The 72089-nt window shown below is 35.2% G+C and overlaps 1 protein-coding gene across 1 annotated transcript; it reads right to left on the bottom strand.

Moving 5' to 3' along the window:
• Nucleotides 1-23185: 23185 nt before the first annotated feature.
• On the bottom strand, nt 23186-61422 carry LOC149562164 (selenoprotein O). Its single transcript, XM_089825699.1, has 8 exons — nt 60955-61422; nt 42486-42595; nt 42096-42152; nt 34082-34381; nt 33673-33923; nt 24111-24417; nt 23686-23959; nt 23186-23595 (listed from the first exon to the last, which is right to left on the bottom strand). The coding sequence occupies exons 1-8, from the start codon at nt 61321-61323 to the stop codon at nt 23341-23343; spliced, it is 1923 nt and encodes a 640-aa protein (XP_089681825.1). The 5' UTR covers nt 61324-61422; the 3' UTR covers nt 23186-23340.
• Between the last annotated feature and the right edge of the window lie 10667 nt (nt 61423-72089).

The following is a 72089-nucleotide window of genomic DNA, read 5'->3' as shown; positions in this document are numbered from 1 at the left end:
ATTGTTGTTGTCATTTGAGGGTATAAAAATGCCCTCAAACGCAGGCAGCAAAAATAGTTTATGTTTCTTAAAAGCCAATCAGGTTTTAAGAAACAAAATTGTAAAACACTCAATCAATTTTTAAATAAGATATTAAAAAACCCAATCGGGTTTTATACAACCAAATTGGGTTTCTTAAATTATAATGGTCAGGCTTGGATACCAACTTGGTGCACTCACCCCAACATCTCAAGCTCTTATAAATGTTGTTCTCAAAAAGTGTCTGTGTCAATTATACCTTTGAAAGAAACTCTCAAAGAAAGAATCTCTAATTCTAAAGGCATTACCGCAATTGCCCCATACACTAAGTTATAGGAAGGTGTTATAGTCGTAGTTCGAACACCAGTTCTATAAGCCTATAGAGCATAAACCGAGTGTGTCAATCCTTACCATTTTTATTAACTTTCTTCTAAAGGATTTGTTCAATAACCTTATTAGAAGCTTCATCTTGTCCATTAGATTGAAGTGAGGAGAACAACAACGATGATGAATACAAAATTTCTCTTAAAATGCCCTAACTTGTTTTTAAGGTGAGCTCCATTATTCAAAATGATAGCCATAGGAATATCAAATCTAGCAATAATGTTTTAAAGGATGAAGTCACAAATTATATCCATAGTGGTAGAAGGCAAAGGTACAGCTTCTACCCACTTAGTGAAGTAATCTATAGTAGTAAGAATATAAGCATGTCCTTAAGAATAGGGAGGAGAACTCTTACTGATAAGATCAAAACCCCACACACTAAAAGGCCATGGTGGAACTTGAGAAAGAAAAGCATATGCAAGAGCATGAATAAGGTTATTATCGTGCTAACACTGCGCACACTTTCTGACAAAGGTGAATGAGTAATGTTCCATAGTTTTCTAATAATATATGATCTAAAGGAGTTTGTTAACTAAGGATTTCTCACCAAAATGATCCCCACATGATCCAACATAGGCTTCTTGCAAAGCCACGAGGTTTTTGGCTTTTTTAAGGCATCTAAGGATAGGGCCATCATAAGACCTCTCATAAAGAACATCAACAAGGATGATATAATGAGTTGCAAGTTTCTACATCCTATTCCTAGAATCCCTAGTTGGAGACTTAGAGAAAGATCTAGCTTTAAGGTACTAATAAATATGAGAATACCACCCATCTAAATGTAGGCTAAGACATGTTACATTTAATGGAGTATCATGTAAAATCACAAGTTTAAACAAAGCATGAATCATGAATTGAGAATCTAACACAGCCTCTGCTAAAGTAATAAGAGATGTTGCACTAACCTTAGCATTAACATGTTGGTTATCCTTTTGAGGTAGGTTCTAAATAAAATAGGAAACAAATTCTTCAAGAAGATCTATAGCTAGATCCTGATGCTTGGTCAATAAATTGTTCTTAGCTTGATAGGTACCATTATTTTGTTGTATGACAAGTTTTGAATCACCAAAGATATTAATGTGCTTAATGTGCAAGGATAAAGTCACTTTTAAACAAACGATAAGAGCTTCATACTCAACAAAATTATTAGTACATGAAAAGGTGATTTTTCAAGACAAAGGCATAGGTTTTCTAGATGGGGCTATCAATATAACTCAAACTCAGGATCTAGTTTGACATCTAGATCCATCAAAGTACAATTCACATGTCTCATCTATATCAATAGGCAAGACAATCTCATTAGGAAAATCAATAGATTGTTGAAAGAGGAGAAGGAGCCTTAGCCAAATGATCAGTCAAGGCTTTTCCCTTTAATAGATTTATGAGAGATGAACTTTCAATCAAACTTTGTTAAGAGAATGACCCATTTAGCAAGTTGCCTAGATAAATTTGTTTTTGAAAAGAGATCTTTTAAAGGATCAAACTTCACATAAATATTAACTTCTGCAAGGAGGTAATGTCTAGTTTTTTGACAAGTAAAAACGAAAGCAAGACATTGTTTCTCAATTGTAATGTAATCTATTTCATAATCAACCAACAAAATTTCAATCAAACTTTGTTAAGAGAATGACCCATTTAGCAAGTTGCCTAGATAAAAATTTTTTTGAAAAGAGATCTTTTAAAGGATCAAACTTCACATAAATATTAACTTCTGCAAGGAGGTAATGTCTAGTTTTTTGACAAGTAAAAACGAAAGCAAGACATTGTTTCTCAATTGTAATGTAATCTATTTCATAATCAACCAACAAAAGACTCATATAATAAACATGATGTTCCTTACCATCTTGGTCATGTTGAACCAAGACAACACTCAATGCCTTAGAAGAGGGTGAAGTATAAAGAAAGAATGATTTATTAGGATGAGCTAGCTATGAGATAGGAGGATTAGACGATAAGTCTTGAATTGTTCGAATGAGAGCTTACAATCTTGATTCCAAGATAAAGTAGAATCTTTCTTAAGCAAGGAAGTGAAAGGAATAGTATGATCCACTAGGTTAGAAACAGTCCTATGAATAACTTGTATTTTTCCTTGTAAGCTACAAAGTTGTGAGATATTGTGAGGAGGCATATTGATAATAGCATTAATTTTCTCTTTATTTACCTCAATGCCTCTATTACATATGATAAACCCTAGGATATTTCCATTTTCAACCCTAAAGGAAAAAAAATTGTAGATTCAGACGCACGTTATACTTCGTTATTCTATCAAAGATATGTCTAAGAGTAAGAACATGCCCATCACGTTTCACAGATTTTTGTAAATATCGTCCCCATAGTCCTCAAGAGTCTTATGCATGTAGTCATGAAAAATCAAAGTCTTAGCTCGTTGATAAGTAGCACCCGCATTTCTTAACCCAAAAGGCATCATTACCCAACAGAATGTTCCCCAAGGAGTAATAAAAGTGGTCTTATATTGATCATAAGGAGGAATAAAAATCTGATTATTCTAGAGAATCCATCCATAAAAGATAGTAATGCATTTCTAGCAGTTGAGTCTGTTGTCATATCAATGTTAGGTAAAGGAAAGTCATCTTTCAAAGGAGCCTTGTTTAAATTATGAAAATTAGTACACATCATTATCTTATTTTCACCTTTAGAGACAACCGCAATATTATAAATCCAAGGGGAATAATCTATAGGATGTATGAAACCAGCATCCAATAGTTTTTCTATCTCAGCCTTGACAAGAAGAGCAATGCTAGGATTCATTTTATGAATCTTCTTCTTAACAGGCATAGCATCAAGTGTCAAAACTATGTTGTGAGTTATTAGCATCAATGCCAAGAATATCAAAATAGTTCCAAGCAAAGATATCAAAAAATTCCAAAAGAAGCTAGATAAGATGTTTTTGTTCTATTTTATCCAAACATTTTCCAATCTTAATAACCTTTTCAGAATCATCCTGATCGACAGGCACATCTATTGTTTGAGTGATTAAAAGATTTCTTTTTTGTGCTTCCTCCATAGAAGTAAGAGGATCAACATGTTCTAATTTTGTTTCTTCCCCAAAATATCCATTAATATCCAAACAATAAGGTTTTCTCTTATTATGATGGAAAGAAGGCAATTCCTCATATGCAACTAGAAAGTCTGCCAAAGCATCGTCAGAGGAGAAAATATCCAGAGAAGATGATTAATCAAATGTGATAAGATGTGGGTTTGATAACTTCAAGGACCACTACAAATATGATTCACATTTGGGAAAAAAGAAGGTTTCTTTTAAGGATTAAATCCTAAACCATAAATATGTTCATAACCATCATTACATAAAGGAACATGTATTCCTTCCTCAAATTTCCACATACTTGACCCCCATGCTTAGCGAGCAAATGATATCCAGGACCATAACGATCAACCATGTCAAAGATAGTCAAGGGAGCTTCATAAGAAATTACTTCTTCGACATCAAGTTTAATAGTTTCAATGGTTTCCTTGGAGCGATGAAGTTATTACTTAACTCTCCAGAAAGAGGACTCAATATAACTTTTTTCTTCCATAAGTTGTTCAGGTGCTTTCATGGAAGAGAGATCAAAGACCTTATATTCTCCAATGAATGTCGGACTAAAGTCTAAAGTGCCTCAATCATTTTCAAATAAAGAAGAAGAAGGTTCTTCAATTGATTGATTATCAGTTTCAACTTTATCTTTTAGTTTCTTTTCCTTAGGTCCCGACACCTTAGAAGATTCAACATTATAGAAACTATTAGGTCTATCATCCACATGAAGAGTATACACCACATTGGCATGGATAAAGTTAACCTTGCCATGAAGAGTAGAGGGAATAGCACACATATAATGTAACCATGGTCTTCCCAAAAGAAGGTTATAGTTGAGAAGTCCAAGCATCACATGAACTAGAACATCCAATACAATAGGACCAACTTTAAAAGGAAGAGATATAACTCCTAGATTTTTCTTAGCCATGTTATCAAAGCCATGAATAGGAAAATCGTCCAGCTTCATAGTAGACATATCAACATTGATAGCTTTCAACACATTCAAGCTACAAACATTCAATCCTGACCCATTATCAATTAAAGTTCTTCGAATAAGATTTCCATTGAGAAAGACCACAACCATAAGAGCATCATACTGATCTTGAACTTCCTTAGGTGGAAAATCATCCTTAAGAAACACAATATGAAGAGAAGGCATAGCATCCATACACTCTAAGAAAGAATTAATGTTATCTTGATTAGGTGGAGGTTTAGCAAGAGTAGATAAAGCCTTTTGCAAAGCTTCATGATAAGTAGGGGATGTTTGAAGAAGTTCCCATTAAGAGATCTTAGCGAGAATAGCCCATAACTACTCAACTAGATCATACTCTTCTCCAAAGGAACTAGGTAAATGTGATGCTTACGGAAGCATTGGTTAAGAAGGTGGAAAAGGTGTAGGAGCCACCAACATATTCGGTTGAGGATTATTCTATGTTTGATAAGTGTGAGCAATTGAAGCGTAGTCAAGTTTCCCTTTGAGGACTATAAGAGGTTTATCATCTTGAGAAACTCCCTTAAAAGTGATAACGGGTTGTTGAGGTGGACATCCTTTAAGAGTGAGAAGGTGTTGAGAGAATTGCATAGGTTCAATACTACACACAGTATCACACCTAGGAAGCTATGATATAACCCTATTATTGAGGTTGATTGTGAAAGATGTTGAAGAACTTGTAGGAGGAATGGATTCAATGAAGATCTCATTCTTTTCATTTGACTCTTCGGTACTAGACACCTTTAAAGGTTTACTAATAAACATATCATCAAAATATTCATGAAAGAAATCATAAATCTTGAAGCAAAGCAATATCACTCAAGAGCATAAATGTAAAATGCAAAGTAATCCTACTAATGCAATATTTTATTTTATTTTGAATTTTTGAATGGAATGCATAAATGAAAGATCTAACTACCAAGATCAAACAAAAGGAGTGTTCACGTTAGATTCACCAAAATGTCCAAGGGAGAAATGGTACCAATGATAAACAATGCAAACAAGACAAAGAAAGTTGAACAATTTCTCCCTGAGCCATTTAATAGAAGAGAAAGAGGGGATTCCAAGAATACCTCTCAATAAGCCCTAAATTTGACTAGCAAAAACCCTAAAGAAGATAAGTGGACGTCAATAGAAAAATCTAGAAGCTTGTCAAGGACGTACACTAGCAAGTTCTCTTTCATGCAATGTAAACAAAATATATGACAATGTAGATATGAAATACACACAAATAGCCTAATAGAGATATGAAAGTAGATATATGCTAAGAGGGAAAATAAAGCTCAAAACACGAAGAGGAAGATATAATTTTTCTTTAAAACTCGCATATTTGAACTATTTTTAAACTTTTGACTGCATATCTTGGAATAAAACAACGAAAGCAACAAAGCCCAAAAATCTCCCCAAAAATGGAGATTGGAGGACTAGGTCAACTTAGGAAGACGTCTTACGACCAAGTTAATGTAGTCTGGCAACCTGAAACCAACTTCTCCAAAAATCTCCTCAACAGTAGGTTCTAGGTCTATAATCATTTTTCAGTCCCACCTACAAATCTATAACAAGTTTTGTGTGTGTGGGTGTTTATAAAGGGGTTTGCCTTAGTCAACCCCCCGTTTTGGTGATTTCCACCAAGCCCCCTAGGCTAAAGAACTCTAACCATCTTCGAGATCCCTTTGCAACTTTATATTTGATATATTTGCCTTTGAATGCTTGATGAAGAATAATAGCCTCACTTGCAATGAAGAATAAGAAACCAACCCTTAATTTTACCTTGCAATTGATCTAAGTTAGATTGGGGTGTCCATACATGCTTTCTCCTTGCTCCTCTCATGTCCTGTCATGTGCAAATGAGGGATTGAATGCATTTTTATAGGAGATTTTTTGAAATTACTTTGCAAGGATTGAATGAACAAGCCAGATTTTAATGAGAGAATTGAACATTTCCTAGTCCTTAATCAATGGAAACCCTGGGATTGGGCCAATCTAGGTTGACCTAGTCTAGAGAAAGTCAACCTAGGTTGACCTAGCCTGGACCAAGTCAACTTGGTTCGACCTAGTCTAGAACGTTGACCTTCATGTTATTTATGTCCAAGTTCTAGAATAGTCAGACATGGAATTGGTGTGCCAGACTGTCATCCAGATTTCCAATCTAGGATTTTGAGATCCTAGAAAGAGAGGATACTCATAGATTAGATCCTAATGTAGTGAATATGTGAAGGAGGGAAATCGAGGAGGATTTGTTAAGTCCTACCTCAATTTCACCTAGGAGAAAGATGAGAAAAGAAGTGAAGTGTGTGCTTAAGGTGTGAATATGAAATGCAAACACACTCAAGAGGAGTTAAAAGGTCTTAAATTGAAGTGTGTCCAATTTAAGATGGTACACCCTCAATCTGAGGTCCCAACAAATCCATAAGCTATTGTATCAAAGGCAAAAATGTCTCAACTCCACATTGGTTCTTTTTATGGCGCTCCACTTCTTCCTCACACTCTTCTTCGTGTTGTTCCTTGAGTTTCTCTCACTCTAGGTTGTTTTGATAGGCATTTTGTCAGCCACAATCTCTACCACACTCACATACATGAGGCATCCTTTAAGGGTCTACAAGACATGGGTTAGAATCTCATGAAAGCGTACAATACTATATCAAAATCACAAACTATTTAATAATAAGTATCAATACATAAAAATAAATACCCAAATATCATAGTGGGAGCATAACAAAAAGATCCCAATGTTGAAACATGTGCTCTAATCCCAAATATAATGTCCCACCCAGAAATCCTTGTAAACAAGGATAAACATATACTACATTTTTTTGTTAAGAGAAACATAATAACATGCATTCAACATACATGAGATTAAAATTAAATACATTAATTAATCAACCAAAGAGATTCCCAAGCGTTCACTACTTACCAACATGTACATTTCCATCTATGTGAATTAGCCATACATTGTTCAATCCATTAATCCTACTAACAATTGATATGATATTCATTTTAAATCCCAAACTCAAGTTTGTAAGTGATTTAAGTCATGAACAAGTTTGTTTTCCAATTTAAAACATAAAGGGATACAAATACATCCAAAAATGACCCCAAATACCCCAAAGGTGATATGTACCAAATTAGAAACAAAGAACTCCCAAGATGGTACTCAAAACACTAGGTTGCATCCTCCAAACAAGTCAAGAAATGCCTACTATTTGAGGTACAATATAACTCCAAAAGCCATGCGATAAACTGGAAAGTATTCATGTGATTCTCGTATGATAAAACTTCATACTAAGTACGATGACCTCTTGTATCACATGATAAAACCTCAAGAGTTGTGTGATACAACTCTCTACTACGTGTGATGAAACATGGGCTCATTATTTTATTGCACAATTTGTTGACTTCCCTAGGTACAACTAAACTTCCAAATTTCCTACAAGATACTAGTCTAATCAAATGTGTAAAATAAACCTCCACATCAGGGATCACTCAATAGAATCAATATAAATCAAATACATCTAACATGTTATTCCATAAGATACAACTCTAATCCATATCAATGACAATACATGAAATAAACATGTGCATCAAGTAAGTTATAAACCAAAAGAGACATACTTTTAAATAGCACTAAACAATCCAAGTGAGCATCAAGCTCCAATCCTAAAGCTAGAAGAAGATAGTCTTTGTACTTTGATCCCTAGCAATGGTATAGGTAGCAATGCCTCCCAACCATGTAGAACCCTTAGGTCCACCCCTTAGGATCGTCTCATTGTGTTCATGGAGATAGCAACTTGACCACAATCACAAAAGACAAATTATGCAAGGCTCACACACACGCCAGTCAACGCATGACGATAACTCAATGGTTATAAAGACAATGTAGTACAATAGGTCACTAGCCAGACACACTATAAGATAACTATGTAGGGACTCTAGTGGAGTGTAATTTACGTACCATTGACAAGCCCAAGATGTATATGGTGTGGTAACTCAACTCGAATAGGTGGCCTCACAATGTTCACTTGAACCAACTTTCACAAAAAACTAGTTATTCTACAGGCACCACACCCTCATACCAAAACCCTCAAAATGCTCGGCAACTGTACAAGTGTTCTCTTATCTTATCATTAAATTGTATTATCCGATTTGTTTAATTTTGGTTATCACTTGTTAGAAATACTTCTTGTTACCTTGTCGGCCACTTTTGGGGTAGGGTATGCGAGGGAAGCTATACTCCACGTCTAACCTACATACCCATAGTCCCCACACAACAAGTGTCTGTAGGCAATGTAAAATCACAACCCAACCTCCAAATTAGCAATCTCTCAGCTAGCCTAAATTTGGGAGTTCCATGTCTCGTAAGATCTCATCATATGTATGTACATATGCTCGTGTGTGGGAATAGCCAACTTCACGAAAGTGATCAATAAAATACCAATGCAAGGGTTGGATATGAGAAATGCAACAAAACACACTTGTAAATAACTCGTTCAATCGAGTATCTTATCACAAGTATGGATTTGAAATGAATCCCAATGACCACTAAGTAAAACCATGGAAGGATTGGAAACCTAACAAACATTCCAAATCTATGAATCAAACACATGCCACAAAGATCCAAAAAAATATACATGACATGCAAAATGAAGTGAGAAGAAAAATGCCCAAAAATTAAACATTTCATAATTCGACAAAATCGAAAAACCCTTCTCCAAAATGAGGTCCAACATACAAAAATTTAAATTAAAAATGAGCTACAAGATCACATGTAAATTCCGACAACATAATACCATGAAAACTTTTAAATTAAGATCACATAAAGCTTTAAATGTTTGTTCTCGTCCAATTGGGTCAAGTTAAAACATGAAAACGAAGAGAAATACTAGTTCCCAACCTCTAATCAATTAGCAATAAAAAGAATTTAAAAACTAGAGCTAAAACAAATTGAAACAAAATAAATGAGATCAAGAGTGAATGCACCTGATACATGTTCAATAAACAAGCAAATATCAAGTGTAGATGCTCAATATATAATAGTCAAAGCACACAATGACACATATTCACGTGAAGAAGAACATGATACCGTATAGATCTTGCAAGTAAGTATGAATTTCTTCCCACTTCATACTAGCACCAACGGGTTGACGTATAGCAGTGGTGTTGTACAACATAACAACATATAATCATATAATAAGACATTTAATTTAAATCATTTGAATAATCCATTTTCATCATTGAGCATATATTTATTAAAGGTAAAAGGAAGATATTCTCGACATAAAACACACCAACAATGAATCCAATAATATCCATCTGATAACTTTAGAAATCATAATCCATGTACCAATACAAAATAAACTAGACGCCATCATAAGGCATCATGTCATGTCACTAGCATCATCATGCAGATATGATCAAACTAAATAGTAATACATTTAACATCTAGCAGATGTGATACTGGTAACGAAAATGATGTGGTCATCAAAGCATCTCAATGTGCAAATACACATGAAAAATCCATCAAAGTATCTCTCGGATCAAAATACACCATGGAATTGAATGCAAACACGAGAGGTGCTACAATACATCTTAAAGGTCTTAGATCCAGCATTGGTACCAATTACGTCCTCTTTGTGTGGTGCCAATCTAGTTTGAACCCTTAAAGAAGTTATGCTTAAGGGTCCCTCTTTCACTTTCCCTAATGTGGCACATAAAATAAATGGATAATTGATTTGCACACCTTAACCAATCACTTACCATTGTCAATATACATTATCCCCTATTATTTTATGTGCAACTATGTCTTAAAAAACTAGGATGACGAACCTAGGAATAACATGAAAGGATTTTGTAACCACTACTTTGAACTTAGAATTAGGCACTAAAAATATTCTACCTTCATAGAAAATGAGTTCATTTTGAAACATGTACTTGTTTTCATGTGTGGCACCCTCCAAAATGCTAGAAGCCCACGAGCCTTTTGCACATTAAACTATTATAGATTTCCTTTCAATCTGTTATACTCTTAACTTAAGAGCATAGATGTAGTCTCCCAAACAATGCATCAACACTACATTTATTTTTCTCCTGAGATAAACAATGTCAAAATCTTAATCTTGCAACTTGCACACCCATTTATGTCATCTTTCACTTAATCTTGTTAATTCAAATAATATTTAACACTACTATTATGATTAGTTTTTAAATTGTTACCACACAAGATATGGTCTAAATTTGGCTAATGGATGCATTATTGCCAACATTTCCTTGTTATAAACTATAAAATTAATAGGATGTTTATTCTACATCAAAACACCACCTATTTCTTCACGAGATGCATAATATTAAAGCTCAAAAGGTTTAGAAAAGTCAAGAATTACAAATATATGCTTAAACTAATTAAAGCATTTTGTGCTATTTTAGACTATATGAAGACTTATTTTTAACCATATCAGTCAATTTACAAAAATACCTTTACAAACCTCCTTTAGAATCAACACAAACCAAAGAACTCTCAAGCTATGACAAGCTTATAGGTGGAGGTCAATCCATAGTTGCCTTATTTTTTAGGGGTTCACCCCTAACACCTTTATAGTTGATTAAATGAGAGGGATATAGTAATTATGTCAACCCAAATTCACATTTTGATTTCTTAGCATATAAGGACTCCCTCTCAAGAATAGAAAATAATTCTTCCAAATGCCTCAAATGTTCATCCCATGTCATTCAATAAATCAATGTCATCAAAAATATAAGAACAAACTTATCAAATTGTTATTAAATTCCTCATTCACACAAGACCAAAAATTTAATGGAGCATTAGCTAGCCTAAATGGCGTGACTAAAAAATCATAATGACTAAAATGGTATCTAAAGACAGTCTTCTCAGCATCCTCCTCTAAAACTTTGATATTCAATCAATTCCTCAATATGTTGGATTGGTTACCTATTTTAACGTTATTCCTATTTAATGTCCTATAATCAATGGAGATTCACATTGCTTCATCTTTATTTTCAACCAAAAATATTGAAGAGGCAAAATGACTCTTAGTCATATATGTCCCATTTCCAACAATTATTTAGTGGCCTTTTCAATTTCATCTTTTTTTAAAAAAATTTGAAGTGCCTATAAGGAGTAGTTATAACTAATTTAGCACCTTCCTCAATTTCTATAATGTGCCTAATTCCTCGATCTAGTGGAACTCCATGTGGAATATCACTAAACACACATCACCTCAACATTAGGTTGATAACTTCTCTTTGTTGTCCCAAATTAGTAGGCATTATAATGCATTTAGTTGCCCACTCCACTTGATCATGTGTCATCGGTATTTCCAATCCTTCAAAGAATAGCACTATTTATCATACCTCTAAGAAGGATTTTTCTTCTATCTACTTCAAATTGCATTTCCATACTTTGTGAATTCGACCTAAACTCACCAAGTGAACATAACCACTAAATTTGAAGCATTGCATCTTAATCACGAGTGTTAACCACACAAAAGTCATCTCTCAACTCATTCTCACCCAATTGAATGCATAAATATGGAATTTTTCTCGTACAAGTAAGAGTGAAACAAGTAAGTATGGAATATTTTGATTACCCTAAAACCTTCACATTCTTCTATCTTCAAGCCCCTTCTTGCGACAACACCCTCATCAATTAAATTATGAGTTGTACCTATGTCAAAAAATAGTGACTATACCCTACCAACATAACACAGTTCTAACTTTGAATAGATACTATTTTCAACAAACAGGTTAATTGTGCAATGGTACTAACTCGTCCTTGTTCCCTATTTGACTCTTCTAATAAAGTATTATTCTCATTAGTGTATGATTTGATTTGTTGTCAAAAAAATTTAGGACTTGATTTAGGGGTTGTAAAGCATTCAAGTTATTTTGTTGTAACCTTAACAACACATTTATTAGTTGGGTCCAAAGATTCTTTGCATTTAAAACACAATTTTCTTTTCCTAAGCTCATTAAGTTGATCATCATCAAGTCTAGGCCACAATTTCTTATTCTAATATAAATCTCTATATGAATGTTTTATTTTTCCATTTTTTCTTTTTGCGATGAAGTGTACTTGATTGAAATTTACTCCTTGAAGTCGAGGATTCCATCTCCCTTGCTCTTTTGATTGCCTCTTGCGAATTTGATGGATTGACATATTTAACCTACCCCTTAAATATTTAAATTAATCCATCCACAAAGAGTATTCTTTTTAAAATGTACGTTACTGACACTAAAAAATTTTGCAAAATTGCAATAAAAGATTCCACTAAACCCCATTGTTTAAGTTGGGCCAACTCTATAATAACCACTCTCATTTGCTTCTAATTTTTTTAACATCAATTATTAACTTATTCAACTAATCATCTTTCATTTTGTTTATTAGAGGCAAATTTAAAACCCCTCCATTCACATGATGAGAGCAACTTAATATCACACTTTATGCTTACTCGTGATAGTTCTTAGCCACCAAATTTAGGGTCATCCTTGTATCTAGACCTAAGCCTTGAGACTTCACTCTTTATGACCCCGCCTACATCAGTAACGATCATTAGTAGCTATTCTATTCTAATTGAGCTTTTGTTGCTTCGAGAGCTCTCGTATTCTCAAAGGAAATGGTTCAAGCTAGGATTTCTTTGGTTGCCGGTGCATTGTCTCCTAATGGCAATGGGAGTGCAGATGTCGCATCGACGGGGATGCCATGTTGCCTGCATCGGATCATGTTTCCTCAAAGATTGTTTTTCGTTCTCTCGTGCCCTCTTCCACGGGTTTCCAAGCTAGTCATGCGGCCTCGCATCTGGTTGTGAGCGGGTTGTCTGAGTGTCAGGGTTTTGAGCCCTTCTTCTAATGAAATGCCTTGCGATGTTGGTGTGGGGTGTGTCCTGCGTTCAATTTGAAGGATCACGTCTTTGTTCATGTCGACTTTTTTGTGGGATCTCTGACCCAAGGGCTCTTCCCAGCCTAGTTTTGGGGGTTTGCTACTAATGTGGTATGGTTGCCTACGGTGTTGGGTGATGATGGGAAGGTGTCCCATGTTCCTTCTCCTGGTGCTACCATCAATCATCTGAAACATAAGGATCATTATTCGAGTTTGCAGATTGGTTGCCCTCAAGCTTCCTTCAGAAGTTAGGATTGAGATTGCTCACAATGCTATTATTTTCTTTTCTTATGGTGTCATTTGTAGATGGTTTTATGTATAGATTTAGGGGCTTTTGGTCAACCGCATGAATCGGTCTCTCAAAACTAGGAACCAATCGTATCTTGTCAGGTACACATCTTTCCAATGGCAAAGGGCTACTTCATCTCAAATTGTGAGAGAGCTACAAATAGAACTAAGATTTTGTGTGATCACTTGGTCAGCTTGGATGAAAAATATTTGTTGATGGTTAAACCCTGACATCCTAATTTTAATCCTGTCTCAAAACTGTTCACCAAGATCCCTATTTGGATTAGGCTCCCCAACCTTCCCTTTCATTTGTGAGTTGATTTTCTCTAGAGAAAGTGGGTGAGATCTTCGGGGATTTTTTTATGGTGGACAACAAATCGTGTGATATTTCACACACTTATGCGCACGCATATTATAGTTAATATGGATGTTACTAAAGGTCTTCTTGTTGAGATCAAGATTGATTCTTCATTGAGGTCTTTGATTCAGCCACTTGACTATAAAGGCATCCCTTTTAGATGTCCAAGATGTTTTAAGACTGGTCATGTTTCTGATCAGTGTGAGATGGAAAAAAAAAAGAATAAAATTGCTCCATTCGTGGAAAGGGGTTACTTTCGAGCATTATTTTGTTAGGAAGAAAAGTTTCTTTGAGGTGGTAGCTCAAAGTTTGTTGTGTTGATGCTTTTGTTCCTATTGTGGTCCTAGTTGATGGTACTCACATGACATTTTCGTTGATGATTCGGCTAGGGTGGTGGTTGATTGTTATCCTTCCTGGGTGTTTCTAATCCTGTTGTTGGTTCCATTAGGAGTTTAGTTCATGATTGGGTGGAGATTGACTCTCTGGCAATTGTTGGTTCTAAAGCTACTCAAATGTTTGTTTTCCCTGCTACTCATGGCCCTTCCTTGGGATCGTGTCTTCTCTCCTGGGTTGGGGGGTATTTTTGTGTTGGATTCAATTTCGTAGTAGGATATCACTGCTAGGGTTGAAGAGAGATATATAACAGTGACAAGTAAGATATCTAAGCCTACCCAATTCTCATTTGATATAACACTTTGTTTCCATAAGGTTAAGACAAAAGGGAAATTTAGTGGTGTTTGGTTGGTTAGGGTTGAATGTAGGTTTATCTTGTTTTTTCTATTTTCATGTAGCATCTTGTTTGGGGAAGCTTGTGTGGCTTGCCATATGTTCTTGGTTTCTCCCTATCATGCTTTTTCTCATTCTATCTAATGAGTAGTCTTGAATATCTCTAGTAATGGGGTTTTAGGTACCTCTCATAACTATTTTGTGTAGGGTTTCAAGAACCCTTCGAAACTTGTTTTCACATAATAAAAAATGATTACTAGTAGCTTACTCATATATCCAAGGGCCATATTACAAATCACACACATAGTGATTATATTGAGCATACATCTCATATACATAGGCCAGCTCATACACATCATACATATACAAGTTGGTTAGCTTTTAATACATCACATACATAGGAAGTAGCTCCAACATACATCACAAAGACCATAGTGACCTATCTACATGGACCACAAGACAAAAGTGGCTAGTTCACAAACAAAGGTTGATTGTATCACATCTATGTACATCCCAAAAGAAGATAATGTTATTGTATTGTGCACTAGACTATGGGCCTTGTTCATTTCCTCAATCTTTGCACCAGTACAAAATTGGTAAAGGGATTAGATTCATCCCATACTTCACCTAGGATTTTTCCTCAACCCAATCGAGTAAAGTGTGCCATTTCACAACAAACTAAGCCTAAAACCATGCCTTGAGATTGGTCAAGTTATCACCTAGCTATTGTTCATTAGAAATTATCTTCCTTCCACTCTATCAAACAACTAGGTAATGAGAATGTCCATCACCGACATGAAATTAGCCCTAAGCCACACATGCTCCTGGTGGAATCAGCCCAAAAGATCAACATGGGTATTTGTCACCTACATGAAAATGGGACTAACCGTCTACTAGCTAGGTGATACAATTGACAGTGAGCTAGCATAATACGCTCCTTGACTACTATCAATCTTGAGCGAGACATAGGATTTATCCTTCGCGATCACCTCAAATAGAGTGGACTAGTTTGTGTGCTAGAGGAATGCAACCTCTATCTATGCCCTTGTAGGATCTTAACTCCATCTGTTATCGTAAAATTCAACGCTTATACTTGGCTCAACATTATAATTTGAAGAGGCTCCTAGAATAAGTAGTTAATAATTTAATGATCAAGGAGTACTTATAGAAATCCATGTAGGTCTAAAATTAAAAACTTCAAACACATAGCAATTGCAAAGAACCAACACATTGTGCTCTTGACTCAACCACATAATTGTAAGTAGATAACAATTGTACAATATTCAATCTAATTCATTTCCTTGACTTTCTCGTCAAGCACTGATGAAAAATAACTTCGTTTCTTAACTTTTGGTAACATTTATTACCCTTTTTAACCTCAACTGAAGCTTACTGTAGAGATGTTAAACAAGGAATAACTCCAATCCTGAGGGTTATCCCCTCCCTCCCTCAAACCCCTCCCCTATGCATTTTACGTTACAAGGGTATCCTTCACATAAGTGTCACCTCTATTCCCACTTTCAAATGGGCCAAAGTTAAGTGTAATTCTCCTCACAAGATTTCGCAAAGGACACCTCATAGGTTCCTATAACCAATATTTGTTAATAACTCCCTTCAAATGATAATTACCCAATAGTAGTTAGGAGATCATAAGCAAGTTCACAAGTTGATACCCATACTATAACACTTCCCTTAATGTCCATATCTTAAATCAAATTGTACCTAGTATTATTCATAAACTAGCTTGAACACATCAATGCATACACATGAAATTACCTCAATTTACACAAACAAATGGGAAAGTGTTTCCATTTGACATTCACATAATAGGTTCAATATGGAAGGTTATATACTTGACGGATCAATCCATATCTACTAATGATCAAATTTCTTTTACCACAAATTACAAATATCATTCCAAATTTATTTAGCATATCTTACCATTTCATTGGCCAAGGAAGATTCAATGACATCAAAGGAATTTAATATGTTTCTTGCTACTACAATAGCATTTTCCAATGGTCACTCTATTACATACACAATAAATATTCTTAATAATTATGAATATTTAAAACCTCGTCGCTTATTTTATTTTATTTTATTTGCATTGATACCTAGCCTAAGAAAGATGGGCATAGCCATTGGGCATTGATATTATTTATAGGTCACTCTATTACATACACAATAAATCTTATCAATAATTGTGAATATTTAAAACCTCTTCACTTATTTTATTTTATTTACATTGATAACTAGCCTAAGACAAATGGGTATACCCATTGGGCATTGATATTATTTATAGACTAATGACATTAGGAAACCCTTCACAACTCCTCTTCCTAGCTCCAAATAATAATCAACCCTTTTGGTTCATAACCTACCATAGATAATCAACACAATATACTAATATCAACGTAATATAATAATACCATAAGTTAATCTTCAATAGTCTTTTCATAGGAGATGATTATTTGTTGTTCACCCCCAAAAGCAAGAAAGTCCTATCATTTCACATAGCCATGTGTGTTCCCATATTGGTGATAGATTAATGAGTCTTACATATATAATAGCACCTTGATATTGTGGTACTTCTACCACGAAGATTCAGTTTATGATTCTATCAAAAAAATATCAAGTAATATAATTATGTCTACTCTAAATTTATATCTTAAGGGCACTAACTTCAAAAGGTTTTCTCATGAACACCTCACTTGTTTAAATAGTTGATTCATTCTCACCTTATATGACATAACTCAAGTCTCACCCTACAACATGTAATAGCAAGTTTCTTCCATATGATGTTTATATTTTCAAATTTAGAACTTATATAATGTATAGACATAATCAAATGACCAGACTCAACAAAGCATATAAAATATCAAGCTCACAATGCCAAGCTAAGAAGTACTAAACAAGATTACTAATCGATGATCATCTATTTATCAATTTGTAACAAATATTATAATAACCAATGTATTGCACACCTTTTATTAAAATGCACATATATAAGTAGCAGCAACAAACATACTTTAGAATTGGTGATATAATAACATTTTTATTTGCCAACTGCTGGAGGAAGACTCCACTTCTTATAAGATGAAATTTGGCCACATATCTTGTAAGTGGTACTTATAATATAATTACAATAATACAACATGGTATTGTTGCACTATTAAAACCCTGAATTGCAAAAATTAGATTATCATCCAATTTCATATTATAATAAAATTAAAAAGTAGGATTCTACAATTCTCGAAGGCACCAAGTGCCTACTATGCAAGAATTTATTGTAGCCTAAAGATATTAGAACATGGAATACCTTTCTAGCTAAAATTACCAATTCAAACGCATAGAAAAATTACTCATGCTGGTGAATAGGATGGGTTATCATCAGTCCCCAAGAAATCACTCAATCTGCATGAACTTAAAATAAACAAGTTGTATGGAATCCCCTGGGTCGTAGTCCACAATAGATCTTCCTCGTAATTTTGGATGACTAGGTTTCTTCAATCTGCCTCCTTCCTCCATACACCTTAGCCATTGTTCCATGTTTTTGTCTAATTTCTCTCTTTGAATAATAGTTTCAGTAGATTTGCTGAAAGGCGAATTCTAATGTGTTCAACAAATGTAAAGGATACACATAAAAATAATTTATCGCAAGGTCTGTAGAAACTCTCACGTAATTGTAGATGGCAGAGGAAAGTCAAATTATTTCCTAGTGTCCTCTTGGAATGTGCCGAAATGAAAGCCTTTGAATAGGGTATGGATGCACGGAAGAGCCTAGACAAGGCACGCAAATTGTTTGACAGAGTGCCTCAAAATATGTCACATCATGGAATGTGGTGATTGCAAAGAAAGTAGAAAATGGTCTTGTCGAGAACACTTCAGAAGATTTCAAGAAAATGCTATTGGCATGCATGAAACCGAACTCTTTACCAGTGTCCTCCCTGTGTGAGCCAAAATAGGAGGTAGTAACAGAGTATGGGCTTCCACAAAGGCATATGTAAACGTTTACAAGTTCTTCTATTTAGCATGACTAGTGTTTGAGAAATAAAACTAAAACACCCTATGTTAAGAAACAAATGTTGTGCTTATAGTCACGTCGGCAAATCCAGCTGTGGCCAATTAAAGCAATGATTCAAAACTTGTTCAAGCTTGACACTAAAAATAAATAAGGGTAAATATGTGTGTGCCTCAAAAAATCCCCAAAGAAATGTGGCCTCATAAATTCCTGGATTGATGAAATCACATTTAAAATTCTCACATTTATGTGATTGGCAAGTACACTATTACTGCAGTATGTGCAAAAATTGGAGTTTCTAGCCACTCACTCGCTCTTAGCACAAGGATGACTGCATCCCTTGATTCTAATGTTTCTATAATTGTGGTCTCAAGCAAGTGTTCTTAAGAGGTCTGCCTTACTGCCAAATATGCCCAAAATAGATTTATTTTGTTAGGACTTCAGAAACTTTCAAGCAAGTGCAAATGGTGGTTTTAAGCTCTTTTCAACAGCCTTAATAGAATCCTTCCCATGTGATAGAATGGGGCTTTAAGACAAGGTCTCGTCGTCCATTAAAGCATAGAAAATGTGGGATATTGTTCCACCAGATCCCATTGGAAGTATTCTGGAATTTATGTAAGCAAAATGAGGGAGGACAAATAAGGCACATGGACTAGTTGTCAAAATGGCTCCAAGGGATGCTGTGTAATGGAATGTAAAGATTGGATTAACACACAGAATGGGTATGCAGACAGGGCGATGTAAAAACAAATTCTTTGCCACTGACGTCTATGCCAATGTGGGAGCGAAATCTGTTTGGCAAAATACCTCTAAGAGATGATATCTTATGGAAAATAATGATTGCAATAGTTTGCAGAAAAAGTGGATTTGTTCAGGAGCATCCCTAAATTTCTAGTCTATGCAGTTTGCCCATCTGAAATCCCCTTGTCAGGTCACGCAGAATTGGCTCTCCTTTCATCGCCAGCTTTAGAGGTAAATCACCAGTACATGCACAAAGGGTTTACCGATGGGAAGAAAGGAATACCATGTTGCCTTTATCGCTGACAAGAAATTGTTTATTTATGGTCTAAAAGGCCTCTCCTACACCATACTCATTCAAGTTGTCTCCCTGCCATAGAGTAGAAAATCAGCATTAATGCTTGTTATTTGTCTTGCTCAAGGCCTCCGACAAGAATGACATCACCATATTTGGTTTCATTTTCTTTATTTTATTTTTACTCTTAATAGTCATCTAAAGGGATGCAACAAACTCCTTGAAATTCAACTCAGGGTCCTTCTCATCAAAGCGGTCAATGAGTCTCTCTGTAAACTCCACATAAGACACAATGTGATAATGGCCCAAGGTAATCAGCTCATATTACCAGTACACATGAGCACTGCCTTCCAAATCCAAGGTTGCATAATTTATAGCTTCATCTTCAGCCACAGGCTTAAGCTGAAAAAACTAAAAAAGATGTCTAGTTTTTGAACTCAAGATCTAACTGTGACTTTTCCTAAACCATCAAACTATGGTATACTAACCTTGCCAACTTTCTTTTGTAATCCTTGATTTTGAAATCTCCCACCACCTCCTCTGTGTGGTCTAGTTCTTTGTCTGAACGCTAGAAAGTCTGCAAAAGGCATTTTCTGTTGCATTTCATCGCACAAACCTTGCCAATCAGTTCAAACTTGTTTATGAAACTCTTGTTTAGTTGGTTCACTTTCAGTTGATGGATTATTTGCTTGAGTAAATGTGAGCATTAATGGTCTATAATTAACTGTAAAACCAAAAGTTATAGGCTGTTCATTCCCATTATTTGTTGATCCCTATCCCTGATTTCCATTATTTCCTCTGGTAACATTTTGTCCTGCATTACCCAGATTGCCATTTTGTTGCACTGAGTAATCATTTGAGTCATTGTTGGTGGGACTGTGTCATCATATGTAATATTCCCCATTGTGCTGTAGCCAACTCGCCTAATGCATTCTCAATGCCACTAATGTTATGTGCTCCAAATATATTCATTAACGTTATAATTTATGTTCAATACCAATGGTTGATATAGTTGCACTATATTTACTTCAAGCTGAGTATGATTTGTTTATAATTGCATGTACAAACACTGTGCCAAATAACACCCACGATCAGTACTTTGTTTCCAGAATTACCCAACAGCCTAAGAGTTGACCAGGCATAACTAGCTCCTTCGTGGGAAATTCCTCTACCTGATATTGGATTCTATGTTAGACTCACTCCCAATTCAACATCTTGTAATCATATTTCACATGTAATAAAACTTAGACCCAGTTATCTGTTTGGCTTGTGTGTTTAACTAACATTGTTCTGACCTTCAAAAATATCATGAGAGTTTCTTTCAACCCTGAAGATGATGTCTTTTTGAAGAGAGTTCATCCTCCACAAGCTACTACCTGCAATTGGTAATATTCCTCATCTCTGGGAGAAAAATCAGAGATTCTCCAAATTAAACTCCTCACCTTCTAAAACCGATTCCCTTCTCTGACATTTTTCTCTCTACGTAACTGATTTCTGACTCCTTAAATTCCCCTTTTGCTTTTTTGCTTTTTTGAATATCCTCCATGCTGTAAGATAATATTCCTCTCTTTTCTCAAACTTATATTTAATTTCTAAATGAAATATGAATTTAATTTTAATTCAATGCTAATTAAGGGGCAAACTTAGCATTTCATTAATTTCACATATTTATGATTTCACAAATAGGGAAGGGACATTACAAAATCCCTCTTTACTTTCTATCAAAAGCAATTCGACCTAAAGAATACAAGAGAAAGCCAGCTTCATGAGTATTGTAATTTAAAAATTACAAATGGTGTGTTAAGAATAAAGGTTAGTGAATAACTGTACCCAACAATTCTAGCCTCAAAAGTAATCATACAGTGCATAGCACTTGTTTCGTGATATGAGACCTACATATTCCATAAGTTTATATCACAAAATAAAATGCAAGACTTGCTAGTGATTTAAACAATGGATTGAAACATGTATTTTGTTGTTTGTTGAGTAGAAAAAGAAACTCCCTTTAGCTAGACAGGGATTACTATTACATATTGTACTTCATCAATGAAAATGGTATTCTTCACATATCAAATATATAATTAACAAAGTGCAATATGCTTTTGTTTGAACACATTATAATACATATTTTAACTTGAAATCATTCAAATAAAATTATAAACCAGCATATCTTAATGTTTTCACCCTGAATTATTGATTCTTTTTTTGGGTTTAAATTTGAGTTCACAAGTTTGGTTTGCAAATTCCACAATTCCTTTATATATTTGTATCATCTTTATTCAGTCTAAATTCTTATTTCCAATTATATCCTACACATTTAAATATAAACCATAGAAGTTGCTTCCTCGGTAAATAATATATCAATTCTTATCATCAATTTAAAAGTAGTCTGAAAATATTATTAGCACTTTTATCTATTTTAAATTTTGAATATTCACAATATTAACAAATGAAATCTATTTTAAATCCTGTAGTATATTATTGGCCTCTCTCTTTATTTCTGGCAAACATCCATGAAAATGTCTCAAATGGCAAGTGGGAACAGGAACTATTAATTTGGACAGAAGTATGAGTGGACAAGGAGGCTACAGAAGAAGATGGTGATGAGAACGAGGATAGCCCAACTCAAATGAGCCCTGACCCGAGTTCAATACAAAGCTCAAGCCAAAAAAGGATATCCACACAACAAACTATGGATGATAGAGGATACAATTCTATGACTAGTATACTCAGCCAAGAAGTGACATTCACACAGTGTTTACCCTTCGACTGTTGGTCTCCTAGATATCATTAAAATTTCTTCCTTCATTCATTCTTTGTAAAGAAGTCCCCACAACAGAGTTACATTTACTCCATACTGGCTGATGAAACATGTATTTATTTCTTGAGTGACATTTAACCAATTTGTGCATATGTAACTGAGAAAAATATTAGATTCACCGCCCAAAAATTGCATAAAAATATAACATCAGAACTTCAAAAATTGTTAAAATCCAGCAGTTTCATTTCGGATGCTGCAAAATTCTGTGAGATATGATGTGCTGACATGAGTTCATCCACTACCAACAAGACCAAATGCACCGCCCTGGCAGAATCGACCCATACTCTGAACTTGGGTTTGAACCGATCCCAAATCTGGGGTGTGCAGGGCATGAACCAGTAACATAATTTTATACTCAACACAATTTTATAACATTCTACATTTACATGCATGTATCCACACAAAAAGATATAATAAGAGAATCAAAGTCAAATGCTATCAATTAATCAGGACAAGGGTTTTTCTTAATGCTATCTTGAACATGTTTTTGGGGTCATTTTCACAAATAATACATTTCTTTAAAATTTACAACTTCAGAAACTACCAAGCATTGGAGTCTAATCCAGAAAGAGTTCATGAAAATGAGTTAACAGATGGGAATACTCGGTAAAGCTTACCACCACACTAAGATAAAAGAAACCATTTATTACAATTTGAAGTCATTATAAATTTATCTGTACAATTCAGATAGAGCAATTTACAAACATATAGAAACAAATTTCCCTTAAAATTTTCATGAAGATTTAAATTCTAAATCAAGACGAGCAGGATAGCATACAAACACCTGGACGATAAGCCCATGCAGGTGGCAATCGTGCATATTTTTCCCTACCTTCTTGTTCATCATAAGGCTTCTGCATCACTTCCAATAGCCTGCGTACTTCTGCAAAATCCCCCTGCTCTGCAGCATCAATGGCACTCTGGCATAAGTAGTTCCGCAACACAAATTTTGGATTTACAGAATCCATTGATCTTTTTCTTTCTTCATCCGATATCCCAGATGAAGCAAGCTGCCAGAAGACATGCTAGATCAGCACACAAGTCACTATTATCTTAGCATTTGAGAAGAGTAGAAGTATGTTTTGTAAAGTTGAGTATACCTCTTGTATATACTGTCGTGACCAATCAACCCAGGCCTTCTTCCGCTCCTTGCTAATGTCGAGCAGCACGGGTTTTAACGGGTTAAGAAGTTCATCATCCGTCAAGTCAGGAATAGTTTTAATTTTGGAAAGCGCACGGAAACAAATTGTGTAGTCCACTTTATCAATTGCCATGTTGGTAAGAAGCTTGCTGATAAGGTCCTTGTTGTATTTTGCCAGGCCAAGCTTTTTGGTCATAACAGATTGATATTCATCCATAAATCTAGAACCATACCTGTAACAACTCAGTTTTAGACACCAGCATCAGTTGAATTACTGAGCTTCTAAAAATTTGATTATACCAAAACTGTACCAATTGCTTATTTCAATCATATATATTAGCTGAGTTTTTGAAATCCCAATGTAAGCATGAGAAGAAATAGTACTTTGCCATGGCATATTTAACCTCCTCATCATTAACAAGGTTTGCAGTAGACAAAGTGCCTCCTAGTTGTGCAAGATTCCACATCCCAATATCTGGCTGGTTTGCAAAACAGTACCTCCTCCCGGGCAAGTCTGTTGTGTTTGGAGTATAATTGGGATCAAATGCATCTAAAAATCCAAAGGGACCATAATCAATGGTGAGACCAAGAACGCTCATGTTGTCAGTGTTCATTACACCATGTGTGAACCCAACACCCTGCCACTTTGCAATTAAAACTGCTGTACGTTCTGCCACCTCACAAAACCAAGCTGTAACAACCATACAATACAATCAATAAATCAAATGTGTTCCCCTGCAGATGACACAGAAACAATGTCTCAAAGCATACTCTTTATTTAGTTCATCAACAGCACAGATAGTTTCACTGTTACCTGAGAACTTCTCATTACTCCCTAAGGCCCTTTAGAGCTAAGCATTTCCTTAATGTTGGAGAAAACGATTATCTTAATAAGAAGACATTATGGCAAGTAATAATAAAATACAACCTCGAATTCATTATTCATAATCTCATCCAACTATGTTACACATTATACACAATTGTTTATTTTCAAAATTAAAAATCAAGCAAATTTAAATAAGGTTCTTATGGTTTGGAATGGAAGAAAAAGAAAGGAATTCCCTTGTTGCTTGGAAAAACATCTACCTGCCTATATCCCATGGAGGCTTGGGTTTGAGAAGAGCAAAATATGTCAACAAAGCTCTTCTAACCACAATTTATTGGAAACTTCTAATGGAAAACAATAACTCAACTGATATAATAAGTGCTAAATATTTTAATGAGTTGTCTGCTACTGAGTTTCCATAAGTGTATAAATCACCTCATGGATCAGCTACATAGAATAATATCAGCAATCGCAGATAGCTTACAAGAAGGCCCAATTTGAAAAGGGGAATGGATTTTTTGGCAGATTCTTAGTTGGGAAATATTCCCCTCAACTCAGAACCCCTTGTTCAGCTATCAATAATGATCTTGTTACGCTCCTCAAACAGTGAGTGAGTGGCTAATAACAGGGAGAATGAAATTCATGGTAGAAAGTGGACTTCTACCCTCAATCATCTCAATCAGCAGGCTATTAGCTTCCTTATAGAGAAGTTAGAAGGCTTCCATAAAAGTCAGTTTAAAAGTGAAGATGAAATTATTTGTTTGGGTTCTTCGTCTGGGTAGTAAACTGTGGCTTCTAGCTACCTCCAGCTTATTATGCATCCTAATGGCTTCGAATAGAAGAAGTTTTGGAATAGGAATACTTTAACAAAAGTCGATTTCTTCTGATGCACTGCTTGCCAGAATAAAATCTTGACTATCAGCAATCTTAATAAGGAAGAAATTTTGATCTCCAACAGGTGCGCACAATGTGAGGATAATGCCAAGACTATTTTTCACATCTTTTGAATGCTCAATCTCCTGCTTTGTTATAATTAGACTGATTGGTAAGTTTGGAGTTGTTAGAGTCTCCCTGGCTCTATGTGGGATTTTGTTATGTGTTGGCATTCTCCTTTTTTCCATCTGATGATCAAGACAATCTTGAACTTAACCATTACTCATTTTAGAGGCAAAATCTGGCTGAAAAGAAATGTAAAAATATTAAAAAGGTAAAAAGCAATTGGGAAAAAGTCAGTAGGATTACAATCCTTGCCATCATGGATAATCTTCATATTGTTACATCTCTTCCCCCTAAGGAGATTAAATTGAGAATCGCAGCTAATTGAGGTTTGACTGTCAACACATTTAATCCTAAAGCTCTTAGGAGAAAAGCTACCAAGTGTAAAAGACCTCCCTTGAATTGGTATAAACTAACTCTGATGATAGTAAATGTTGTTTCTTGGTGGCTTATGCAGGGTGCTTAGGTTATCAGTCCAACTGGGTTGCAAAAGGTGCTACTTTTGGTAGCATCCAGTTGCCTAGAGAGCTCAAGGTCTCACATTTAGTATGGAGGAGACTCTAACAATGATCGCAACTACCCCAAAGGGCCTTTCTTCCCTTTTTAGCATATTTTTATGTTTTTTAAAGGCCAAGAAACTTTACTCCTTCAATGAGGTGAGGATTGATTATGTCTACAGTGAAGGTAATGGGACGGTTGATTCTTTAGCTAATAACAATTGTTTGATGAAAGAAGTCGAGCAATTGTATAAGTCCCATTAAGGTCATAACTAGTTGTTGTTTAGCTTGTTCATTGTTAAAATGACTAATTAACGTCACAAAGTAAAACTTACATATAATAAGTGAAAATAAACACAATCTTTAGATAGGCTCCAAGGTCTGTTTGGTATACACAATAGTAATACAAACCTATGTTTTGTGTCGCTCCTTTCACTAACTGGGATGTTCTATAATGTTCAACAAATCTTTTGGCATCCTTGAACAAACTTGACCAATAACAGTTCTCCTAAACCAAGGCATATGTCTTGTCTGATTCAAAGTGACCTCTGGAACTGCCACTCATCAAATTGTGCAAGACACACAATTGTGTCCTTTAGACCAAGTACGCCTCTAGTGCAAAGTGATCTTCACACAAAGCATGCCAACCCAGAGATTCATGCCTGTAAACAATGCTTCTTAAAAACTAGGATCTGCAGCATACAAGTCCCTCATCATCTCCATGCCCACTTGCTCAAATCTCACCGTGGGCAATAATGCTCAGAAATCGGCATGCTACAAAAAAACCATATGGATACAACATACAAAAGCCACACAATTCCTTGTGCACACAATCTAGTGTAAACTATAACTCGCTCAGAGCTCACCAAGGTAGCATTCCATGCAAGGCATTGGATTTGTGCTGTTCTAAAGGCTACCCGAACATCACAAGAAGAAAACATCAAAACACACAAGGCACACAAAAGATATCTGCATGCAAACAAAATGAAACAAAAGGAAATGAGTTTGGAGAAGCAAGAGTGCCTGACCCCTAGGAGGCTCCTACACCAAATTTACATGACCTCAGAGTTCCTATTGGAAGGATGTAAACACATGTGGATATTAAGTATGTTCTCTAAGAACAACATAATGTCAAGGAATTTTTTTACTTAAGTCATCTACTGAAATTTCATTGAAATCCAATGCTCGGTAAGGTAAGCCCAAAAGAATTGTAATAAATGTTCAAAACACATCTACTCAAGACTGACTGCCCAACATATTTCTATTTGAAAACTGAACTACATGCCAACCTAATCTTCCAAAAGTTTGTTAGTTGTACATAATGACAAATTACCAGTAAGAAAGGTTGGGAAGAAGACCCAACAGTTTAGAACTCATGACAAACCCTCTTTTGAAGTATCAAAAAAAGAAAAATCTTTAGTCAAGCTATAAAAAACTATTTCCAAGACAGAGGGACGGGAGATGTGTTTCCTTGTCCCCATTTTTTTGAGACATTTTTGGGGTCAGCTAGAGTACAGAAAAGGGGACAGCTATTCAAAATATAGATAAGTAGGAGATATTTTCCACAGCAAGTCAAATTATGATATTGCTATCAGGATCCAACTATGTAGTTTTTGACTCAAACTCATTGACCCATGTTTCATGAGTAGTGGTTCACATACACTCATCTCTCATGAGAATGAATGGAACACTTAGCACTCATTGGATCTAGGGTGATGCTCACAGGGGTGAAGCACCAAGACTTACTGGGAGGTCACCCATCCCTGTACACATCATAATGATAATTTGAAATTAGAATAGATGGACCCAACCATGCAAAAGTTGAGGCTGAAAATACGAGCATGATTACACATCATTGTGAATATGAGGGGCATTACACTCTTCCTACCGGATTAGGCATTATGTGGAATATAACAGTCGATTAACAACTTATCAACACCATAAGCTTTCTAACCACAGGCCAACAATTGTCATAGAGTTTGCCACTGTATGCACTTCTTTGTGAGTGTGTCGCATTCTAAAATCTCGAAAGGATGCCTTTGATGTCTCTCAACGTGCTATCCACCTTCTAGCCAGCTTGAGATTCACTATTAACCACATCAATAATTACCTTCAAGTCATCCTCAACCTCAAGACACCTAATCCTAATGGAGAGGGCAAACTTAAGACCCCTGAGAAGGGTCATGTCGTCTACCTAATTAAAAGTGTGGTCGTGAAGGGGACTAGCATAGGCAACTTTAACAAGACCATTGGAGTCTCAAAATACCACCCCCAATGTCAACCCCATTATTAGCCACACCATCAAAATTGAGCTTAATCCAGTTGGACTTGGAATTCATTTGGCGGCCCTTCTCACTAAAAGTTTAGTGTTATCAAAACTACCAAACCCCTTCACGAGGTAAGACCTTGTTACTCAATATGACCTTTCACTTTTTTGTCTGACAAAACATCTTTTCTCAATGAGTTTCTTTTCCTTTTACTGTGCCAATCCTCTTCTTTATGCTTGTCTTGCCAATTAAATGAAAAACTCTCCAAGCTTTGGTATGCCTACCATCCTCATCAACTTCAATTTGAAGAAATGTCTATCCACAACTTTTGGTTTGACCTTATCAATTTTGGCAAATAATCACTTGCTTGCAAACCTAAACATTTCCCAACACACAAATTTGGGTCATAATTGTTCTATCGTCAAGACAATGATTATTTGGAAGACTCAAATGTTATCTACTTGAAGCTTAATGTCTCCTCAATGAACACATTTTCTCCTTATAAGCTTTATTTCATTTTATCGATAAGACAATAAAATATCTTGTTGATAATTATATTCTTTGATGGGACTTCATACTTTCATGAGATACCTTTTGGCTTTCTTCACTCTTGGTTGCTTCTAAAATCATTGCTTTATCAATGAGAGTCTTCTATCTCCTTTGGATGATGTTTATCTGTTGTATCTTTATTCCTCAGGAGTACATTATGGTCCTCTTCAATAACTATATTGGACATAGCGCATTGAAGTGACTTTTCAACGTCTCCTCAATCACTCAGAAGCTAATCCATAAGGCCCACAACATTTTTGATAAGATAAACCTTGTTCATGAGACGCCCCTTTCCTTTACCAGGTACCCAATGCTAAATCAATATCAACACATGCACTCCTATTTCAAAGAGATTACCATTATGTCTCCTCAACATCCTTCTTTTTGGTGTAACATTGATTTAAATTAGACCACTTTTCATATCGATGCCACTTTATTTACTTGTACTTTGAAGAGAGATCTTACACATCTCTTTGACGCTTCCAAGGGTAGTGTGATATTTACTATCAGAGAGGGCAAGAACTTCTCTTGTCAATGATGTGGCGCCTTGTCTATTCCATGTTCAATGCACTATCGAGTAGACTTTTGGAGGACCTCTTCAAGGTGTGGCGTTCCTTCGATAGAAGCTTTAGGAAGTGAATAAATTGTATTAGAGAGACCTAAATGCTTTCTCTTTGATAGATGAAGGTTAATGTATTCCTTTTGACATTCCTTTTCGGCTAATGATTTTTGTTCGGTGCCATTAAGTATTATGTTGCATTCAGCCATTAGGGAGACATATGGGGGGTCTCACTGATATGGTTCATATCGTAGTATAGATTTTTCTACTTTGTCAAAAGATTTATCAATACAAAAATCAGTCCAAATAATATTCTTAGCACATTTTGAGGTAATGAGGCGCATCTGGAGGCAAAGACATTTGACAATGATGAGATTGTAGTGATTTCCCGCCACATTTGAGTATTTCGTTTATTGTATAAGAACCTATTGTGAGATTTTCACATCATCGCCCCATCACAAATGGAGACCCTTCTTTTTGCTGGTAGGCTTAGCTAATGGAGTGGGTTTGGCAACAATCCAAGATGTAGGAAGCCTCCTTAGAGTGTGGGAAAATTGAGCAAAAATAAGCAATATTAGAGTGTCAAATTTGGGAAAATTTGAGAAAATTAGGCTGTGTCGAAATGAAGAAAAGTTGCAAAATTTGGCTAGGTATAAAATTTGGAGCTAAGCATATCCTTTGCTCCCATCTTGTCTCATCTTTGAGAAGCCTATCCTTCATTCTCATCTTGTCTCATCTTTGAGTCGAACCTCTACTTCGTTCCAATCTTCCATCTTTGAGTTGGGTCTCTCCTTTGTTCCCATAAAATTGTCTCATCTCAAGTCAAGTGTAGGAAGCATCATCCCATCTGAAGCCTCAGAGTTGCAACCCAATCTTAGAACAATGATCTTTGAACTTATGGGAAGTTGAGCCTAGAAATTCATTGCAAATGTACGTTGCCTTTTTTAAACGACATTGGGCCCAAAACTTTAAGCAAAACAATCATGGAAAATAGAGTATGGGTTGGGGATAACGTCTTGCAAGTGATAACCCTAAAATTGGCCATACTCTCATTTCATTACAAATAAACATGTCAAACAAACTACCTAACCCCAATAATTCTGGTCCGAAATGAGAAACACCCCCAATCCCATCCTATGATGCTCTTTTGCAAGGTTGATCACCACTTTCTTCCAACCATAAAAGATCACTGTCTCCTTTTTTACCATGGTTCAAATGTAAAAGTGATTGTTGGTTGTCCTTGCATTGAATTCCACAACAAGCATTATTTTACCTGTAGTGTTGAATATAGAGATATCTTTTTTTTTATGCAAATAGATCTTCAATATCTAAGTTCCTTTTTCTATAGAATTTAGAGTTTTTCAGGGTGAAGTAGCAAGAAGCCACTTTGAAAATTGTCTCATTCACTATCATTCACAACCATGTGTATTGCTTTTTTGGACCTCCTTTTTCAAATTTTACCACATCATACCATTTCTCTTTTATAAACACTATGATTCCACCATGTCCTTTACCTGTTTCGTTATCATTGTTCCAAACTGAAAATTTCTTGTAACCAACTTTTGGGACTATGCAACCACAATGCTTGTGTCTCAACAAGAATAATAATATCCTTCCTCTCTGCTATGGGCCCCAACCCAGGGCCTCTTCTCCAAGGATAACCTTTGCAGTTCCAACTTACTAGATTCAAGGGATGTTGTGGGGGAGATTATCTATTTTTTATTTGAGAAATGCTCATTGATTTGAGCTTTCCCATTCTTCAGCCATTTAACATGAAAATATAAGGCAGAAAATTAGCCTTTGGGGGCAATTTGTATGTTATTTTTTAAATATAACATGCATATTGACAATGAATTCCAAATTATGAATACATATTGGATATTTACCATTGAAATATTGTATGTTAAGATTCCAAAATGTTAAATGGCATGCTTTATCCATGTTTTCATATGAATGTAATGTATACATGCAAATTTCCCTATATATTTTTAATTTTCTCATATTTAATATAGTAGTCCCCTTCTCCCCTAAAAACTCATCCCTCATTCTATGTTGTTCCTATCCTAGAAACTTGGGGTAACCTTGATAAAAACTCTTTCTACCTTACAAAGAAAAGAGGGAATGCTTGAAAAAGGGACTGTGTTTCCTAAGTTCAAGGAAAAAGGGAATCAAGGCACTTTTGTAAAAGGTGGTGAGAAAACACAAATTTGTATTTTAGATGTTAGGAAAGATGGAGACTGAACACAGGTGCCAAAAGGAAAGTCAAGAACATGATATGGAAGCATTATCTTACAAATAAGTATCGAAAGGGCAATAAGAAAATCCTAGCAAAAGAAGAATTGGCAAAGAAGAGGAAGAACATGGAGCCCTAGCTACCATTCGCAAGCCTTCAAACATCAACCATTTTGAATCAAAAGTACTCTGAAGGGGGCAAAGGGCAATCACCCTTGTGGATAGCAGGGACTCCCACAACTTTATTGACAAAAATTTAGTTACCAAAATGAAATCTCAAACCATAATTCTATTCAAGTATAGAAACCCTGAGAGGAGTCAGGAGACCGAATGGCGAATGTTATTCCATGTTCATGGGACTGATGGATAGGCTTGAGGTGTCTTGAATGATCTCCCATGTTGCTCCATTATATGGATGGATTGTTGGGAAAAGCCTTAAAAGAGTCCTACATGTACATTATGTAAATTGTAGCAATGATTAAAATTATATTTATAACATTGTTGGATTATATGTGTATTCATTTTTCATTATGATAACTAACTTGGTTGCAAGCTCTAAATCAAGATATAAAGTTAAAAATTTACATTCTTAAATACAATCCATACCTTACTTGGGAATTCTAGGGAAATTAGAGCTATGTACCAAAAGGAGACATTATAGCTATAGACTGTTGAATCTACATATATTGCCATTTCTAAGTAATGCTCAGTTTCTATTACTTTGATAACGAATTCCAAGAGCAGATCCTCTCTATTGCATTTATTGTACATCCTCCTTTCCTTCCATATAGAGATTTGGCAAAAGGAAAAACCATCCCAACCCCCAATGCCACTGTCAACATAGAACAATCTTTCACTCTCTCACCATCTACATAGGTTGATCTTCCATTTTCTCAACGTCATCAATTTCTAAAGTAAATGTATTGCCACCATTGTGGACTGAAGGCCTGAAACTAACCAATGGTCCGAACAATGCACAATTGCCAAAAATAGATCTTTCACTCTGATCATTTGTGTCTACAGCTGCTGCTGCAGGTGAAGGACAAGGACAATCTGCTTCTGCTATACATGAACTCCAAAACCTTAGCTATCCAACTATAAACCCATACGGCTTGCATATCAAGGGCCACAGTCCCTTGCCCAGCACAAAGCTTCTAAGTTCAACATGCTGAGAACACACAAAGTTGGTAAGTACTCCCTTAGAGCCTGAGACAATAGCTGCATATGAATAAGTATTAAGGTTTTTATTCAAATAGAAGAGGAACCACCACAAAAATGTAATGGATATCTATTTGTAGTCCAAACAACTATTTATGTAGGTATAGAGGAAAACACAGAGTTTATTAAATTAGTAACTTTTTAAATTATGAAACATTTATTTTAATACAGATTGATTGGCGGTATTCACTACCTGAGTATGATATACCTCCATTCAATGGTAAAGGAAAGGGTGTTTCTTTAAAGCACCATCAAGCAAGAGTCAGGACACCAATTTTGGGAATGATACCCCCATGTTCCAAGCATTTCACACCTGGATTTCTTTACAAATTATGAGGTGCATAACCCTACTCCCTTATCTATTCAAACCTTTTACCTCCAATTGTGTAGCCCTTCACCATGAGGCCAACATGGCTTATGGATTAACAATCTTTACACACAATGAAAATTATCTTGGAAATTTTCAAAGCAGTGAGTGTTCTTCCAACTCTTAAGGGTTTATACAACAAGCCACCTACAAGTTTTACAAATCACCCCATCAACAAATTCCATTACTCTACTCTCAGGCAATACAAAAGACAAAAAATCCTAAAGATGCAATATTTCCAGTATTTCTTCTTCCACATTGAAGAACGGACCTTCCATAATTCTTAGCTGCTAAGAAGAGATTTTTTTCCCATATGAGGTTTCTTTACATTTAAATCACAGATCAGCCTTCAATCAGGAATAGCCTCCACAAATAGGTACACAATAAAATGCCCAGCACACAATATTAAGTATAACGAAAGAATAGTGCAACTACCTGCATATTTGTTAGATGTCAAGTCAACAGCAGGCTTTTCAAGTCCTTCTGGCTTCAAAGAAAAGTCCTCGCCTTTGCTTGAAAGGCTATTCAAATGTGGGAAGTGATGTTGTATGGTGTAGTCTAACAAAGTGCGAATGATTGGCACATCTTCCTCACCTCTTAGTGCATGAATCTGATAAGATCCAAACCGTAGGAAAGATTGAGCTACACGGCAAACAATAGCTCCCGGTTCTTCTTTTGGATTACCACTGTAGATAAATGTAAAATAATGATAATCAGTGTTTGAATCTAGTGGCATATACTTGTTTAAACATGAAATAACCTGGTTAGAATTAGTTGATTTTATTGTTGTTGCCAAAGAAAAAAAATGACTAATCATGCTTGAAATGCACTTTAAACAACATACTCATAAAACATATCGCGAGTCACGCTTTTGCCTGTAGTTACAAGACAAAGAGCACGAGTTGTTGGAATACCAAGAGCATCCATGGCTTCACTGCATAGAAATTCACGAATGCTGCTACGAAGAACTGCAAGGCCATCAGCAAAGCGACTGTAAGGAGTTTTACCAGCCCCTTTCAACTGAAGTTCCCACCGCTCCCCTTGGTTATTCAAAACTTCTCCAAGTGTTATGGCCCGGCCATCACCAAGTTGGCCAGCCCACATTCCAAACTGATGACCCCCATAACACTGTGCATAAGGAACACTGCAGACAACAGAAAAAATCAAGTGAAAAAAGATATCAAGTAAAAAAAAAGTTCTCTTGAAATGAAGCTAAATCAAAGAGAGAAAGTGTGTGCTCTCTAAGCTGCAATAAAAATTAGAAAAATTATAGACATGCTTCCAAATATAATCTGTCAAATCCTTCAAATTAAATCCAGTGGATGATAAATGAAAAAACCAGAATAAACAATCTTAGTCATATCCATTATGATGTATAGCTCCTTTGTTAGTAGAGCATTATTGCAACAAAGACATCTATTCTAAAGAGCATTGGTTAAAGCCTCGCTATGTGAAGCCTCTCTGAATATTTAACTGCAAACAAAAATTAGATAGAGACATTTGCATATGACCTGCAATCTGCTGAAACTGAGGTGTATAGGATTTAGAGAACAACCACAAAGTACCATTGGCATCCTTAAATGATACACTACCAACAATGATCATGAACAGTACAACCAAGCTATTCGAAGAAGACAGAAAATCCAACTATACCATTAAAGAACTATTTATCAAAACTCCTGATGGACTAGACTTTGTAATGTGAATTACAACATATACCTGGGACATTACAGTTACAACTACAGAAGACTCTCTAAGTGCTCTACAAGACTACAAACTTCCAAATGCTTAAGCCGGTCAAACCAAGTTGACTACAGTCCCCTTTTGAGTCTGGCCAAGTCCTGGAGAGTACATAGCCAAATTCTACTCCAAGACTTTAAGTATAAATTTATGCACCTTTAATCTTTAAGCAATGACTTGATATTTGTTTGTTCGGACTAAGATGACACAACTTCTGCAAACTTCAGCACCGTGTTGCCTCCTTACGTCCATTGTCAAGTCTGCATGTCTTTCAATTGGCCACAGTGAACATTCTCTCTCCTATTCTAAAATCATGTGTTGGCATTCCTCTCGCATCCTTTTATCGAATTTCTTCTCTGATAGTTTTCAGTACTGATCTTTGTGAGCATAGCCGAAATAAATGGATGGGTTGGACATAATATTATCTTCCGTTCTTTGTGAACAGATGCACACACCTTAATATTTATGCACAATAAGGGAGGGGCTGAATCAACATTATGCATCTCTAGGATAGGTTTTGCTCCAATTGCATAATCCACAGTTTACTCTAATGCCTTAACAAAGTCAAGAAGCAATGGGCAATTCTGTTATTGAAGGCAGAATGCAATATATAAAAAGAAAAGCCAATTTAAAGTAGTAACTAGCTAGGCAAGCATATCCAACTATCCAACAAACTACTTATACTTGATATAATGTAATTCAATTTAAATACTTATACAATAATGATATAGTTCATTAAATATGTATTATAATAATATATCAATAATATTATTCCAGCAGTAGGCAAGAGCATACAACAACGGTATAATTGTGAGCCTCTTATTTGGGAGGTCTTGGGTTTGAGTCTACTCAGTCTTCATAAATAATAATAATTAAACACAACACATAACAATAAATAATCTTGGCTTCAGCCTCTTACCAATCAAAAATATATATATATTCCAACAGTCATCTCACAAGAGGTCCCAAAACTTTTGGAAAATTAAAATCAAAAAGGCATTATCTAGAAGGATTCTTGGATTTTACCTATCATGTTCTTCAATCTCTCCTTTTTCTAAAACAAAATTTTAAAAACCATGGCAATTCCATTCCTTTACTCTTTGTTTAAGATCTTTGGGCTTCCTCCTAAAGACATGTTTTGGTAACAAAATAATGATTCTTCCATAAATTCATGACTACATATATTTTGGTAACAAAATATTAATGATTCTAAGTTTATAAGATTTCCACAATCCATATTAGATGCTTAATTTCTCTTTTGGGATTGATTGTGTGATACTAAAAACTATCACACAATCGATCCCAAAAGAGAAATTAAGCATTAATGATTCTTCCAGAAATCCATGACTAACCACTCTAGATCGAGCTCCATCCATGGTTTTTTAAATTTGAATGGCACTTTTCTAGGAACAATCAAAAGATATTGACTAGTGATCAAATTAAACCTCAAGGACCTTAAACTTGTAAATTATGTCGTTTCAACCAAACTATATAGGTAAGAATCTACGGATCCTAGTTAAAATTTGATCCCAACCCTTTATTCTCTTGGACCAAGATAACCAGTCCAAGGATTAATATCCCCCAAATTTGAGTCCTTGACTAAATTCAGGATCTAGGATCTGACCCCTTCTTAGAAGGGTCAATAGTAGCATTGAAATCACCCACCACATTTCATTTTGCCTCCTCTCCTACCTTCAAGAATTCCCTAATTTAGAACTAGTAGTAATTCTCCTAGGTGGCCTAGGGACCATAAACATAAAGATATCAAAATTAAGCTTTTAGGAAACAAAAATGATGGTCAACGCCCCCAAAAAAGCATAAAAATCAAAGTTACTTTCTTTGATCAAATCAAATGTCTCCAAGAATATCTAGATTACCTTTTGTTGGAGGGAGAATTGAGTTCCCTAATATCCCAAGAGAGAACCTTCATTAGGAAACCTTTACTTTCACTATCCCTACCAAGATATATATACTAATTGGCTTTAGTGTCCGATTGTTGTATCTGCCAAAGCCATTGATTTTAAAGCAAAATACTTATTTACCTATTTGCCTTGATGATTCCAAAATCTCCTTTACCTTTCTTTGTCTATCTTTAAAATGAGGGCTCTCTATCACCTTTCTACTCAAAGCTAAATCCTCTAAGGACTATCTACTAGTCATGTGAGAAGGAATTTCATAGAGAGCCTAACCTATTCCCTTCTATAACTCTAGTTCTTTTCTAACCACTTCAAGGTCCTCTAGAAGTAAGTTTTGATCTTTTAAAATTGTACTTCACCATGCTGATGGGTGTTTTATAACCACACCAACACTAAATAAAATAATAAGGCATTTTCTCCTCTCTTAATTAAAATTTTGTGTATGTTAAGATTGCAAGTAAGATCACATAGGTAATTTCCAAGGTTCCTTCGAAGTGTGGATAAGCTCAATGGTTAATGTGATATGTTGGCATCAAGAAGGGACTTACATAATCATTCTCAAGATGATTTGGAATATTCTAGTCAAGGAACTATTCAAATGGTATGGTGATGACGGTACTTTTTGGTGTTTTCACGAAATTTGTGGAAAAAAAATGAGATAACAATTCAGAAATCTATCCTAATCCTAGGAACTTGAAAAAAATATATTGCTAAAGTGAAATCTACCACACTTCGGTTCACCAAATTCAACAACTACATAAAGTGGGTGCAATCTTCAAGGGTTGTGCGGAAAAAATTCATATCACAAATAGACACCATCATGGAGCAATGCAAATTTAGTGATAGAAGTTAAGCATCCACATATAAGCTCAAAACCAATCTTACCCTATACACAAAAATTATCTACTAGCAAAAGGTATGAGAAAGTCAACTTCACTGCAAGAATATTGTCAATTTCCTTGAAAAGCTAACAACTTGAAAGTAAATCTATTATAAGTGAAAGAATAAGAGAATATGCAAGTGTAATCACCTAAAAATGATCATCTAGACTAGTAGCCCCCTTTTCAGCATTTTGGCTAACTTATTTAATCATTTTCCTAGACCAAATAGCTAAAAATCAATTTATTTGATTGTAACCTATAGTTTGACTATATTATCCTAAGTCCATATTTGATTAAAAGAACATGTCCCCCTTTTAATTAAATAAAAGACCCCATTCTTCTAACCCACTCAATCTGCACACAAAGTATTTTTCCTATTCACAAATTAAAAGAAAAAGCTTTTGTCTCACATGAAAGTCAACCCCTTCTCATTGGTTGACTTGATCTTGCACATGGATCATGCCAAAAGTCAATCCCCCACCCTTGATTATCCACTTCTTGATCTTGATCTCAACCATCTGTATATCTTTAAAAGAGAGAGCTCTCTCCCTCTCTAAGGATCCAATTTTTTAGTATTCTTATGCTACAAGTTTCTTGACAGGTTTTCTTGAAAGCACTTGTGGAGAACTTTTTGCTTCTTGTCTCATTCTTGCATACTCCATCTTAGCTTAGATTCATCTAGCATAGCTTAATTTCCTTTTTTATATCATAGCTAACATAGTCTAATTAGCAATGGTTGTAACACAATCATCTTGTTTAATCTAATTGCATTGTGCATCTCGTCTTAGTATAGCTTCATTTCTTGCATTGCATCTTGAGAGCTCTTTTGACACCGGCATTCTTGCTCTTGTCTCAAGAACCTTCCATTTCATGGTTTACTAGCAAGGGTTACATCTCTAAGGCTCATTTGAGAGCTCACTTCATGCTTATTTTATGCCTCTTGCACTCCATGACTAGGGAGCTCTAAGCCGACATTCAAGTGTTCCAATCTATGGCACATCTTGGATAGAAGGGTTTAGAGAAGTGCACAAACTGAGTACATTTTTGGCGCCTCCCGTTTTCCAATGTTTAGGCATTAAATATTTCCAATGTTTTCACAATTTAATTTGAATTTCTCAATTTAAATCATTTTCACTTCATCTTGCCTATGAGGGCACATTTGACACTTGGATTTAAAGATTTAACCCTATTGACACAAATGAAGTGCTTTGAAAGAATTTATCATTTATTCCTTTCAACCTTTCCTTGGGCACAAATTCATTTCCACTCAACCTTGGTCTTGGGCACAAATCACCATGAATGGAGGAATTTCCATATTTTAACATAATTCTTTCACACCCTGATATTTGTGCTCTAGGGGACATTTCAAACCATGGGAAGGATTTCTTCATTTTCAAACTTTTCCTTTGTCTCTAGCAATTTGTACTCCAAGGAAAATATGATGGATTTCTCAACATTTTCAAGTTTCATTGCACCGATGTAAATTGCACTCAAGAGCGCACATATGAGGCCCATGGAAGGAATTGCACCCTTCTAACATTTTTCTTGTCTATCTTGGACTTGCGCCAAGGTGCATTTAGCACTGTGAGGCAAACTTTTTTTGAGACTTAGACCAATTCCATGACTGTTTATGAATTGTACTCTAGGGCGCAATCTGAACCATGTGAAGGATTTTTCATCTTGTTAAACTTTCATTAGCACTTAGAGATCTACACTCCAAGGCACATCTAGGCTTAAACCAAGAGCTTTCACAATTTCCCAACTTTCCTTATTCGCCATTAATTTATGCTCTAGGGTACATTTGGAGACTCCAGGGGGATTTCAACATTTCTGATATTTTCCTCGGTCAGGTGTAATTTACTCCCAGGGTGCATCTAAGGTTGAGCAAGGAATTTTTTTAATACTTAACCATTTTCATTGTTTTTTCATGTCATCTTTATAAACACTTAACCATTTTTTTCTCATTCTTTTGAAATTGGATGCTATTCTTATCGTACTCCATTTTTGCTCATTCTTTTGAAATTGGGCGATATTCTTATCATCATGCCGGATTTGGTTCTTTTGAAATTGGATGTTATTCTTATCATCATCCAATTTTGCTCATTCTTTTGAAATTGAACGCTATTATTATCATCATGACGGATTTGGAACTGGTTTCTTTTTTGCTTTTTCCCTCCTTCAAATGTTTTTTCTTGCTTTCTTACACTTTTTTCGAGATATTTCCAAATTTAATTTTCTTTTGAGCTTCTTAGGTCTATCCACCTTTGGATGATTTTTATGTTTTTTAAGACTACTTTTTCCAACTTAGAGCTTTTCAAACCAATTGCAGCATTTGATAACATCTCCTAATATAGATCTGGATACCTTTTATGTGCTCCTCAACCAGTGCTCATCAATTGCCCAAAATTACCTACTAAAAAAATGACTTACTATAAATAGTAAGTTTGTTCAAATGTGAAAATAGGACAAATTGAAGTTTACCAAAAAATAGACATCCCTAAAAATAGGAAATCCTAAAAAAAATAAGAACCATCTCAAAATTCAAAATAAAGTGACTCTGAGAACCAGTAAAACTAAACAAAATATAAATTCCCTATAAAATAAGAATCTCTCCAAACAACTCAATTTTTCAATAGTTCATTCATTGAAGGATTTTCAACTCAACCCTCCATCCAAATTTATAGTTCTTAATCAAAAAACCCTTCAAAATTCAAACCCTAAGAGAAAGGAAACAACTCTCCACTCTAGACTTGGCCAATTTCATCAATTCTCATTTGAGCATAAGAGACCTCAATGGACTGATGCCAAAACCACCAAGAAGCGAATCCAAAAAGACCAAGTGAACCAAAATGTAGGTTGTACCCATTTGAAATAGAGAAATGTGAAAAAAGGTCACAATCACCGTCATGGCTTTTGTTTTGTCCATATCAATGTTCTTAAATTTACTCTCATCAACAAATGCTACCCTATCCTAAGTTGTGTCACTAGTTCCATTCCGTTTTTCGTTTTTCCTTCAAGTTTAAACATTTCAGTTATTTTATTCTATAATTTGATAAATCCTTAATTTTTCACCATACTCCTCTAGATTTTTTTTTAATTAAGCTTTTCCCTAAAGAGTTGGGCAGGTAATCTCTTATGAGATGATCATACTCCAACTCCAATACACAAATGTCAATGTTCATAATCTAGAGCTTGAGTCCATCTAACTTCTCCAGTTTTCAAGGTGATACTTTTAGGTAGGACCATGAGATCAAGCTCCACATATAATCAAGAATAAAAAAAGAGGATCTTACCATGAAATGGCCTATAAATATCAATTAACACCCCCAAAAAGCCAAGGCATCATCTTAAATACATAAGGGGACTAAAACTCTTGGCGAAAGCCATATGTGTGGATCTAAACTAACTCCACAACGGAATTTCCATAGTGAGTTAAAATCCACATGCCAATGTTTCATGAAACGGCTAGCATTTCTAATTAAATGTTGTTCCACCTCCAAAAAAATTATCCCTATTTGATTAGTTAGCAAAAATGGATATGAAATATACCTTCATACAAGAACACATTGTGATAGTATTCTTCTTTACATTTCCAATCCTTTCTAGTCTAGAAGAATATTCCAAGGATAGCTAGCTATCAAAGAATATACATTTAAACTCTACAATTTAAGGTAGAAACATTCTTTCAGAATTCCAATACATCAATATTGATGATTGGAGATCCCTCGAGGACCAACATGCACTGTTACAAACATCTCTTGGGTTGATTAATCTTCTACTCGGTGCACAACATAAAAACTACATCAATCTCTTTCTCCAAAGTGGTTAGCCAATTTTTACCACTCCATTCTGGAACAAGCCTACTGAGAACTATGGGGAAGACCCAAAAAAAAGTGAAATGTAGAAAGCAAAGAAACAAAGGAGGCTAACTAAAAAAAATACCAAAACCCCAGCAGGTCTATTTTCTCTCCACAAAATTTATACTTTTCATTTCTAATCTTTATTATAATTTTAGTCTTTATTCTAATGTGAAATTATCTTTTCTGTGTGATTAATCTTGTAAACCTCTGATCCATTGTTTGTCATCCTGATGATAGATCATGGAGTGTGATCTAAAACATTAAAGCAAAATATTGACATTTTTCCCAAAGGCTTGCAAATTAAAACAGCATTTATGGAGTTAAAACATATAGCTCAATAGCTATCCAAACAACTCCTGATTTCATTCAATTAATTTTATCCTACCATGTACTATACATTTAATTAGGAACATTTCTGAACTTGATGCAACTTTACTGATAATAAGCTTTTATATTCTTACCTTCCCTTCAAAATTGACACCCCTGAAAATATCAGAGGAAAATCTGGTCTTTCAAACCTGCAAGCATTAAATAATTATAACGATGAATATATGAATGCCAAAAATACAGAACGCAAAATCACTGAAACCAACAAAAGGAAACATATTGTCTGCACATACTTCCAATATAACATAGTCTATTTAGATCATCAAATACTAACACTCAGACCTGTTGTAATAAATATTTATCACCAATGGCAATCTACATCATATGTTTGTCTGTTCTTAAACTATGCCAGTTTTGATGCATAAATGTACACTAAAGTTATTTCAACAAAGATGTTATTGTCACTAAAAGACATCATTAGGCAGAAAAAATTGCTATTGAAAAATTCTCCAAGCAAACCTTACTCTTTGGGGTCTAAATTAAGCAATTCTGCAACTGAGTTTGACCAGACAACAAGCTGTGGATTATCAACAAGAACTGAAGGAGAAACCTTTGTATAGCAAGCATGTAAAACCTGGACAAATAAATTCAACAGGTCAATGAAATGCACATTCTCTTATGAATAACCAAGACAAAAGAGGTAGCGTCATCTTTATTTAGTAAAAGAAAGAATCTGTGGGTTTGAATCAAAACTATTTGAAATTCGGTAACAAAAGTAGAGATATGAACTGATAAATGAGAAGCAGTACCTACGAAATTGCAAAAGTCTTACATGGCTGTTGTACTGAAAAATAAAAGTCAATACGAAAGAACCTGACCTTCACAATTTGAACCCATAAGAGCCAAACAAGCTTTTCTATTCAACATCAAAATTTTGGTATTACTCACAGCAATACCAAACTCAAATCATCAAGAATTCCTACAAGCATAGAGGTACTACTGGCAGAGTACTCTTCGAGTTTTCTGGCCTGGAGAGTTTTTACAACTATTACTGACACCAAAAGCTTGACGAGTACTTGCTGAGGTTTTGGTCACAGTTTTATAACAGCACTTAAAGGCAAAAAAACAGCCCAAATTAATTTCAGTTCTCATCTCTTCAGATGTATTTTGCTGAGAGAGGGAGAATACTCTTTCATAAAAATGTATTCCAAACACTTTGCAAACTGGTTTCTATTGATTTGAAGCGGATTTGAGGCAAATTTGATATGGATTTGAGGTGGTTTTCGAAGAGGATGACATCAATGATTTGGAGAGGCAGGGTATGGAGGAGGGGGGTGGATTTGTTTTCACACTGGATGGCATTGAGTCAAATGAGGAATCATTGCTAGTGCCAGGAGAAGCTAAAGGCACAGCTACATTAAGGATGGAGGACAAGCCACGGACTAAGTCAGACATATCATGCAAGGAGGCACAATGATGCCCAGTGTAAACTTCTAGGACTAGACCCTCTAGTTCTACCTCTCCCTGGGTTTTTACTAGAGATGGGAAGAGGAAGAAGTAATCGTAATCATGTATTTACTTTTAGTTTTACATCAATTATTTACTATTTTGCTTCCAACCATTTACAACTCTTACACAAGCTAAATATACTTGTGCTAGAGTTATCTTGGAACTTAGTTATCTTGTTTAAGTTCCATGCTACAAATTGTTTAATGCATGTTGGTCAAGAAATGGGGTGAGTTATACATTACACTGCCTTATCTAACTATTTCATCCCCCAAGCATCCACTTATCTTCCTTTAAAGTACACTCATTGTAATGTCCCTGTTAGGCTTAGGCTTAGTTATCACATATTTAACTCAAATTTTACATTGTATGTCCTAAAATATCATGATTCAAGCTAAGATATTCATAGTAAAAGGAATTATTTATTCATTTAATCAGATTACATTATCTATATGTAACATTAATATACCATATCCAATCTTATAACTATTTCAACTTAATGACGAAAGAAGTAGGCACTCTCCAAGATACCTAGAGACCAACTGCAACGGGCTCCCTCAAAGTTTACAGATCCAAGACCTTAGCCTATCTTGGGAACATGTCTACAAAATGCTCAAGGTCGTTGATTCCTACCCTATCTTGGGACAGATAGCCATTGCCCTTGGACACATCTTTATCCTCCCTTCTTAGTTCTTTTTTATTTATCTATGACTATACCTCAAACTAATTATGGAATAATCTATTTATATATTATATACATATATTTTTTTTTATTATTATTATTAATAATTATATATAATATTAATATGTATGTTTGCCATATGAATACTAATATAAGTGTGTGTGTGTGTTGTGATGTGGAGTCTAATCAATCTCAAAGGTTAATTTTTCCAACTTTATTCAGTGTGGTTTCTCCCCATATTTTTACTACAGGGGTTGCCCCCAAAACAGGGTCAAGGGGCAGCACCCCTTGCGGGGTCATGGGGCAGAGCCCCATTTATGGTCACCCCCGAAAGCTCAATGGACTTTATTATTGTAAAAGGCATCAACTGCTATTTTTCTATTGGACGACTTATTCTAGCCCTAATTTTGTAAGCGGCAGAAAGCTTGTATAAAATGGCTTAGGGTTAGGGATTTCATAATGTATGATGAGATTGTAGCTTCATACGGCGGTATTGATCTGTAAGGGATTGTGAATTGTAATCAATGGATAATTATAATATTGGACATGTTGTTGGTGGACGTAGCCCAGGGATTGGGTGAACCACATTAAATCTTTGTGTCTTGTGTTCTCTTCTATGCAATTTATTATTTTATGATATTGGTTATATTTGCATGTAATTGTTATTTCTATCCGTATTTAATCCTAACTATGTGTGTGTGTCTATGCGTGTATTTATTGACTTCTGCCAGCAATATGTATGTTCCAATTTCTTCCTTGTCTCTTCCTTGAATATTGAATATCATTTCCTTATTCATCTCTTCCTTATAAGTAGTTTCAACATATTTTATATAATTTTTATTTCCAACCTGATATTTTTCTTACAATACCAAATCATATACCATATACACAAACACTTCCCCCTTAGGTCTGCACTTCCCATCATTCTTATATCCGCAAATGTGTGATACATTGCCTTCAACGAATGTGACTCTTTTTACACAACTCTAATTAATCTATCTTTTATCCTAACATCATCGATGCTTGGTTATCAGTCTTGAACTTACTAAAAAAGTCAACTATAATACTTGGAATCCACAATGCGTCTTTAGATACAATCAATCAAATTAATTATTTTGTTCAAGAGTCACACATGTTGAGATGGGCACTGTCATAATTGCTAAGATTGCAGCCAGTCACTAACTACAAAGGCTCCCAAAAACTCGTGCTCACATGGAAATAAAAGATGATACTGCCTTAAGTAGCATCTTCATTCTTAACAAGCACTTACGGAACAGCCTTTATTAGATGACTATATTCACAACATTTCCATTAAAGTAGGATGGCATATTGACAATCTCTTACTGTCTTCATCATCATATCACAAACATCATAATAGTGTGGCTTTAGCCTATACTCTATTAATATCATTACTTTGTCCATATACTGAGTTGATACTCATGCCGTAATAAATCAATATTCTACTTGTTAATCATTTATTATTTTTTCATATATTTCAGCAGTGTCATATCTGTGTTTATTATCGGTGCCATTAATTAACATTGATTTTTGTCTTTTAAAAGGATCATTGGTCAAATATAGTTATGTTCAGAATGATCATTATCAATATGTTTCTTATAATCTCAGTGTTGTTCTATTGCTCTGATTCTCTGTGGTATCTCACCAAGCAATTGATTATATTAATCTTCTGAATTACATCAGGATTATCTTCCCGGTCTGATCCGAATTCAGAATTCAGAATACAATACCCAGTGCGAAACCTGTGGTATTGTGATTAACTGAAAACAAAAAAAATTAATAACAGATTTTGCAAATTAGAGTTTATACAAAATCTATAAAAAGTGATCCATTCTATTCAAAATTAGAGTTTAACAAAATCTGATGGATCCCAAGGGTCACCAACATCTTTTGGTGTTAATGTTTTGTAGCTTCGGTCTAATAAACTCTGGTGAAGATATGTATATATATTTAATATATATGAGATGTACATAAATATATATACATATATACATATATATACATATACATTTTATTATTATTTATAAATTAGAGAAAGAGGTAATATATAATTTGTATATATATAATTATAATGATTAATATTATGAATAGACATGTTCCTGCAGAGACGTGTCTATTCATAACTCATTCTCCATATAAATATTAATAGTTGCATTTGAAAAACATATACCAAAAACATGGTAATGCAATTACACTTGCAGCGATCCTGGTACTCTTTCATGGTATCAAAGCCGGCTGCAAATGTACAGGAAAAATATTAAGTTTCATTTTGACATGGATTGATAGAATTTGAAAGAAAAATGACAACAAACAGCAAAATCATGGACAGATCTCATTTCTGCCTTCAACGGCTTGTTGTTGTTACACTTTCAAGAAACTATTACAGATGTATTTACCTTAATTTGATGTCATTGATATGGTCTTTCCAAGGATTATTGAATCAGGAATAATTTACTGGAATGAGCCATTGTCGTCTACATACAATATCATAGAGCATATAATATTACTGTCATAAATATATTCACAATGGACAAGATCAGACTGGTGATGACAGATCAGTATGGTGGAGACATGCAAATCTTGAAGTTAGGGGTGAACAAAAATGCAATGTTGTAGAGAAATCTGATAAAGAAAGACACGCCTAACATTAAGAAGATCCTTGTGAATGATAATAAGCAAATTAGGAAATAAGTGAGTCAGCGAGTGAATAAGTAAAAACTGTCAAAGAAAGTGAAATTGGAGGGACGACCAAACAAGGTTTTGAGGGCCCACCCACACAAAGTATAAATTTAGGTATTATAGGTAATGTTTGTCTCATGAATATTCATTTCTATGTTTAATATTATACGTTTGTATATAACATTGTGTATCTATAGATATCTATTAGAGAAATTATTAATATATTTATGAGATAAATATAAAATTTTCTAAGAAAGTATTTATGAAAGTTTCAAATATGAGGGTTAAGTCAATAATAATTGATATTTTGTGAAATCAATTAAATTTTTAATGTTCTTATAATTATTAAAGGTATTTTTATTATTATTATAAGAATTATGTGCCTTAATCTTTTCCTTCGAGAATGTTATTGTACGAAAAGGAAGATTGATTTCAAATTCAAAGGGAGATTGAGATTCAAAAGGAGCCTAACATTTCAATAGATGCAACCTTGAAAGAGAGGGAACAAATAGAGGAGATGGTTTTGTCAACCTTCAGTGATCTCGGATGTATTGATTAAGAGGGAGTAAACCATGTTGAAGATGGATTCTCCAATAATCAATAAATTGTAGCAGTCAAGAGGATTGTGATTTCTAAATATTCTTCAGAACTATATGGGCCTACATGTGTATATCATGAGGAAGTGATGACTTCCAAATGATTAACACTTGTATATGTAGAAGTTATTGAAAGGTGACAATCTTTCAATAACTTAATTTATTATGAGGGATATCTTATGACGTCTATGCAGATCGTGATAGATTATACTTTGCATGGTGGGTGTTTATATGGTACGCATTATGAGAATGTGAGTGCACATACCTTATAAACACTTTGAGTACATGGTGAAAGGTATGCAAATTGATGTTTAGGAGGCCATTACACAGAGTACTTGGTGAATGTCAAATAAGTTGACTTTGGGAGGCCATTACTCAAAGGCACCTAATGAATGTCAAATGAGTCGACATACAAATATTGAATGAGTCGACATTCAAGAAACCATAATGTCAAATGAGTTGACATTCGATTTTCTTATATTACATTGAGATATTATATGGTTATGTGTTTATCCTCCCTAGCTAAGAGGGAGTGTTAATGTTTTGTAGCTTCGGTTTGATAAACTCTAGTGAAGATATGTATATATATATTTAATATATATGAGATGTACATAAATATATATACATATATATTTTATGATTATTTATACATTAGAGAAAGAGAGAATATATAATTTGTATATATGTAATTATTATGATTGATTAATATTATGAATAGACATGTCCCTGAAGAGACATGTCTATTCATAACTCATTCTCCATATAAATATTGATAGTTGCATTTTAAAAACATATACCAAAAACTATTACGATAATAGATAGTTTCTATTATCTCTGTTTAATATCTAATGGCTATCTATTGTAATATTTTGTAAATATTAGAATATTTCTAATATTTAGTTTTCTATTTTTCTAGAATACAATGTTTCTATTCTTTATAATTGTTTCTTAAGGAAACATCATTCAACCTCTTGTATAAATTTATCTCTTGATCACTGTTAATAACCAGCAAATATTTTCCAATTACTTCGTAATATGGTATCAGAGCCAACACTCTAAATTTTTTCAAAAATAATTATAATTTCTTGGTTGAAATTATTTGCCTTTTATTTTCAAAATTATTTACATGCATATTTACTTCCAACTCTCTCTAAAATCCAACAAGGGTTTCCGTTTTAAGAGTTCTAAATTCGTCAACTTTTGGTTCGGTTCTGCAACCCATTTCTGTCCAGATCCATCTATTTTTTCTGCACATTTCTGCCATTTTTTGTGGTTCTTTGCAGTAGGGTCATTTTTGTTCAAAATCCTAATTTTCGGGTTCGGAAAATTTTTCAAATTCCAAATACTTGATGGGTTTTCCGAGAGCTCAACTGGGTGGTTGTCAGATTTTTCTAAGTGCCTTGATTTTTGTGCCTCAATTTTCGAGCAAGCAGATTCAGAAACCAACAACAAATTCCTTTTGAGTTTTTTGAGCTCTCTTCTAGGTCACCCTTCAAATTTTTTGGGTCTCTACTTTTTGAGGGTTGCATTTACTTGCATATTGTTTGCATGTGTTGCTTTACCATGCTAAGTTTCATGTTTTGCCTCCCTTAAATATTCTAGAGGGTTTTCATTAAAAAATTTCCTAAAAAACAAAAAAAAATTGATGGTTTTCATATTTTTTTCCCAAATTTTTTTTATGGGTTTCTATAAATTTTCCCTTAAAAATTTCTGATTCTATAATTCGCTAAGTTGTGTGGGATTCTTTTGTGGGTTTGTAATTTTTCCTCAAAAATTATCTGTTGGGTTTTACCGTTTTTCCTATAAAAAAAATGAAACTTTGTAATGTTAGTTTTTGATTGATTTTGAGCCTCAAAAATCATGTTAGGTTTTGATTGATTTTTCACCTCATAAATCAAGTTGGGTTCGTTGGCAAAGCAATTACACTTGCAGCGATCTTGGTACTCCAACACTTGGAAATAAAAATGTAAAATTAATTACAAAATAAACTCTAAAACTACCTAGGTATATATTGGCTTAGTCATTGTGTACCTTCCAAAACAAGATCGGATTTGACTGGCAAACAGGGTTCAATCTCGAGATCTCAGAACAATGATTACAGATATTTTCAAGATTTCGTTTGTCTTCTATTCAAATCTGAAGTAGCATAGTTCCCATTTTGTTCCTGAGTACATTTAAATCTTTCTTAATCTGAATTATTGTCCTAATTATCATTTCCCATTTCAAAATTACATATCTAGCAAAGGATCATTGTGCCATTCGTGCTTAAGTCATCACTTGAGCCTATTGGGGCATTATGAATGTGCAATCTTGAAAAGAAGCGGTGACCTTCCCCTTTGAATTGCTTCCATTTTCATATTGTATAGGATCGTGTATGCATGCTTACAAATCTACACATACTCAATTTTCCCATCTTTTTATCATGTATTTCCTTAGGTACTATCCGCTCTAAATCATTTATCGATTTAATAATTCAAGCCAACAATATTTTGTCTAATTTTGTCCTCACCTTTTGCTTCATACGCGATTTAGGTGATATGTTTTTTCTTGTGTGGTTTAGTCTTAGCCTTCTATGTATTTGCATGGTTCTTACTTCTTCCTTAATAACTTTTGTTTACGTAAATTCTGGACAAATAGCACTTCATTTTATGTTAATAGTTCAATAACTGATGCAACAACTAGTTCTTTCATTGATTATAGAGTGTTTTCTAAAATCTTTCTTTCGTTCTACTTCATTTTCCCCTTCATCAACTTCGAAATCAAGCACTAGGTCTGGATTACAACATTAGATAGTTTCTATTTTCTCTCTCTTCCGTCTTTTTCTAATGGTCACTCTTTTTGTAATGTTTCCATAAACTCCTTTTGTTCATTATGGAAACTTTCTTTTTCAATCTACACGAATGTTTCTATTTCCTCTCTCTTGTTCATTATAGAAACATTCTCTTGTATCTTGTATATACAAATCATTCATGATCTTTGTTTAATAAAACATTCATTATTTTACCATAATATGGTATCAGAGCAAATTCCTAGCCTCTTTGAAAAAATTAATTTCATTTCGAAATTATTAGTTCAAAATTTTTGAAATATTTGCCAGTGTATTCAAAACTTCAAAATTTGCATCTTTTTTCCTCCAAACCTGACTTGGGATTCGGCGTCCAAGTTTTTTTTTGCAATTTTCTTTGTGCTACATGGTTTAAAATTTGCCTTTTTTTTCAAATCTGCCCTCTATTCAAGAACTCTACAAATTTTGTAAGATTTTTTAAACCAACTACGGTTTTTTTGAAAACCCTCAATTCCTATGTCGGATTAACAAAAAATTTGCATATTCCTGGTAGGTTTTTGTAGATTTCAACTGGATTAGTCTTACTTTTTTCTAGGTGCATTGTTTTTTGTGCCTCGATTTTTGAGCTAGCGAATTCAAAATCTAATTTCAGATTCTTTGTGGGTTTTTCGAGCTCTTATCCAGGTGTCTCTTCAGATTTTTTGAGTCTTCCGTCAATTTGTCTTGAAGATTGTGCCATTTCAAATCTTTCACGCTTTTTCATTGAAAAATGTGCGATGGCATCTCTCACCAGTCTCATGCTGGAAAGCAGACAGTGTTTCGATAAAAAGAACTACAACAAATGGAAGTAGAGAATGGTGACAATCTTCGCATACCGTCACCTTGAGGAGCTTGTTCTAGGTACCAAGACTCGTCCTACCACAGTTGATGCTACTCAAGAGAAGCTTGATGAGCGTAATCATGAAGCGGTTATGCTTATTAACCTTTCAGCTACTGATGATCAGCTGCCTCAAGTGCTGTCTAGCAAGTAGCTGCAGAGATCTGGATAACACTGAAGGATCTCCACGAGACATCAGATAAAAGCGGAGCCTTCTTTCTAAAGAGACAATTATTCTCTATTACTATGGATGAGCACACGTCCATACAGGAACATCTTCTAAAGATTAAGGACATCAAAGATCAACTTGAGGCCATTGGTCGTAATATGGAGGAAGAGGATATGGTGGTCATTACTCTGAAAAGCCTACCACCGTCCTATGAGCACTTTATTGAAACGCTCAACACTACTATAACTAACATAGACTTGAAGTTCTCAGATTTGTGCACCAAACTTCTGCAGCAAGATCCTTGGAAACAACAATTTGGTAGTAGTGCTCCTTCATCCTCCTCTGAACAAGCGTTTTCAGTCCAATCCTTTAACAAGGATAAAAGCCCATCTCAATCATCTACTCAGTCTCAGAATAGCTTCAAGAAGAAGCAAATCGAGTGCAACTATTGCCATAGATTTGGTCATGTGATTCAAGATTGCAGGACTCGCATTCCTTCTAACCAACGGAAGCAGGGAGGGTCTCAGCCATAGGCTAACATTGTAGAACATGCAAACCTCTCTGATCAACCTGAGGCTACCTTTTACACTTTTTTGAGGACATGCAAATTTATGTTTTTTGATGATAGATTGACCATGAAGGGAGGGTGTTATGATATTAGATAGTTTCTATTTTACCTCTGTTTTGTCTTTTTCTAATGGTCACTCTTTCTGTAATGTTTCCATAAACTCCTATTCATTATGGAAACTTTCTTTTTCACTCTACAAGAATGTTTCTATTTCCTCTCTCTTGTTCGTTATAGAAACATTCTCTTGTATCTTGTATATATAGATCATTCATGATCTTTATTTAATAACACATTCATTAATTTACCATAATAGTTTGCCTCTTCTTTGTCTTTGTGTATTTTGTAACATCGGTTTTGTGCTAGTTGTGTTTGTCTATCTAACAATTCTAATAACTTCCATACTCCTTAGCTCTAAGGTGGTGGATTAGGTTCTAAGGGTACATTATCTAGTACTAGTTTGAATACGATTTCCTTGGTCTTTCTCAGAGCATTGTGTATTTGTTCATCTTCATCCTAGAATGAAAATGTGTGAATGAAGTGTTTTCAAATATCTTCCTATTCCCTAGTTTTGCTCTCCTTAACTGATATACCATATTTGCACCACTAGTGTTGATGTCCAATAGAATAGTTGTATCTAGAGGCAATATTTTGTATTCTTGATCCCTTGTCCATATAGTTACACAAGTCAAGGGTGCTTCTTCCTCGATACTTTGGGATGTTGTGTTACTTGCCTTGTTACAAGAGGTATCAAGTTTTGAAAAGAATTTTGCATGGAGGCTAGTCTAAAGTAGTGTTCTTTTGTACATTCCACCAACATGCAACACTATGTTATATCCCAATTTTTAGCTCAATTTAACAACGTTCATATCGCCGTTGAGGTTTCATGTGAAGTCAGTTGATAGGTAAAATTAATTAGGATCATGTGAAATGGTAAGATGGTTAATCGTTATAATTTCATATGAAGTTGGCATGCTAGTGATGATATTTTAATGTTATCTTGTAAAGTTGATTATTCATCATGAATTCATGGTAAGTGAAATGGTGCTTAGCTATTATGATGGTTTATGAATAATAACTATTAGGTTAGTTATGATTATATTGAGAAATATGATATTATCATAGAGAGTTTCTTTCTTGCAGGAGCACGTCGAAGGGGGGAAGCATTTCCACAAAGGAGTTGGGTACGGGGGGTACCACCTACCATTAAGCAAATAGATGGGGGTCCTAAACCACCATAACCAAGGATTAAATGGCTAGACAAGAAAGAAGTACAAAGGATGACCATGAGCTAACCAGTTAAATTAAAAACATTGTAAAACTCAAATAAGAAATATTACCTTAAATTATGTGGATGATCTCTGTATATCTTGCAAATGCTATCATGTCTTAGTATAGTAATATCATGTTTAGATTCATACTTGTGTGGGTACAAAATATGTATGTATGGATACTCATGTAGATATATCAAAGTAACGAGAATCGGAATCGAATCGAAATAAGCAAGGCCGAATCGAATCATGAATCGGCAATGAATCCTAATCAAATTGGCCACGAATCAGCAAATTTAAAAAACCCTTGAAATTTAGTGTGTGACTTATTTCATAAACCCTTCATCTTTGATTCAATTCACCGATTCACAAAAAATCATTTGGCTTGAATTGAATCACCGAATCACGTGAATCGCCGTGATTCTCGTTATATATGTATGCAAATTACTAATAGAGTGTATATGTATATACATATTAAAACTACTCAGACAAGCATGAATATGTAGGAACGACAATAATATACTAAGGCATGGTCGTAGATGACGTTACCACATTTATTCTTTTATTTTCAAACTTGACTGTGGTCTATTATTTATTTAATTGTTGGGCAGCTACTATTTTTCCAAAACCCTTCTATGCATCGAACTTTATGTTGAACTATATTAAATGAAATTTGAAGACCCGTTGAATCTTTCTTGCCACCTCAAATCTTTATTGCATAACTGAGCATGTGCAGGTGACTTTTTGACTCTTGGCTCGTTTCTTGAGAATGTTTAAAATATATAATTGCTCTCTTTTTTCCTCTCGGGCACTCTCGACATACTTTATTGCTTTCAATGAACTCTCTTTTTCATTCATGCCAAGTTCCTCTCTGTTCCGTAATCAGTTCGGTGATATTGTGTTTGTTACATTGACAAGTCGTGAATAAACCAGTAAACTGAGCTTGATCAAATTTGATTGAAGTAACAAAAGCAATGGCATCATTCTACCTGATACCACCCAAATTCACCAACCGTATCTGCAGAGACAGGTCATGTTCTATGTTCATACTTATTGGCCATGTTCTTTTTATGCATTCTGAATTGTCGCTGCTCTAGAGCTGGCCTTGCTTATCTGTATTAAAAGCCATAATCGGATGGAGATTGCTAGGTGTATTCTTTCATTATAACTCGTACAGAGGGGTATTTTTGTGATTGCTGAAAGGCTATGCATGTGATATGTTTGGAATTTGAATGCACTTTTGTACCTCTGTCATAAGTACAGAACCATACAGGGATATGCTTCATATATATCCTTGAGATGGGAAAGTTGTTCTATATATGTAAGAAATAATATTCAGAATAAGACTTAACTATCTTATGATGCCATAGGCCAGAATTGGCATGAAGATGGAAAATGTATAAGCATTTTATTTTTTAATAGTTTTCATGCATTGAACCTCCCAAGCAATCATCCATGAGGACCAGCATGGTTGAGATGAAGGGGAGAGAGTGGGAAGAATCCTGCAATGAATAAAAGATATAATCAGTAACAAGATTCAAATTCAGTAACTAAGTTGGCTCATGGAAATCCTTGTATGGATTCTTATTGTCAAGTCGAGCGGCGGTTTGTTACTTTGACACCAGGTTGTTCAATGACCGATCAATGATGTCCCAGGCCTAATTCCAAGGTAGGGAGGGCCTTTCTCGATTGAGATTGTGTGGGGATATTCAAGGTTGGCGATTGGGCAGTTAAGCCCTTGGCAATGTTTTTCCTCTCCACCAGATGCCAAGACATGCACAAGATTGAGATAAGATATGCATTCCAATATTTGGTAGTACATGTAACTTACTTTCATGAATTTGAAATTACATGCTAAAGATATGTTAGATTGAATAATATCGTTTAATTAGTTATTCCCTTCAATGCTCAAGAATCATTTCCTCTTAAATGTATTCGGAAAACAATTAAACCAAATGATTTTTTAATTGAACATGAAATGTATCTATATGCATGAGATAGGCTTATTTGATGGTTGTTATAACTATCCTTCATTTATGTGAATAATGAATATGAATGTATCTTTTAACTATATGTTAATGCCAAAGTTAGCAATAGGAAAGGAAAGAGATGATACAGTGGTATTTGATACCCTAAATAGTATTGGTCATTATGATACAATGGTATTTGATGCCCTAAATGGTATCAATCATTACGACTTAGTGGTATAACTATTTGTGCCCTAAGTGGTATATGTGGACTAACTTGGGTTTTGTAGATGTTGTCCTAGGCATATTCCGGTTTTAGAACTAGCATATGGAAAACTTAAATCCTTTATTTAGATTTATTGATGATGCCTTCAATTGTTAGTTATGATATTTCAGTTAAACTGATTATAACCGTTAATCTCTTTCGCATGAACATAACTGTTATAGCTGCCTTCTCATGAATGTGCAGTAGTATCTATATTTCAATGTTATGCTTGTTGTTAGCTAAGACCCGAAAAAAGGGGATGTTACACTATAAACAATGTGTTTTCAAATGATGTTATCCTCACTTTGTCCTCTTTGAATGTTTTCTCAACCTTTTTTAAAAATTCATTGTCATCTCCAACTCTAGAAAATATTGGTAGCATAATATGGGAGATACCTTGTTTGATGTTTTTTTGTGTCCAGTGCTAGTTCTTCATTGTTTGAGGTTGTTAAAGTATAGCTCCTAATCATGAGTACACAACAAAATCCAAATACTATATATTGTGAGTTGGTGTGGAGGTCTGAGATATAATTGCATAAGGGTGGGTAGGGTTATTTCACAGAGACTCAATATACAACATGTCTTCAATGCTGAGTGGGATGTGCACTATTTCTTCCTTATTAGCAAAGTATATTTCTTCAAGCCTGGAATCTATTATACCATTAGAGTTAGCAAACCATCTTCGTCCTAGGAAAGCCTTTCACCTATTTCTTGTTGTTTCAACATTTACCCCATTGTTTTGATTTTGCTACCACGTCTTTTTGTCTAGTCACAACAGATAAGCCTTTCAATATTTTCACTTCTCTAAAATAGAGGATTTCCTCCTATAATTGCTACATTATTGTTTCATTTACTTGTTCAACCACCTTTTCATGTTGTCTTTTTATGAGTTGGAATTGTTTTGAATCTTCCTCTTATTCTTCTGCTTCTTCTAGACTATGATATTCCTCATGTCCTTCCTCTAAAAGTGGTCTCTTCTTATGTCTCCTACTATCAATTCCTTGTCTAGTCAAAACACTAACTTTCTTCTTCCCTCTTGTTTTCTTTTTCTTAATCTGCATAATTATTTCTTCTTCAAAGTTATTCTTTGTGGTGTCCGAGGACCACTCGTTCTTTATGTGACATCCCCTTGCACCATGTTGCAGCATCCTTTAGATAACCCTTGCTTCTCTTTGTAATTCCTCACTCAAAGAATCTTGGTTATTTTCCTTGTTTAGATACAATGCTCTTGCAACATCACATGAAAAGATGTTGTGAGGGTCTTGTCCACAAATTTTTTGCATGCTTCTCCACCCAACACTATGTTGTATAGTGACCTAACTTCTCACAATTGAAACAAGTAGCATAATCTCTCCTTCTCATGTTTCAACCTCTTCCTCTACCTCCTATATAGTTTGATCATTTGTTATCATCTGGATAGCCTTGTTGATTATTCTACATAGCACAAGCATTTTATTTACCCTCCCAAGGTGGTCTCTGATATACAAAGCCATTGCTCTTGTTTGTAATATAATTATGGTTATGGCAACAATGCTTGGCCTCATACCCTTGGTTTCCTCCATACAAAAAGGGTTTATTCTTTAAGCAATCTTCAATTAGAATCAGGTCCCATTCTTGACATATGGCACAACATATCAAATTTTGTCAGACGACTTCAACTATTGCTATGGTTTTCTTTGATCTATCTATGGGATTTTCATTCCAAACATGCCCTCCCAATTACAGTAGGTAAACCGTATTCTTTATGGTTGCTTAGACTCAGTAGCCTGGGCATCTTGTTGTACAACTAGCCTTTGTACTTTCACTTGAAAATCATTCAATATTTCAGCATTTCTATCCTTCTTCGGATTCCTCCATGAATGGGCTACAATCAAGTAGGCCACAGTGATTAGGTCAACGTATTTCTTAAATTCTCTATCATCTAGTTCCTCTTATAGCCGTGTTTAGTCTGGATATTAAATATTCAATCTAATGGTTCCTCTAACTTTCTACATATCTCCTTGAACTTTTATCATAGCTTTTTACGAATTTGTTGACACCTTGTGTCACATTTTCCATTCTAACAACACTTTCTTCTGGTACTTCCAGAATGCCAAAGTTTGCTATGAATTCTCCTTTCACCATATCCCATGTGGTTGAGTGCTTAAGATGTTTCTATGTATACCTGCCCTAAGTGGTATATGTGGACTAACTTGGGTTTTGCAGATGTTGCCCTAAGCATATTCCGGTTTCAAAATTAGGGTATGGAAAATTTAAATCCTCTATTTAGATTTATTGATGATGCCTTCAATTGTTAGTTATGATATTTCAGTTGAACTGATTATGACCATTAATCTCTTTCGCATGAACATAACTGTTATAGCTGCCTTCTCATGAATGTGAAGTAGTATCTATATTTCGATGTTATGCTAGTTGTTAGCTAAGACTTGGAAAAAGGGATGTTACACTATAAACAATGTGTTTTCAAATGATGTCATCCTCACTTTGTCCTCTTTAAATGTTTTCTAAACCCCAGACTTGGTCCTATTAAGGCAACAAGGAAAGGTATACAGAATCCTATCTTTAGCATCACAATAAATTATCATATGCACATAATAGGCCAGAAATCAGAAAGGTCTGTATTTATATATCAACATGTATTATATTCCTTCCATCTCCTTTTATCTATATATCTCTTATATCTTCTATCCCTTGTATATCATCTATTTTGGCAAATAGATATTTCTATTTACTTATATATACAACAAGGGACATGGCCCCTAGATGTTATCTCTAGAATATGACCTATCTTCCAAGCCTCATATTTCGGACCTTTAATTTTCAGTTTTTTATTGCATATCTCCAGACCAGTATCTGTATACTGTTTTCCAGCCAACAATGAGCATCAACTTAAAAGGTGCAAATGCTCAAGTATAGATGTGTTGGAACTTCGGGGTGATCTAGAGCATCTTAAGCTTGAAAAATGACAGGCATGCAAGCAGCAGGAACAAGAATTTTTTGTAATTTATCAAAATCAACAATTTCCACAGGTGCCAAATTCACATAGACAGTGGCTTTTCAAAGTCACCTTGATCACAGCTATACCAAATTCAACCCCTCACAAAAGTAGCAATTTCATGTCAACCATGATGATTTTGAAAGCACTCCCTGGCAAAAGCAGCAATTTTGACACAATGCAGACGGAATGTGACAGGATAGAACCTAGATGGGTTGATTTTGAATTCAAGGATGGGAAAGCACAATTTGGTGCCTATAGAATCTTTGAGGGCCCGTTTGGTGAGCGGAATAGGAATACGTATTCTGGAATACGTATTCCAAAAATTGTGAATTCCTTGTTTGGATGCACCAAAACGGGATTGGAATACGAAGCAAAAATGGAATACGTATTCCATTTTTGGCCCAAAAATGAAGTTTTGCAATTCCACCAAAATAGGTGGTATTGGAATACGTATTCCTATTCCATTTTTTTTTATTTTAGAAAACATAAATTTTCGGGTCCGCGAATTCCTATCAAATATTCGCTGAACCAAACGGAGAACAGGAATACGTTCTATTCCAGAATACGTATTCCGAAATACGTATTCCAGAATACGTATTCCTATTCCGCTCACCAAACGGGCCCTGAATGTCAATAGCACGCTGTGGTACATATTGTGCTCATTTTGGATGTTCAATAATTCTGGAACAGGGACTTTTGGAGATAGCAGACACTATTGTAAGTTTTGCAAGTTGTTCAAATAAAATTGTCAACTTACTATGATGTATATTTGATTGTTGTGTAGTAGATTAAGGAGCAACTTACTGGATTTTGCTGGAGTTTCCCCTCTTTCAGGGTTTCTCCAGAGCAACCTCTTGCTTGTCATTTAGTTCCTTATGTTTCTGATATTGTTGTTTCCCTGTTTCCTTGATGATTTTCATATTGCAGGGTGCAGAATATCAATCCTGTTAAGGGGTTTGTTAAGGAAAGCCTATCGTGGTTGAGGGAGTCAAAAGATCCAAAATTTTCAAATCTTCAAATGATGATGATTTCATCAGTGGAGTATCATCCTATCCCAAATCAATTACAAAAACAAAGCAAAGTTAGTCAAGTTCTGGGGTAAGAGGGGTATTTTCTGAGCATCTAAATGCTGACAAAATGTATTTATCATGGCAAACTCGCACACATATCACTGTGGGAAATGCAAAGGTACTGACATATTTCCATTCTGTAGCATCTCAGCCAATATTACTTCCCAGCATAAAATCTTCAAACATTCTGCTGGACAAGAATTTTCTTCTGAGTTGTATGCTTTGAGATTGCTATTACTGTTTCACTGGTGTCATGAGAACCAAGGTTACATAGGACCTATGTATTTCCAAACATGTCAACTCACTGAAAAGAACAATGTTTAAACTCTTAGCATAATTCTGTTTGAACCTCTCACAGTGCATCACACCCCTATCTCTCCATAGGCCTGCAAGGGAATGCAATATATGTAGTCTATTCGTGTCCACTATGTAGGTGTGAGCGTATGAAAAATCTACTTCTTATTCACAACATCCAAGACTCTGAACCACCATTTCTCATCAAGCTGCTGGTGAGTCTGTGCTTTTTTCTTTTGATTTCCTGCCAACTATGGTTAATCAAGGGTTTGAAGACACAAAATAGCCTGTTAAGGAGTTATTCATCCGTTATATGTGCGCAAGTGTATGGAAATTTCAATTCTTGTTCGGACTTCTGAAACATTATTTATCATCAAGCTGCCGCTGAGTTTGCTGTTTTTATGTTTCTCATTTTGAGCAACTAAAGTTTATGAAGGGTTTGGATATACAAAATAAACTGTTAAACGAGTATTTTTCACACCATTTGCAAATATGATCAATAGCATCAGGTCCCAAGAAAATATAACCAAGGGGATGGATTGCTCGCAGCATGATAGAAACTTTGGATGAATTAGAGTGCTTCGTTCAGTACCCCTCCCTCTTCAGCTAGCTGTGACAGACGATACGAGGGCTTTCTGTGATGTGACTATTAGATGAGGCTTTTGAAAAGCCACCAAAAAGGAATTAGAATAAATGAATGACTCGGAAGTCAAGAATGGATGCAGAATTATGTGGCAAGGATGCAGCAGCATCTAACATGTGAAGCTTTCCCAACTTCAAATCCTAGCGGAACTGACTCAGAAGTCCCTTACCAAGAAGACAACCAAAATTTCATATAAAATGGTTTTGATAATAATTTGATTAAAATCCTGATGTAGCTTGAATGTAATTTATAAAAGCATTCACTGCAATAAAGCGTTTGCTTGACAATATCCTTCTACTAACAAATTTAACAAGCCCAGTCCACGTAAAGCTCAGCAGCCCTAAGTTTCACAAATACGATGAATGTCATAGCTTTATGGGCTTTTTACTAATGCCCAATCCTGGGTTGTGAAACTATCTTTGATAAGATTTTGGGTTTCAGATTTCCACAGCAATATATTTGCACAATTTCTTGTGGATAACTATTTGAGCAATGATGCGTGAAATGAGTTATCCCCTTAAGCTCGTCAAAACTAAAGCTTTTACAAATTGAATGAAAAACAAACATATACATTAAAATTAAATAAGCAATCTTGCATAAGAAATGACCTGGCGGGGAGGTCCGTCTGTTATTGAGTCGCCGGGAAGATCCCGGATGAAAGAGTTATCCCAATTAAGCTGTTCCAATTTCAGCCCAGTTTTGTTTTCTTGTAGAGAAACCTGCGTTGAAGCAGCCATCACAGTAAATCGACGGCTCAATTGCAAGAACCTGCGCCTCAGCTGTGCATGTGGTAGAGAGAGAGAAGAAGACGATGCAGGAGAGAGCTGGGCGGCGGCAGGTTTCAGCGAAATATGTCGCGATAAACGCGGGCGGGGAAGGAGGAGAGCGGATCGGGCTGAAGTCGGTGTGGGAGAAGTGCGAAGTGTGCCAGCAGACGGAAGAAATAGGTGTGCGGGTATATGTCGAAACGTCGTCATCTTCCTCTATACGAGCGTGGAAAGAGCGAGAGCAGGATTTCAAAGATCCACATTTCCAATTTTTAGTTTGTACGCCCGCACCTTACTAATGTCAAATGTTATCTGTCCATCTTGACTTAACCAAAACATCATCATGGACTAATCGCCGTGTTTCAATTAGTTTTTACAATTATGGATAGATAGATAGATAGATAAAAATTTAACGTGCACAAGGCTAAAAATAGCCTATGGACCAGCAAGACAATTCAAGCAGACTTAAGTAGCATTGTTTGCTTCTTGTGCAGATGATGATGAGTCCACCCAATTGCTCAATGTACTCTTCGTTGAATACGTTATGCTAAAAATTGTCGCATATAATATTCGCAAATTTATCTCTGCTACTCTTGTAGGCCTCACATTCTAAAATAAAGTGTTGTTCAGTTTCCACTTTCCCAGAATTGCAGAATCTGCAAATTCTCTCTTCCCAAGCCTCTTTTGGCCTCTTCCAACACCCAGTCTCACAATGAAGTTAGTGAGAGTTGGTTCTCAGCTGAGCAATAAGAATTTTAGCCCTCCAAGAAGTGTTGGCTCCTATGTATGCTTTTTGGAGTTGATCACAAGTGGGGTTGAACTCATTTATATAATATAGTTTCTTCCTCCCAGTCTCGCTTCCCCAATTTCTCTTGTAGAATTTCTCCATAACAAAAACTTTTATTTCTTTATTATTTGTGGGGCACATATTGAATTGAATATTCCATTTAATCATCCATTTGATGTTTTGTTGCATCCATGTCCTTTTTCGCTTACATAGTGTGTCACTAAAGACAACTTTAGGCCATCTATCCTCTTCCATTTTTTCGATTCTTTTTAAATAGCTTAGAAGGCGAACCATAGCAAGTGCCTCAATAGGAGCAGCCCCCATTTCACTTAGCATGATATCATATGGAACAATATTTTTGATTTTAAACTTGCTTGTGATCAAGTGCTTTTCGATTCCTTCGATTTGTTTCCATTGTGCTATAGTAGTGTTGTTGGCTCATAATTCACACTCGTAAAGAACAACTGGCAGCACAAGAAGACCGAGCAAGGTTTGAATAGTTTTCCAATCCCACAACTCCGCTTCACAGCACCTATTCTAAAGAGCATAAAAAGCCTTCCACCCACCTAATATTCTTTTATACCTACAGCTAGACCGGCTTAGTTTTTTGTTGAAATCAATGCCAAGGTATTTATAGTCGGCAACTTCTTCAAGAACACTTCCATTGTAATAAAATTCATGTTGATGTTATTTTTTATTATTAGAGAAAATCATAACCTTAGTCTTGCTGATATTGACCTGCATCCCCACCATTCCGCAAAAGCACTCAAGAGAAGATAGATGATCTTGCAAACCACGGGCAGATTTGGCAATTAAAATGAGATCGTCAACATATAGGAGCAGCTTTATAACAAATTCACCTAGTTGAATGCCTTCACCCTTTTGCATGTTTAACCACTTTTCTAGTTTGTCAATATATAAACCAAACAAAGTAGCAGATAAAGGACAACCCTGTTTGACCTCGATATCGCTCCTAAAACATTCTGAAATGCCATCTGAAGTTCTGATTTTGACTTTCACCTCTTCATACATCCTATGAACAGCAACTCTGAGATGCATCGGAATCCCTAATTCTTCCATCTTGAACTAAAGCTAGTCTCTCAGGACGGTGTCAAAAGCCTTTTTAAAGTCAACAAAGCAACAAAAAACCTCTTCTTTTTTCTCCCACTCTTTTTCAATAATGTGTCTCAAAGTGATATAGTGATCCACTATCGAGTGCTTTAGCCTAAAACCAGCTTGCCCTTTAGCAGGTTTATGATTTTCTTCTGCCCATTTGCTGATTCTAGTTTCTATCATGCTGCCAAAAAGTTTAGCAAAGAGGGGAGTGATCATTATAGTCCTATAGTTGGAGGGATTGTTAACATTACCACTCTTTAAAAGTGGTATTGCAAGGCTGATTGTCCAATCTTTCAGAAACCCTTCTTGGCAGATTTTGTTGAAAATTCCAATGATGTGTGGTGCAAGAGTTTTCATACCCCACTTGAGATATTCTACTTGGAGCGCAACAAGGTCTTTTTCTTTACCTCCACCTAACTTCTTAGTCCCTGTCTCTATCTCTTGCACAGTGAAAAGGTTTGTATCATTGTTGACCAAAGGTGGCTGTCCCACTCCACCCTCTTGTTCATAAAATTTCTTAGCATATTCAAACCATTGGGTGGCAGTAATATTATTTTCAGTTTGCTTTCTCCTTGGTTGGAGTTCTTTCCAAAAACGTTTAGGGTTATTTATGCCCAAGAAAATTAGCTCCTCTCTCCTTGTGAACATAAAATCAGTTTTTTTCTTCTTTAAGATCTGTTTGTAGGCCTTAATGTCAAGGTTAGTTCTATTTGACTCCCTTGGGTTTCTCCTAGCCCTCTTGCATTCCTTATCAAACCAAGCATTGGCTGGAAAACAATTAGTTTTAGATTTTCTATTTTTTGCTCTCTTGCATTTTGAAAGAGCCTCATGAATCAAATTTGATAAATTATGACTGTTAACACCATGTTTGTACATAGGGTGTCTCATACAAAGTTCCTCAAGAGTAGCTCTGAAAGTGTTACTATTTTCTGAAGTCAACAAAATTCTGCCCTGAGAAGGGGGGTATTAAGGGCCTTGGATTTTTGCCCCAATCCGCCTATCCTTTGCCCAATACAAATTTACGTACAATAGTCTATGATCTAATTTGAGATCCCAAATGTGCTCTCCAATTTCAACTTCTTCAATATTTTCATACAAATTCTGCGAACAAATTACATAATCTACCACACTTGCCCCATTGTATGTGTTGCAAGTGAAATTGCCCGACTTAGCCCATCTAGCCAAACCATTACAAATTATGAGATCAAATGTGCCACATAGAGTGATCAATTCTTCCCCAAAATGATTGCAGCCTTTAGCATCTTCGGATATTCTTTCCCATTGATGATCTCTTTCTTCTGTGAGCTAAATAGGGTTATCATTTACTTTGGAGCTAAAAATACTTGCTTGCCAATTTGTTGTCCTCGCATTGAAATCTCCAACAAGAAGAACATCCCCATGCTGCGAAAAAATAGCAACATCTTTCTTTAACGCAGCATAGGGGTCATTGTGATCTAAGCCACACTTTTTATAAGTTTTAGATACTTGTGGAGCAAAGTAGCAGGCTACAATCCTGAGAAGAGTGTTATTTTCCACAATTTTGAGCCATATAAATTGTTTATTAGAATCAGTATTTTCCAACTGAATGGCATGACCTTCTCTTTCTTTACCTAGAACCATTATACCTCCATGACCTTTACCATTTCCCACTGCCTCATTCCACACTGCCCTCTTCCAGTAGCCTTCAAACAATGGGGTCTTACATCCCTCATGCTCATGTGTCTCTATGAGACAAATAATGTCTTTGCCTTCCGCAATAGGTCCTAACCCAGGCCCACGTCTCCCCAGATAACCTCTACAATTCCAAAAAACTAAACTTAAGGATGTCTGGGTTAAGCTTGATTGCTATTTCTTTTGATGTGCAAGACTCAAAGTTGAGTTATTATTGCTAAGCGTGATTGTTGATCTTGTTGTATCGTTGCATGCTAAAGTGTTTGTTGTCACAGCTTTATTGCCTTCTTGCTGCCCTTCATTGGAGCGGTGGCCAAAATGAGCAATAATTGCTTTTCCCTTGAACATCCAAGCTCTTTTGCCTTCATTTCTAACTGTTCTAATTTTTTCCATTTCCATCCTCCTTTCTACTTGTTGTTTGCCAACCCTTTCTCTCAACGTGTGGTTTGCCAACCCTCCAAGCTTGATAGACTTGTCCTTGCCACAACAACACATCCTATAGGAAATCCCTCGTTAAGTCGAGGGTGTATTCACCTTCCCCATAATCTTTTATCCCTTTGATAATTATATTGGATGCCCTACGCTGCCTTTCCTTGACCTCTCTGTCTTGTGTGTTCACACGAATCTTTGCCTCTTCCCTTGCCATATCAAGGTGTTTGTTGTTTTTGTTCCAAGTTTTGGTGACTTCTAAAAAACTTCTCCTCTCCTCTTCAACCTCTACCTTTCCTAGCGAATTAGTGTGAAGAATTGTTCTCTCCGTATAATGAGATGACTTGGTATTTTTTGTGACCTTGTTTGTTTCCAATGTAGCATTCAAGTTTTTCCATTCATCCTTCATGTTCTGCCATTCAAGCTTCCCTACTAAAAGTGTTTCTTGCAGCATTGAGATTTGAGCTTTTAAAATGTTGTTATTATCTACAAGAGTTTTATTTGCTGCAATTAACACCTGCATATTATGGTAACTTTCTTGCTCCTTAGCCTCTAGGAAGTTCCAACCTCCTCTTGGCCCTCAAAAGTTCTTGCACATAAAGATCTGGGCACCAAGCGAGAGGTGTGGAGGTAGGGTTGTAAGTGATAGAATCAACAAAGTTGCTGCTACCACACAAATGACTGTCACCATCTAAGTGTGGATGGAAGATATTTAAATCCAATTCCGAGAACCAAATTATGGCCTACAATGGAGAGGTGTTGTGTGCCACCCCATTACAAGGTAGATTTTAGATATGAGATCAAAAAGTCAATGGTAAAATCAAAATCTAAGTAGAAATGTTAACTAAAAGAATGAATTAAATATAAATAGGATTATTTTGTATATTGATTTCATTTGAGTTTTCTATTGATAAGTGAAGTGATGAGGACCTATATTGAATCAAATGTGCAAAGATGTAGGTGAATATTAGCACACCAAAAATATAATTTTATCTTTGAAAGGAGGATTTCAACTTTTAGTTTGAAGAAGAGCTTCAAGAAGTGGTGTCAAGATACTTTTATATTTGATAAGAGTTCCATAATAAATTTGGCACAAACAGAAGACAAAAAGGATAAAACATAGATGAGGAGCTTTTCATATAAGAATTGTTGATTAATCTCATAAGAACCCAAGATTATACGCAACCAAACAAACCTCACACATAAGAGAGTTCAAAATATGTGAATTTTTGTTAAGTACACAAAACTAGCTTTTCAAAACCTACTTGTTTATGAAAATTTAACATCTTATATGTGAGACTAAAAGAAGGATACTTAGCACGAATGGCAATGCCACTAGCTTTGGTTAACTAGCAATTGATATAAAGGGAGCAATGAAGGAGCAAATTGGTAAAGCAATAATGGTAACTAAGCACCAAACAATGGTCTTGAGAAAAATGAAAAGTTTAATGAAGTGGCTACTTTTTTATGAAGTGGCTACAGTCATAGTTCCCTACCTTGAGGTGACTATCAACTCCTCTTCCCACAACAGCAAGGGTCTCAACTTGAAGCACACAAAAGTTTGTGACTCTTCGTTAATGATATGGCCAAAGATCTAATAACTCTTATAAATATTAGAAATGAATTTTTGTTAGTAAACCACTTCACTTCTGAATTTAAATATCTATTAATTAAATTGTTGTCATAATTATGTTTCAATATTAGTAATATAGTTTTAATCATTTAATTAATTGGTGTGTAGTATTGTAAATTTTAACCCCTTTAAAAATGTCCACTCAAATTTTGGGCTTATATTTAGGTGCCCTATCATATCTTGTTTTAAAGCTCATTTGGATACTATCACACATTTTTCTTGGTGGTAATCACTTTTGACGAGAACTTTGAACTAGTGGAGTCACATTTGGAGGACCTTGTCCCCTTGGCAATTTATGGTTGTTGAGGCATTAATGCATCCTAGGTGGTCATTCTCCATTGTTATGTTATCTATCTTTACTTTTTAGGCCACCCATACTCCACTTATGATCTCCTACCATCTCTTTACACCACCTCAGCTCTTTATCTCCTTATGATATTGCTATCAGGATTTAACTATGTAGTTCTTGAGCCAAACTCATTGACCCATGTTTCATGAGTAGCGGTTCATGCAAATCCATCTCTCATGAGAATAAATGGAACACTTAGCACTCATTGGATCTAGGTGATGCTCGTAGAGGTGAAATATCAGTACTTCCTAGGAGGTCACCCATCCCAGTACTACTCCATCTCGAGTGCACTTAACTACAAAGTTTACTCCATGGTTAAACCCACACTGCTCGCAACCTCATTTGCAACCACCTTCACCGAGCATTGTGCCTTATGAACCATTCATTAGAAAGCCCCTTAAGCTCATCAATTGATAACTAGAGATATTTTTCACAACAAGACAAGTTATGATATTGCTCTCTAGATTTAACTGTTTAGTTCTTGAGCCAAACTCATTAACCTAGGTTTCACAAGTAGCAATTGACACAAATCCATCTATCATGACAATAAATGGAACACTTAGCACTTATTGGATCTAGGTGATGCTCATAAAGGTGAAGCACTAGGACTTCTCAAGAGGTCACCCATCCCAGTACTACTCCAGCTTGAGCACACTTAACTACAAAGTTTCCTCCCTGGTTAAACCCACTCTTCTTGAAACCCTATTGCAAGACCTTCACCAAGTGTTGTGTCTTATGAACTATTCATTAGAAAGCCCCTTAAGCTCATCAATTGATAACTAGGAGATATTTTCCAACACAAGTCAAATTATGATATTATTATCAGGATTTAACTATGTAGTTCTTGAGCCAAACTCATTGACCCGTGTTTCATGAGTAGGGATTCACACAAATCAATCTCTCATGAGAATAAATGGAATACTTAGCACTCATTGGATCTAGGTGATGCTCACAAAGGTGAAGCATTAGGACTTCCTGGGAGGTCACCCATCCCAATACTACTCCAGCTTGACCGCACTTAACTTTGGATTTTCCTTCATGGTTAAATCCACTCTACTTGTAACCTCGTTTGTAAAACCTTCACCAAGTGTTGTGCCTTATGAACCATTCATTAGAAATTCCCTTAAGCTCATCAATTGATAATTAGGAGATGTTTTCCCCAGCAAGTCAAATTATGATATTGCTATCAGGATTAAATTTTGTAGTTCTTGAGCCAAACTCATTGATCTATGTTTCATAAGTAGTGATTCACACGAATCCATCTCTCATGAGGTTAAGGGGCCTTCTAATGAATGTTTCATAAGGCAAAACACTTGGTGACGGTTTTGCTAATGGGGTTGCAAGCAGACTAGGTTTAACCATAGAGGAAACTTTGTAGTCAAGCACACTCAAGATGGAGTAGTACTAGGATGGGTGACCTTTTAGGAAGCCCACATACTTCACTTCTGTGAGCATCACCTAGATCTAATGAGTGTTAAGTGTTCCATTTATTCTCATGAGAGATGGATTCATGTGAATCACTACTCATGAAACATAGATCAATGAGTTTGGCTCAAGAACTACACAATTAAATCCTGATAGCAATATCCTAATTTGACTTGTTGTGGAAAATATATCCTACTTATCAATTTATGAGCTTAAGGGGCTTTCTAATGAATGGTTCATAAGGCATAACACTTGGTGAAGGTTTTGCAAATGTGATTGCAAGTGGAGTGGGTTTAACCATGGGGGAAACTTTGTAGTTAAGCACGCTCAAGCTAAAGTAGTAGTCTCGATGATTCACCTCTATGAGGATCACCCAGGTCCAATGAATTCTAAGTGTTCCATTTATTATCATGATAGATGGATTTGTGTATCACTACACATGAAACATGGGTCAATTGTTTGGCTCAAGAACTAAATAGTTAAATCCAGATAGCAATATCATAATTTGAATTGTTGTGAAAAATATCTCTATTTATTAATGGATGAGCTTAAGAGGCTTTCTAATGAATGGTTCATAAAGCACATCACTTGGTGAAGGTGGTTGCAAATGGGGTTGCAAGTAGAGTGGGTTTAACCATGGAGGAAACTCTATAGTTAAGCACTCTCAATATGGAGTTGTATTTGCATGGGTGACATCTCGAGAAGTTTGGTGATTCACCTCTGTGAGCATTACCTAAATCCAACGAGTGCTAAGTGTTCCATATTCTCATGAGATATGGATTCATGTGAATTGCTACTCATGAAAAATGGCTCAATGAGTTTGGGTCAAGAACTACACAGTTAAATCTTGACAACAATATCACAATTTGACTTGTTGTGAAAAGTACATCCTACTTATATTTGTCTCGTCCTATGCACTTTTTTCCACCTCACCCATACCCATAATCCATTTCATTCCTTTGTAATCCTTGGTCACTCTTATCTCTCCACACATCACCTATAGCTCCAACTTACAACCCCCTTATACTTCTCTCTGCCCTTGAGCTTATCATGTATGTCATTTTCCTCCTCCAATTTCTATGGTTCACTCCACCATACACCTTTTGACAAGGCAATCTCCTTCCACCTTTGCATAGCTCCCACTAATTCTTTCATGCATGCCTCTATGCCTTGTATTATGCACATCATATCCCATGTGTCCTAACTCAAGCCTTGGGAAAGCATAAACATGTTTCATCCATGATTGCATGCAAACTTTCTCCTCCATGTAAATTCAACTACACATGCCCCTCTCAATACAATAATTTTTGGCTTATGAGCCCATGCTTGATGTTATCACATCTAATTAATGTCAGGTACTTAAATTGGAACTTAGTTTGGCACCCCTAGTCTTAACACTAATGAATCCCTTTTTGGAAGTTTGATTTGGCAGGACTTTGCCAGTCATGGGCATCATAGGCCTATTTTTGTATTTAATTATTGGAATTTGGCCTAAAAGTATAAATACCTTGAGAACCATGTATGAATAAGTTATTTATAAAGTATTTTGAGGCTAAGCACACATCTAACAATTTCATTCAAGATCATGTATTCCTTCATGAGTAGATGTGAGTACAAGGAGCATCAATCTTCAACAACCTATTCATTCAAGAGCATACATTCCTTCATGAATAGATATAAGTATAAGGAACATCAATTTACAACAAGTTATCTTTAAATTCAAGTTTATGAGTGGTTATGTTGTGGTTTATTCATGTCTCATGCCCAAATTTTGTAATAAACATACATAACAACAAAACATTATTTCTCATAAACAAGTAAAATTCAAATACAAAATTTATATTATTTCAATTCTAGATTTGTTTGCAAAGAATCCAAATAATGTTTAAACCATTTTCAAGGAAACATTCAAAATGAAGTGTGTGTGTGTGTGTGTGTGTGTGTGTGTGTGTGTGTGTGTGTGTAACATTGAATTTTACTTCTACTATTACAATTTCATTTGGAAACATCTCATCAATCCACAATCACAACAATGAGGATCAACATTTGATCTTTACAATACAATAATTTGTCAAAACTTCATGAACTTTCATCTCATAAACAATAACATAGTAGACATCCTTCCAAGCTTTTTCTTCAACAAATATCCACATGAAAACCTATACAAATCACAAATACAACCATGGAGAGCTTGCCTCCCAACCCAGGTCTCAGTGAGACCACCCACAAAGCTTGAAGAACCAAGACCAACCGAGTAACATACAAGCACAAACTCACAAATAATATTTATAGAATACAACATTGAACTCTCATTTTGAGCTTACACGATAGGCTATCATAGCAACCCAATAAGATGGGTGAAATTGTGCCTAAACTGGGAGGAGAACTACAAAAATCAAATTACCTTCACAAGACATACAAAACAAATAACATTTCTCACAAAAATTCACCCCTTATAACCCTCAAAGTGCAAAACATTGTATTGGCACATGAAGCTCATACTTCATGATTATCACTCTTCCTTCTAGGGAAGAGACTTTGTACTAAGGGAAAGGCCCAACTAATCCCTTCATCCAAAGGTTGTCGCTTCCCTTCCTAGGGTGAGTTATGTCCTTCCACACCTATGAACATCATGCTTGCAAAAATAAAAATAGAAAAGAAGTAAAGCAATTCAAGCATACCCAATACCACAAAACATGAACAATTTTACAATAAACATATGCATTCACATCAATTTCTTGCTACATTCACATCAATTTACATTCACAAAATGAAAACAACCATAACATGAGATTTCTTCCATGGCAAAATTCACCAATCTTGATCCAAAGCTATGGAAAATAAATAACTTGAGAAGAGCCAACTATTCTTTCTCGCTTGAAAATCTCCAAAATCAATGGATCTCTAAAATTAGAGAGTGGGTGAACAAGCCCTCTGTTTTCAAATTCCCCTCTAATAGGCATCTAAACTCCTACTTTCTCTCCCATCATGAAAGAAAGCAACCACTTTAAATCCACCTAGGACTTCTTACTTGATTGAAACTCCAACTAAGTGAAGATAAAGTGGGAAGTTGGTTAAGACTTCTTCAATTGTCACAAGACTTGGTAAATAGGATTTTAAAAGGGAGAGAAAAGTGGTTTAAACATAAGTAAAGTCAAAATTAAAACCCTAACATATAGTACTAACATGTAGGTAAGTTAATTTTACTAAAAGACCACTCTAGGACTCTTATAAACCCCTCTAAAGTCACCCCAAACTTAGAATTCTAATTTCATCAATGCAATTGGATTTAATTTAAATGTCTCTAATTGGTTTAAATTAAAGTTTAATGTCTGTTTCCAATATCTTAATTGGACTTTCCACTATACACATAAGAACACAAGTATCAAGTGACACTATAAAATATACTTTGCATTACGAGTGACAAATCAACTTTCACAAAATAAATCTCGTCTAAAACACTCATTTACATTATGTTCACAAAGTAAAATACTAAACAATGAGGCTAAGTTCTCTTCATTAGATCTAGCCTTGGCATTCTTACTTGATACAAAGGTGTAGTCTTG

The sequence above is a fragment of the Cupressus sempervirens genome, chromosome 4 (assembly GCF_028749045.1).
Source record: "Cupressus sempervirens isolate cs-2001-9-10 chromosome 4, ASM2874904v1, whole genome shotgun sequence".
NCBI classification, from domain to species: Eukaryota; Viridiplantae; Streptophyta; class Pinopsida; order Cupressales; family Cupressaceae; genus Cupressus; species Cupressus sempervirens.
This window is presented reverse-complemented; position numbering and strand designations above follow the sequence as displayed.

Bases quoted from the DNA above. Each gene is read 5' to 3' on its own strand.
- LOC149562164 (XM_089825699.1), bottom strand. From the start codon at position 61,323: ATGACGACGTTTCGACATATACCCGCACACCTATTTCTTCCGTCTGCT. The intron at 34,382-42,095 runs GTAAGAATATAA...TGTTGTCTGCAG, and splicing joins GTGTCAATTTTGAAGGGAAG to TGTTCCTTATGCACAGTGTT. The intron at 33,924-34,081 runs GTATGTTGTTTA...ATTTATCTACAG, and splicing joins ACTCGCGATATGTTTTATGA to TGGTAATCCAAAAGAAGAAC.